Below are 72,089 nucleotides of genomic sequence, written 5' to 3' on the forward strand. Positions count from 1 at the left end.
ATAAGACGTGGAGTCGAGGTTGAGATTTGTATAATCAGGGGTGAAATGATGGGAGGCTCCAGTATCAGGAAACCAAGCTGTGTTTGGAGACATGGGTGGAGGAATGGATGTAAAATTAGCAGCAAATGATGGTGGTGGTGGGGTTTGATAAGAATGGTCATAGCGGTAGTAACAGGTGGCAGCTGTGTGACCAAATTTATGGCAAACTTGACAATGTGGTCGAGAATCTGAGTTTTGGAAAAAGTAGCTTTGTTGAGGAGAAGAACCTCAACCACCTCCTCGACGACCATAGCCACAGCCTCGACGACCTCCTCGGAAAGGAGAGTTATGCCCACGAGTAGCAGAACTAGAAGTGTTAGGAGGTCGAATTTGAGTGTTATTGGTAGTAATGGTCGTCCCAGAGAGCAGAGAGCTGGTCTGATGAGAAAGACGAGACTCATGATTTAGAAGGAAACTATATATTTGATGAGGGGTAAGAGGATCGGGTCTGGTAGTAAGGGAAGTAACGAGTGACTCATAATCGGACCCTAAACCCGCAAGTAAGTAAATGGTAAATTCCTGGTCAGTGAGAGTATGACCAGCGGCACCAAGAGTGGCAGCGAGAGATTTTGCTTTGTTGTAGTATTCAGAAATAGATTCAGAGCCCTTTTTTAGGGTAGCTAGTTGGAAATGAGTGTGCATTATATGGGCAGAGGATTGGGCAGTAAAGAGGTTCTGCAAGGTTTGCCATACCTGTTGGGCAGTTTTGCACTCAAGAACTTGGAGGAGACGTAGGTCTAGCAGGCTCTGATTACCATATTGAAGTATTGAAAAGGAAGACACACACAAGGTGTTTGTGAAAAGGCCATAGGCAGAACAAGAGAACAATAGCACGATGAAATGATTCCTTTTCTTATAGAATTGATTCAGACAACATTTACTTATAAAGGCATCATCGTATAACAAACTAAGGATAGTGGCCATTTACAATGAGACACGTATTGGGTATTCTGTTACAAGAGTATTCTGGAAGAATCATTCAGTGCACTCCTCTGGAATATTTTCTACTGAGGTGGATTTCTTGCTAAGCTCAGACTGTGATGTTGCTGAGTTGGATGATGAGTCAACTTTAGCCTTAATAGTATGTGATATAAATCAATTTTATGGGCTTAATGTTGCAAGAAAAAATGGCTAAGGTTATTTTATGTTATGAGTTAACATTTAAAAATTTACAAGTATTACGGCCATAAGGTTGATTATAAAAGAAAACGACGATCAAGGATTTGACATTGTGTCACCAGTTGGATACTTGACTAATTCCAAGGTCAAGTGGGAATTATTTAAGTACGTATTATGGGTCTAAGGTCAAGGATAGCCTCATTAAGTAGAGTTCTAAGCCTTTTTATTAATGGTGCACTTAACAATTAGGAAATTGGCGTGGCACTGACGTGAATGAGATTTGATTGAAGGGAGGTGATTTTGCACAAGCTCGAGGGTAAATGACTATGTTCATACCCTTCTTACTATTTTATTGTAAACAAAAGTGTTATTTTTGCAAGCTATAGACTGTTTTATAGACTGTTCATCGATAGCCTCTTTTTAAGTACCCTCTTATTTTTATATTTGATGTATGAAATGAAATAGATTGCATATTTCTGACTATTATAGTATCTCCATATATTAAATGAATAAATCAATGATAAAGAAATGTAAGACTAAATGAAAATGGACTGAACTGCATGTCTGTCTATTCGAAGAAAATTGTATATAAAGTGCCATGCTAGCAAAGATGGTACCATGGATGTTAAGGGGTGTATTGGAACGCCAAAAAAAAAAAAAAAAACAAAGACTGGCGATGCACCTAGTGATGCCTATTCTCGAGGCTAGGTTTTTATCCACTAGCTATGGAAGAACATGACCTCAAGGATCGCTAACCTAACACATGAGAGTTAATAGTATATACTGACCAAGAGGTTAAAAGTGGAAAGCCCATTATAGCCTAAATGAGATTGATGTTACTGAATGTGATTGCACAACTGAATTGTATGATTGAGGAGGCCTTCAAAAATCAAGGGGATGCTTCCATACGTTTAACGAACTCATCTACGTATCATCTTTATTATTATTATTTTCCTAATCCTTTTTTATATTTATTTCTCAAATTCACACTTTTATTAATAAAAACATGCAAATGTCAAAATATTATTAGAATATTTTATCTTAATAAAAAGAAAAATACTCATATTAACAATTGTGCAAGATATGATAAAAGGATAAAAACATCACAAAAAATAGAATGAACGAGTTTTTCTCATTTATTTTATTTTTAATTTTTTATTGAGCGATTGATATCATTTTGTCAACTGAGAGATATTACGTTCATATTAATATATGAAAAATATTTGAAAATATTACGAATTTAATGGTAGGTATAAAAATTATTTCAAATGAATAAAGAAAGAAAACATCAAAAAGATTTAAATGATTCATAGAAAGAATGGTTAAATTGACATGTATGCTGCACTGTAAAAATCGTTAATTAAAACAGAAAAAATGAGTTTTAGTTAGATATTTCATATGAAAATTTAGATAAGCCATTGGTAATTAATGCTCAAAGGAGGACATAGCGTTACATGCCATGCCGCCAAAAGATCGTCAATGGAGATCAATGGAAGTTGCTAGTTGTAAAAATTTGAAATTGCAGGTATAAATGTTACCAGTTGAGTAACCGAGGTGGCATTTTGGAAACTAGCAAAAACTAGGTTACTAAATTTGCAACTAAACCCCATATACAATGATATTTATCTTAAAATAAAAATGTTAAATACTCATAATATTTTTATTGATTAGATCAGAAACATCTTTGCATATTGGTTAAAACTTAAATCAAAGAGCTGACCACCATAATTTCATAAATATATAAACAAGGATAGGAACAAAGGATAAGCAAATAATACAAGTAGGAATGGCAATATTTGAATGCTCTAATACAGCATATGTACCTGTGACAAATGCCAAAATCATTGGTACCATGGAGGACAGAAGGAACCGAAAGGCCATTTGAAGAAAACTCGTGCGCTTTTTGAAGATGGATCCAGAAGGGATAAGCGGAATAAATAAGTGGATAAAGACAGCCGAACTAGATAGCATCAATGATAGGGTATCTGTAATGATGAATGCTTTGAACGCAACACTTTTCCTCAAAACTGCCATGCCTGAAAGTGCATGATCATCTCCTCCAACGAAGCCCCCGGGCATGGTAATGCCAGCAGCAAAAGTCACGGTTGTAATGAGTACAGCAACTACCAAATGGGCTTGAGCTGCTTTCTCCTCCTCTTTCATCTTTTTCTCCCTCTCCTTCAACTTCACATCCTCCAAGTTCGGCTCCTTCATATTAATGGCACCAAACCCGACTTCTAATACTCGTCCACTGTGAAAGAGATTATAATCTTCTATGTCTCCAAAAAGGTTCTTCATCTTCTGTAAAATATTTATTGGGCGGAATCGTGAGTATTCAGTATTTTTCTATTGATTGAAAGAAAGCGAGAAAAGAAAACAAATCCAAAGAACATTTGTTTGAGAAAGCAAGGCGGCTCGGTAAAAAAGAATGACAAAAATCAGAATATATGAAGATAGTTTACATCGTATTTAAATGCATCTTACAAAAAAACATTTAGCAGTTATAAAATGAATAGAAAAATATTATCATTCCCAAGATGCATCATTGTATAGAAGATATATCAAATCAAATATGTTTTGAAACGAAACAAGTTATGTTGTTAGCTAGGTTTATAATTATAATTTGAGTCATAACGATATAGTGTACCTAGTTAACATAATATTGATAAATGGATAAAGTTTACATCAAAGGAAAGGTTGTGGTTTCTTTGTCACATCATCATCAAATTAAAGTCATAACCTAAAAGGATTCAGCTTGGATGGAATTGGACGGGGTCCAGTTACTATTGAAATTGGACCCACGCCCTATAACCCGAAACAAGTACAACACAATACGAAAGCAAAATTGAATACAACAAACCCAAATATTGTCTACCTCGATTGCAATTAACGTGACATTTTCTTTCAGACTCTTCTTCACACTAATTTAGAGACTTTGTGGGCCAAACGAAAGGAAATAATGGTAAATATTGTTCGGAGTGATAAAATACAGTTGTGGAAACTAAAAGCTTGCTTTGAAGAATTCAATAGCTATTGAGATTCTTGAAGTATGGCTTAAAAATATTTGATAAAAGAGAAAAATAGTATATATTTCTATATGGGAGAAATTGAAAAAGAAAAAGTCGATCCATCGATAGTTTTAAAAAAATTATGAATAGTTGTTTCCAAGAAAATTTCATGAACAGATAAAAGATTACGTTACCTTAAATTGATCATGAACATTTTGACAGCTTTGACGTAAGACCTGACAAGCATACTGGTTCTTTTTGTTGAAGACCATTTTCTCAACTCTTGGAGAATTCAGGACACGCTCGTGGTACCGAAAAGAATTGCAGTAGTAATAGAGAGGTGTATTCCCGTCGTTGTCCTTCTGATTCAAAAGATTCCGGAGAGACGAATTATCTTGGATCATTAGCGCAACATGTGGTCGCCAGTTGGTCATCACGGCGAGATGGAGTGCATTACGGCCTTCATTGTCAACCACTTCGCAACAATCCGGACACTTTGATATAATCTCTTCTGTTACGGTGGAGTGGTTGCAATGAGCTGCAATGTGAAGAGCTGTCCTACCCTCTGCGTCTGTCACATATGCTACCTCTCTATCAGATTCCAGCAATAGTTTTGTTGGCTCAATATTGTTCATGTATGCAGCCATGTGAAGCGGAGTCCAACCATTTTGGTCTGCTTGTTTACATAGATCGCGTCCGTATCTTTCCGAAATGTTTTTGGTCATTCCTAAAAGAAGTTAAACGAGCTAAATTAATGTAATAATTTTCTGAAGGACAAAAAGGAAGACATTAGGAGATAGAAAAAAGGACTATTCAGGTGAAATTAATCTACAACATATCAAACATCTTTATATTAATTCATGAATTCGATGTCCTGTCAAATTTGATACCACCACATAAATATTGTTTTAAGCCGATTATGATTCCAAAATGCTGAAAAGATATATAGGCAATACCTTCATCACCCCAAAATGCTGCAGCATGCAAAGCCGTTCTACCCAAGGGGCCATCATAAGCTGGATACTTGAATTTGTTTAAAATTTCTGACACCAAATCTGGAAAATGTCTCTCGGCAGCCAAGTAAAGTGGGGTCTCACCAGCAACATTAGTACCAAACGAAAATTTTGGATCTACCTCCATTAGTAACTGTTTTACCACTTCAATGTGATTGTGACGCACAGCATCATGTAAGGCCGTGTCTCTCTCTTTGTTCAGTTTCCCAATCATCTCTGTAGTAGCTTCAACGACTCCACTTTCGAGATCTTGACATTGGGATTTTTTATGTTCAATCAGGACTTTAACAATGGAAGCATGCCCATACCTTGCCGCCATATGTAACGGAGTATCGTCTTCTGCGTTAGCTTTCAATAAAAGTGACGGGCACTTGTCCAGTACATCTTCCACAAATTCTGCCGCTGAGGTTGAGTCGGTTCCTCCAGTGGTGGGATACATTTCTTCAACGAGGATACTTGAAATGCAAATATGAAGGATCGTATTTTGATTAACTGTTAAAAACCCATCAAGTGGATCGGGGCTTTCATGTTCCAAGTCCTTCAGCTTGCCTTCCGCTGCCGCTTTATAGATTCTAGGATCCATTGCAGTGATGGCAACTGTATGCTGCACGGTCGGGATTAGTAGCTGCGGAGGCCTCAATGCAAAGCAACTGATCAGTACTCCAGAAAATCCTATGTTAGCCACAAGCATTCATGTAGTTGATGTCACATTCAACATTTTTCTATTTACGCCCAAATCCTATATATATATGGATTACAGAGTATATAGATTCGTCTTGAAACACGACTGAATGATCAACGTTCTAAACAAAACAGAAGTTTTCTTATTAATAAACAATTAAAATTGACAATAAAGTGATTGTTAATTCTTTGAAATACGAAACATGACCCTCTATCTTCATGTATCATTTCTTCTGTGAGAGATCATAGGAAATGATAGTTTATTTTCTTCTAAATTGAGTATTAATGTTTTTTTCACCTAATTGCTAATTAATGTGAGGAGCTACGCATAAAAGCCAAAATTATTAACCATTTCTATATGGTAAGCGTTTATACACTTTAATAATGCAAGAAATTAATAATTAATAAGAAAAATAAGAAATCACGAGACATTAGATATATACTTCGGATAACGGAGTTGGTTTCCTTTTCAGAATGAAAGAATGTCCAAAACTAAAAAATAAAAAATAAACACTAAACAAGTAAATTACTTATATAATTAAGACAAATTCATCAGTACCACAACTACGAACGAGACATTTCACCATTCATGAACTATTTTTAGAGAGCACAGATGAAAACAAACCTTATAACTAATTCCAAGTAAGCAAGTAATGACCGGAATCAGCTCCTTTAATTTTCCTGAAATAAGCTTACTTGTCGATCGATCTCATGACCTGAATCCCAATGAAGCACAATTTAATCAGCAAACTCTACAATAATGAGAAAGAAAAGAAAAGAAAAGGAGGGTCTTGGGTTTGTCGTCTTCGAAATAGTACTGGGGAAAAGAAAAGAGGCGGTGTTAAAGGGTCGGTGGTGGAGCTACAAGCTTGGAGATGGCATACCATGTGAAGAAAGAAGACCATATCCTTGAAACTGAAGAAGTGAGTGATGGAGGTGAGATAGTTATCTACAAGCGCTTGATCATTAGGCGTCATTGTAGACGTAAACATTACGCGTCATTGTAGACGTAATCATTTCGCGCCATGGAGGAAGGAACTGGAAGACCTTTGTCTCCGGTTTAGGTAACGAGCGCTTTCTCATGTTTTCAAGCTCATACACATATAAGATCTTTTAATCTCATTTAATTTTATCTTTATAATTTTTTTAAATTTTTATATAAAAATATAATAAAATATTTAATTTTTTTAAATTTTAAAATGAAAATAATAATAAAATATATATTCTAATAATATTTTATTAACTACTATTTAAAATATTTCATATAATTATCCAAATCCAATCTAAATTTTAAATATTGAAATCAATTGTCAGTTTTGCTAGAAAGGAGGGAAAGTTAAAAAAAAAAAAAAAAAAAAAAAAAAAAAAAAAAAAAAAAAAAAAAAACGACAGAATGACCATTTTCTGTAAAAAAAAAAAAAAAATAAACATTCAGATTTTATATTATTGTATGTTTTGTAATATTTTAATGTTTATATTTTTATTATTAAAATTTGGAGTAATGATATTGATATTTACATAATAAATTTTACAATATATATTTTAAAATATAAATATTTTTATAAAGTGACGTTATTTTATTAATTATTTTATTAAATTATTTTTTATTCTAAAATATAATCTTATAATATTTTATAAAAAAATGATGTGTTTATATTTTTTTTAATTTAAAAGAACAAAGAGAAAGAGACAAAAAATTTTTCGAAAAAGAGGAACAGAATATTGCAGTGATTTAAAGGTAGGGAAACTGGAAAGGATACAGCTCACGCAAGATGTGACCTAAAGCAAGTCCTTTGACTTCGACACGAAATTTAAAGAGCGTTGCTACCGAAAATGCATCCCGATTAAACATTTCGAATAGGTTATTTCATTTTTTATTTTTTATTTTATATATATATATTTAATCATTATAAATACTTTTAAGAAAAATAAATAATTCACAACATTATTAAAAAATATTTTTTTAATCAATAAGTAAAAAATAAAGTCATTCTAGACACAAATTCAAAATTCATTTTTGGGACAAAAAGTATTTCTCAAATTTAAAAGAGAGCAACGATGAAGGGATTTTTTTTTTTTGTTTTTTTAAAGAGTAATTTTACGCACCATCGTAAAGTATGTAAAAATTGCGTAATAGTTTTAAAAAAGAGTGAGGTCTACTATTAAAAAATTAATTTTTTTTATATGATCCTATATTTTATTCATATTTTTCAAAATAATTATGCGACGGTTGCATAATTCATAATTACAAATATATTTTCTCTTTTCCAAAAGTTTGGCAAAGTGGTACCGATGAGGGTGCGGTACTTATGAGTAGCACCCTAATCGGTACTAATTACTTTTGTAATTTTTTTATTCATATTTTTTAATATATTTAAAATTTTTAAAAAATAAAAAAATGGATCAATATATTTGAAATTACTTCATTAATCATTAACTAAAAATATTTTTTTTTCTTGAGCGATCACTACAATAAAAAAGACTTTTTGAGACGATTTTGTTTTGGAACGAAATGAAAATCGTCCCAAAATGTGAGATTTAGGGACGAATTTCAAATTTCATCTCAAAAAAATGGCGGAAGAACAAAACCGTTTGAACGGTATAATTAGGGACGAAATATTTTGTCCCTAATAATGAAACCATTCGAATGTAATGTTTTAACGTTCGGACGATTAAATTTAACCGTTCGAACATATATTTTGGCGCGTTAAGTTAAATTATTATAGCGGGAAATTGTTTTACCATTCGAACGTACAATTTTCATCGTTCGAATGATGAATCGTCATTGTTTAAACGTGTAATTTGGCGCGTTAAGTAACATTATTATAGTGAAAAATTGCTCTACCGTTTGATCGTACAATTTTCACCGTTTGAATGATGAATCAACACTGTTCGAACGTTAGTCGTATGGTTCGAACAGTGATCTTGTTTTTCTTTTAGAGAATTATATTTATATTAACTAGTAATTATAATAAATTTATCAATTAAATAATAAGAATAATATCAATCAATAATTAGTTTAGAAAATATAAAATAATACTAATTCATAATTAAATACTGAATTTACAAAATACTAAATATTGCCCATTCTAAAAACAAAAAAAATAAAAAAATAAATAGAAGATAGAAAGTACTAAGACCCCAAATTTTTGCACACTTCCTCGACTGCAGCTAAGCGTTCTTCTATCTGTGTCAGTCGAGTACTGATGGTGACCTGAGTCGCAGACATGACATCAAGCTTTGTACGTAACTTAGAGATGGTAGTAATAATTTCTATACGAAACTTAGACACAGCAGAACGGACCTCCATACTCACTGCATCGATCACCGCTGATGTCTGTCCGCTGATCGCTGCACGCACGATCTAGGCCATGTCCTCACGAGTAGCTTTGTGTATTGATGTCTCAGCCTGTCTGGATGTCTCAGCGGCCGATACTCCATGATCTCCCGGCTGTGCATCTCTCTGAGGATCAATCGGGTCTGGAACATGTCCATGAAGACGTAGTCTCGAGTGTCCCGTGCTGCATGAGAGGGTGGTGCTGTTGATCGGTCTCATCGGCTCCCTTTTACGCTCGGCAACATCAGGCACGATACCGGCAAATAGCAGAAATCGGATAATCAGGATCCCGAATGGCAATATATCCGTCGAAATGTACCGAGACTCTAATTGAATCCTATCGAATATATAACCTATCAGGTCGATAGGAATACCAACACATGAGATTTTGTAGGGCTCCACTACAAGAGAAGAGATGGAACAAAAATGGTTACAAGTTTGAAAAAATAAAGGAAAACAGTTCTGCTCAAAGCACAAGATTCAACTGCATATAGGGAAAACCCAAACAACTATAGATTCATGGGTTAACAATACACTTGTAGATCCTCGACACTCGCAACATGACCAATAAATGGTTGGGTACCCACATTCCATGTCGCATCAGATGTAGGCTCCCACAGATAAATACAATTGTTGCAGTCCCCTTCACGCATGAAGAACATTATCAAAGCGTTAGACCATGTTAAACAACTAGTAATTAAGGTTCCAGTCTAACAGTACCAGATACAAGCCTTCCCGGAACAATAGGATTCCAGTCTATAGCATAGCCTTCAACTTTGTGCTTCCTGATTGAAATCTGACGAGGCCCCCTGGGCACCTTGTGTTTCTGATTCTGCTAAAGCATTCAGATGAGAGCTGAAGTCCCATACCTACAGAGCATTATCATTTTTATTGTAATCTATATCTAGAAAATCAAATTTCAAGTTCTGTTGCAATGCCCCGAGGTCACTTATAAAGGTGTATTACTAGAACTGAATGCTCATTCATCTCCCAGACACTATTTTCTAAATAAAGTTGGAAGGGCCTAGTGCATAACTGCATATTATAGATAGAAGTTTATTAGCAAGTTTCTACTCTGCAAGTTTGTAATAGTAAATTACACATCTCTAATTAGCACGTTCCCTGGGAGAAGGGGAGAGAGGGAAGAGGGATTAGGTTTATGATTTCCAACCTCAACAACCAAGTAAATATGCAATGCAAACATGAAACAACAAACATGTTGGCTTCATGATATAATCCTGAGATTCAAGAAACTGAAGAGATATTATCACATTCCATAACGTCATATGCTTACATGGACAGCAAGACAGAAAGGCTACACCCAAAATAGGCATGAAAATCATGAAAAACCCCACAATAAAACGACATGAATTCTAACCTGCACGTAACCATTATCTGCCGAAGATGCGCATATATGGGGATTTTGTGCCATGGCACGTATACGGTTTATACATCCTTCATGAGCTACCTTGCGCAACTGGAAAAGCAAACAAGATAGATGAAAATTTTAAATAGATAAAATGGATTTTTGTGATTAATTTATTGTAATTAAAAGACTATTTGTAACTAATTTAATTTGACTTAACTTATCGCGAATAAGTATTTTTTTGTAGTGACAACTGGAAAAGCAAACAAAATAAATGAAAAGTCTAAATAGATAATGGGAGGAACAAGCAATGTGGATCTCTGTTTTTGTGAAATTGGCAAGAGAAATGATAGTCGTAGTCGTGAGTGCGTAAGCATCATGCAATCACTTTAAAAAAAATAAATAAATACGGGACCTGCATGAAAAAATAATAATTTTTTAATTGCGAACCTTATTTTTTTTGAAAATAACTGCATAATATTTATATATTTCATGACTGTATGTAGCATGATGTTGCCTGCAAACTCGGACTCCCAGATCCACCAAGCTCCACATCCTCATGATCCTTGTCACTATCACTACTGTCACTCTCCATATCATAGTCTCCAGCTGTAGGTTTGGAAGGCACTAGCTCACGTCTTTTTCCTGTGATGTTGGATATTTTTCGAAGAAGCTTTCTTTTCTTGATGAGTAGAGTTCCAAGACGCTTTCTCTACCTGCAGAAGAACCATGATTTAGACATACAATGTACAAAATGTGATGAGAAAAGGACAAAGGACAAAGGACTATAAAGTAAAAAAAAAAAGAGGTAAAAAAAACCTAAGTATTCCTCTTCCTAATATTTAGATAGATCTGTATTTTAATTTTTCTTCCTCTGTAAACAAAAAGTTGTGCCTAAGTTGTATACAGGAACCACCTTTGATACTATGGCAATCCTTGGGAAATCTGTATTGCACACTGGAGTAACATAATCCTTGCGTCTATTAGGGAAACTTATTTGAATCTGTATTGCACACATTTTATGCAACTGCACTATGTAGAGATCAATAACGACTTTACACATGAAAAAGATTATACTGAATATATGGTTCCACAGCCATACATAAAAAGCAATATGAAACAAACCTCACCTGAGTACCCGCGAAGAAATACGTCGTTTGTGGGAACTCCGTTCGGACCAACCCCAGTGTATCACATGCATACAATATCGAAGCTGTAAAAAAATCTTCAATTATAACAAAAACAAAAACTCCGTTCGGACTTCCATTATATCCTCATTGGAGAGGAAATTTCACTAATCCCAAAAACAAAAGTCAATGTTCAAGAATATATAGTTCAAATTCTTTTTTTGATTTCTGAAATATGAAGCAACCAAAGCATTGAGGTGCGAGAAAATGACACCATCAACCTCAGCAAATCACATCCAAAATCTAAACTATCAAATTCAAATATCATTATAAAAATTAAATATGATTCATTGCATTTGCTGCTTGTTCATTCCCAAACCCACGATTCAAAAACCAATTAACGCTTTATGGATTCTCCAACTTAACAAACAACCACTACTCAAAGTTGAAACTTATGCCCGTTTCCTTTTACTTTCCTCGTAGTCAAACGAGAAAAGAGCTGGATTTTTCTTTGGTAATTAACAATAAAATTTTATTGAATGAGTTAGTCCCAAATAGCTTAGTAACAAACTCATCCTGGACTTTATAAAGAGTTATTTCACTCCTTTTATTAGGCTTTATATGGGATGAGTTAGGTCTATAAATTTCTTCATAGTATCAGATCTTGCCATAGGATGAATGAGATCCCGCACTACTTACTTCGTGATAAGGACTAGGTAAAATACTGGCCTGCACGTAAGTGAGGTTGTTGATGAATAATCTCACATTGCCTGTGGATAAGGTCCTGGGCATGTTTATAAAGAATGAACAATCATTTCTTATAGAACTGGTTTTATGAGATGAGTTAGGCCCATGAATTTCTTTGAGAAATAATTCTACATTGCCTAAGACAAGGTCTTGAGAATATTTATAAGGAATGAACAATTCTCTCTTGTAAAACTAGTTTTATGATATGAGTTAGGCTCATGAATTTCTTCATCGTATAAGAACCTGTCACAGGATGAATGAGGCTCACACTACTAATCCCGTGACAAGGACCAGGAAAAATACTGACCTGCACGTGAGGGAGGATGTTAAGGAATAATCACACATTGTCTATGGACAAGGTTTTGGGAATGTTTATAAGAAATGAGTAATCCTCTCTTATAGAATCGGTTTTATAAGATGAGATATGCACATCAATATTTTCAGAAAGGATACAAAAGTGAACCACCGAGTTACAAATTACGAACTAAAAAGACATACAAGGAAATCATGGCATATGGCTAATACGAATTGGGTCACCAATGAATTGAACAAAAAGCACACAGAATTAGAGGTACCTAAGACATGGCCAACCAATATGGAAGGCGTGAAGGGAATTATAGGCCAAGGGGTCACACTGAAGCTCCTCGCCTTCCTCCAATTTGTCCACACCTGGTTGCCATACCTTTGCCGGCATCGAGGGTATCGAAGATGATGAAGACGAAGACCCATCTCCTTTGTTTGAGCCCTGCATGAGATAGGATGGTTGCGTGAAAAGGTGGCCCAAAAGGTAATTAAAACTAAACGATTGATTGAAGGCATCAAGAAAGAAAGATAGTTGAACCTTGCTCTTTCTCTTGATTTTCTTCGCGCTTTTGATGTCGCGAACCATTTTTGTATAGGTTGATGTAAAGCGGCACAATGGGAAGAGGCTTTCTGTTGAGTCGAGTTGAGTTTAGCTAGGATTTTACTTGCTTTTCCAAGACAGTTCTTTGCGCCAATTTAGCAAACAGAACAAGAAGGTCCGGCATATAGCACCTTCTGGGACTAATAGAGAGAGTGAGAGATATGCAGAGAGAGAATTACCTAGAGAGAGGGACTAACCGAGAGAGAACTAGCGTGGGGGAGAGAGAGAGAGAGAGCCAGACAGTGTGTTGCTTAGTGGTCAGTGGAGGGAGACGGTGCAAGGTGGCTGGGCACGTTGGGGCACGGCGGTGAGCGCAATAAAACCGACGGTATGGCTTGGTGATAGGCAGCGTTCAGTTGCTGGCCATCCTTCTTGGTTTCGGGTGTGGTTTCAGGCCACTCCTAGTGGTGTAATAGAGGCTCACGGTTGCGGTGGAGGAATCCAGTGGTGGGACAACCGTGCAGTGAAGTGTGGGAGGATCACGGTGGCAGTGTACTCTTATTGACTGCATTGGTTTCAACGTTGCAAAATAGTGGTTGTTGGGTTCACAGCTTCGTGGCTTACAATGGAGGTCACGGGGAGGCGTTGGGTGGTGGTAGGGTAGTTTCCAATCGGTGGAGGATGACCTTGTAGCGCCCTCTGTGGTGGCTTCGGGTCACAACAGAGAAAGTGGAGATGAGAGAGTTTCTAGCACGACAGAGAGGAAACCAAGGCGACAGTGATGTTCCTGCTGCTGTTGCAGAAAGAGGCAGTGATGGAGGGGCTACGGTTGAACGTGGGGGTAGCGGTTGTTGCCGCGGCTAGGAGGGAGATACCATGACGGCTGAGGCAATCGTGGGTTATACACGCTGGAACATGGTGTTTCGCGGGTGTGATCTTATTGGGTTGGCGGTATGGTTCAACTGGTACACGGCTGCGCTGAACGCAGGAGGCTCTCGGTGATTATTGAAAAAGTTGTAATAATGAGATGGAATTAAGATAATTTTTCAATTCAAACGGGACTTAGAGATCTTCTTGGACTTAATGGAAGGATTAACCACTAAAAGGGTCCAAATAAATTTTTCAGCTTGCCCATTCATTCACGGGCTACGTATTTAATAAATTCTAATAGGCAGGATCTTGAATAAAAAATAAGTCCAATTTGCCCAATAAATATTTTTTGAACTTATAATTATTTCTCGAGCCCATTATCTAATAAAATGGGTTTGCTTGTCCAATAAAATTAAGTGTATATTTGAGACTACAGTGAGAAATATAATTTATAACTTTAGGATTTAAACAATAAGTTCTACAATTTAAAATTCTTTACCATTTGATAACCATATGTTTAGAGCAAAACAAATTAAAAAAATACTTTCTAATGTAGGTAAGAGAATTATTTAATGTTTTAAAGATTATGACCATAATCTTGAAAGTTTTAAAGTTGTAAAATCCTATTGAATAACTTTTATGGATTCTGTTGTATAGGTATTTTCGCATATATATTGACAATCTTCTTAAAATTAAAATGGCATTCTACATTATTTGAAAAGCACGTTTTAGGAAAATATTTTTCTTCGAACATACTTTTTAGCTTATTTGAAATTAAAAAATATTTTAATATATAACACCCAAACAATCTAATTTTGTCATTAAAGAGCTTTTAATACTATTAACAACTTTTTAAAACTCCTAACATAACTCCAAACATATCCTAAATGGAATTTAACCATCTTATTGGACTCCATAAAATCCATAGTCACCTGCAAATGATTTTTCATGCCCACGGCTTTAGCCAATATTGTCCAAAAATCTCAGCTAGGCATCAAACAAAATTCATGGGTCCAAAGTACTATTCAGTTTAAAAATGTAAACTTTAAATAATGGGTCTTGATTAAAATACTAGTAATGGTTTCTCCCAAGTATTTAACTTAAAAATCCACCTAAAATAATAATAAGTAGAACTGTCCACATAAAATAAAAATCTCAAATAATTAGTAAAATATAACTTTCCAAAGTTCAAGGTGTTACGCTAGTGTACAAGATGAGAATCCTGAGGTACTCGGTGTTGCGGCGACATGTTTCTTTAATATAATGGCCAATGGTTAGATGGTGGGGGATAGAGCCCCATAAGTTGGATGCACATTAAAACAGCTCACTCATCAGCATCCACCCATGTTTGATGATAGATTTAGAGCAACGGATGCACTGATGAACAAAAGGTGGAGTATGGCACCTACAATCTGATGGACATGGGTGAACAATGGTTGTAGGGCAACCAGGGGACTACTCTAGCAATAATAGGGAGTAGGGGTTCCCATTCCTTTGGAGTGTTTTAAGAAGGCATTCTTGGAGCGTTTCTTGCCTCGAACCCTCATAGAGACAAGAGCAAGACAGTTTGTAGACCTTACTTAAGGCACTATGATTGTTGATGAGTACACCACGAAACTCTCATATTTACCCATTTTGCCGAATATTTGATCCCTAATGAGGGAAAGAAAGAAACAAAGTTTGAGCGATGACTCAACCATAATTTTTATGACCTAGTCACGAGAACATTTGTTGTAGAGGAAGACATTCAGAAAATTATGAAATAGAGTAAACAAATGAAACGTTCCTTGTAGTCTACTAAGCAAGGACAAGCTAATAGGTCCTTTTGGGATAATGAAGAGAGGCCACGACACGGTGAGACAGGATGACATTTTATATGTGAGAAGTATGGTAAGAGACATGCAAGGGAATGTTAGGGACTGACACATGCTTCAAGTGTTGAAAAGGATATGATATTCGAGACTACAATACCAATTATGATAAATGATAGGTTTTATGAGATAGGCTTACCAAGTACCAACTGTTGGAAAATAGTATTATTTTTCATTTTCTTACATTCCTCTAGCTAGGGGGGACGGGAAGGCAGGGGTTGGACATAGACGCCTGCACGCACTTGGGCACCAGGGGATGTGCTTTTGTTTTAAAATGTCCCTTCCCCCTTGCATCACACTCTCTCTTTCCTCTCTCAGTCTCTCTGTTTAAAATTCTCGTCACCGTCGTCCCAGTCGATCGCTGTCATAGTCTCTCTCTCTCCCCCTTGCCATCTCTCCTAGGCAGTATCTCTCTCTCTCTATGTTGGTTTTGGTTTTTTATTTTTCATAGTGGGTGGAAGGTGGGCAAAGGTGAGCGGACGGCTGTGGGGGCCAATCGGGATTGGCTCGAGGCCCAAACTGCCACCCCCTGCCCCCAATGCGGAGGTGGCAAACAAGACAAGTGCAACCCCTATTTGGGGGATGCGGGTAGCAGCCCTACATCTGAATTGTTAACATATTATCCGATAACTAATCTAGAGACAACATAGGGAGTTTGGATCAAATTTTCCAAAAACAAATATTTAATATTTATATTTCTCGTTTTCATTTCATATGTATATATTTCTTTGTCTCATATGTTGTAACAATCCGACCCCAATATTATTAGGGATAGAATGTGAATAATTTTATGTTTTATTAACTTTATAAACATTCTATTATTGTTATTATTACTATTATTTTTTTATCAAATTTTATATCATTAATAAGTTGTTAAGGATTGTTTTTATTATTATTATTATTACTAAAAATTAAGTTAAATTGTTTATACTTTTGTCATTCTTCCCCTTCTCTCGGATGATTCTTCGGTGAGTGAGCCGTTGCATCGGCCATAACTGAAATTGGAACGTGTTGAGTACTTTTAAAACTCTCCCTCTCCTTCAGAAATCTTCCCAAGAAATCGTAGTAGTTTATTGTTATCTTCCTAGCAAGTACTCCTCGGCACCAGAGGGCAGTTCACCATTAAAACCCACTACCAGTAGAGAACCCAACGCAACCACAACTCCTATACCTTCGCAAATCACCATACACAAATCAGAGCACCAAGAGATCATCACGCATGGCAATGTAGTCGCCTTTCAACCCATGGACGGCAGCCAACCAGCACTTGTTACTCTCTGTTTGGTGACACCAAGAACAGAGCATGTCACCATCGCTCAACCACCAAGAGAGGAAGCTAGCTCTGCCCTACATCGTCTTACACCATCATGACTCCTTCCCTTCCCACGGAAAGCCACTGCCAAAGCCTCCACATCTTGCTATTACTACAAGACGAAGTGCCATTAAATCACGACAGCCACCATGAGCCACCTCCATATTGTCGAAAACTACCCATTTAGCCTCAGATCTGCCGCACACAACTTTCCCTCGGTGAGTCTCCTTTGCAAACCATTATCTACTTTTTCCATCGCTTTTCTTCCCTAGCAGTTCTGCCACAGTCAACCCCAGCCGCACCGTCGTCGATCTTCACCCAGACCCACCACTGCACGTTGCTCTCTCGGTGCGTCCGTAGCATGACCCTTCTCTGCCCCAATGGTTTTGTTTTAAAAATGACGTATTTATCCTCATTTGCTTTCACAATTCTTCTCAACTTATCTCATCTAATTATTATAATTTTCTCAAATTTTTACACAAAATAAAATAAACAACTCTACCTTTTCAAATTTCAAAACAAAAATAATATTAAAAATATATATTTTAACAATATTTTGTTCAACTTTTAACTTTAATCTCAACTCAATTTATCTCATCTCATCTCATCTGTAAAAACAAATGAGGTCTCTCGTAAAGCATGTTAGGATGAGTTTTGAATAGATATTACATTTATGCCCTAATACTCCAGGTGAGCTTGGACTCAACAAGTCACATGGGTTTTGTTTAAGTACTAAGCTTGGTTTTAATTGGAGTTGTGTTATGTTAAATGATTATTAAGTAAGAATAATTCTTCTCACCACTCACTATTTGCTATACACTTCCCATACTCTATAAAAAAATAAAAAATAAAAGTTGTCAGGTGTGAAGTGTGGATGTGAATAGTGATTGATTCATAACATTTAGGATGGTTTGGATTCAAAATTCACTTCAACTCATCTTATCTCATCCTTACAATTTTTCCAAATTCCTATACAAAATATAATAAACAATTCAACTTTTTAAAATCTCAAAACAATAATAATATTAAAAAATAATATTCTAACAATATTTTATTCTATTATTTACAAATCATCTCAACTCATCTCTGAATCTAAACTACCATAAATAAACATGTATGTTATGGAGTTGGGTTATATTTATTTACACAAAACCACTTTATAATGTTTTATATAGGCTCAATTTTCATCGAATAAATATGTTAGTACAAAAACTTTACTTTTTACAAAAAATATTTAAGGATTTTTAAATTTAATTATTAAGCATTGAATTATGATTAAACTATAGTAATAGTTTACAAGAATTAATATTAAATATTATTAATTCTATTTTACAAACTAATGTTTACACCATTATTTTTATAAAGTTAAATTAAAAAAATATATTCTTTACTAAATTATATTTGAAAAGTTAGATATGATATTAGTATTTAAATAATTATATGATATCAATATTTATTAATAATAGTATATAACTGAATATTTTATTAGATTAGTCTTTCCGCACTACAAGAAATCAGACATTTTCCAGAGATTTTTAGATCACTGCAAAAAAAATCGCTGGGAATAGTCCTTATTTGCGGTGATTATTAATTCACCGCTGAATTCCAATGTAATTCATAAGACATTTTGAATTGGAATTCACGGTTTATTTATTGCAGCGATTTTTGAACTATTGCGATGACTTTTTTGTCGCAAAAATGTTTTTACTGTAGCGGCGAATTAAAAATCGTCGTAAAATTCGTAAGCCATGTACCAAATTTATGAGGCTATTTCCGGCGAAGTTTAGTTGCTGCAAATGAGAATATTGCATCCATTTTCTTAATTGCCGTGTGAGCTTCGCATCTTGAGTGGCGAAAGTTTATTTTTTGCGGCGATAATAACTCGCTGCAAAACTCTTCCAAAATTGAATTCACCCGCCTTTTGCCCTTGTTCATTTCCCTCCAGCTGCTCCTCCCTCTCTCCCCAATCCGTCTTCGTCTCTTGCACAGTGTGCAAAAAACCTACAGGTATTTCTCTCCATCTCTCTCTCTCTCTCTCTCTCTCTCTCTCTCTCATCTGCAGATTTTTCGTGGGTTTGCTGCTGTTCATTTGTGTTCATTGTTGGAGTTCTGAGTTGCCGATCGGTGGTAAGGCCCTTCTCCTTCACTACTTCTCACGAACACACCCACATTCACTTCAAGTTAATTTCCACTCCCATAAAATTTCTGTGAAATGAATTTTAACCCTTGCGTGTCCGTGGGTTTTAGGGATTTTTCCTACATTTTGTACGGGGTATCCTTTATCTTGATATTTTCCATGTTAAATGGCTAGGTACGTACGGAGGAGTAAACCAGAATTTGGTTTTGTTCTGTTTGAGTCCGAGTCTCTGAAATGGCCCGAGTTTGTAGAGTTTGATGATGTTAATGGAAATGTACTAACCTACTCTGCACAAGACAAGTACTTTGTCGGTGTTTATACAATTTATTTACGGTGCCAAATGCACAATTATTTTGTGGATGCTAACAAGCCCTTAAAATGAATATTGTTAGTATATACAAGGTGTTTGACTTGAGAATTTGGGTTTTGAGAACTTTTGGTTGAAATTGATTTGAACTTTATAATTCTTTTTGTTATTTATTTTGCTTGCTGTTTTTATGCTATGTCTACCCATAAATCATGCTTATTTTCAATTTTTAGTTTGAAATGTTTAAGTTTTTCATTTGTATTTATTTGTTTGTTTTTTTGGGTTGACGATTTTGTGCTTTTTTATTTTTATTTTTTGTAAGTTTGTCATTTATATTTATTTGTTTGTTGTTTCCTGTTTCAAGTTTGATGTGAGAAACAGAGTAAATTTGTGAGTCTGTGTTGAAGTTGGTGTGATGATTGTGAGCACCAAATGTTATGTTGTCATGTGTTGGTATAGCTAAAGTTGAAGTTGGTGTCATGAAATTCTGCTAATAAAATTCAGTTTGTTCTTGCAGGCATAGCTGAAGTTGGTGTGATGATTGGAAGCACCACTTTGGTGACACTTGTTATTGGTTTTGTGTCTCCCACTTATGCAAAACCTTACACATTTATTTGAATGATACTAATTATATATGCATGGTTTCTTTCTATAATTCATGTCAACAGTACACATTCATTCTCAGGTTCAAGCTATGCACACAAATAGCAACCATGTTTTGCTTTTTCTTGAATTTCTGCGGCTGTCTAGAATTTATGTAGTGAGTTTCACCTTCCATTTCTCACATCTTGTGTATTTGAGTGGAAAATCATAAGGAAAGAAGGATCTATAAATAGGTTTAAACCCACCTGTTAGAGTTCAAAGTACATCAAACAATTCCTGATGTTTGCTACTACATGAGAATCATGTATGTTAACAACGTTACTAACATTTCTGATTTTTGTTCACAGGAAGGATAAGGATCCATTGAAACCTAAGCATCCAATGTCAGCATTCTTCTTGTTCACAAACAGTAGCCAAGTTGCACTGCTTGCGGAGAAGAATAGTGTTTTAGAGGTATTTTATTATCACAATTCTCATTTTCAATATTATTCCATTTTTTAAGCCACTTGCTCTCCTCTAATTTGATGACTTTTGGCTTTGTAATAGGTTGCAAGGATCAGTGGTGAAGAGTGGAAAAACATGATAGAAGAACAGAAAGGACCTTATGAAGAGGTTAACATGTTAACTGTACAGTTAACTCATTTTCAAAGAAAAATTTTGTGCCCCAAGTAATCATGGCTTAAATTCCTGTTTAGCTCGAGTCTCATTATTCTCTCTATTTGAAACTTATAGATGGCAAAGAAGAATAAGGAAATGTATTTGCAAGAAATGGAAGCTTTCAAGTAGAAGAAAGATAAAGAAGCTGTTAACCTCATAAAGGAAGAGGAAGAGCAGATGAAACTTCATAAGCATGAGGCCTTTCAGCTTCTGAAAAGTGAAGAAGAAGGAGAAAACTGAGAATACAATCAAGGTACGTTAACAAAACAATCGTAAATTTCTTCTTTTTTTTTTTTTTTTTTTTTTTTTTTTTTTGTTGTCTTTAAGTGCAAAGACTTTTACTGCTGCTAATATAGTTCTCCAATGTGCATAAAACGAAAGAAAATCGACAGAAGAAGGAGCAACAACAGAAGTAAGACAAGAAGTCTAACTCTTGATTATATTTAATGAGATTTTCTCCAATGTTTTGCAGTTTTTAGATTTATGCACCTGCTTTGCTCTCACTTGAGTCTTTCAGGTTGCTCTTGATGTTAAAGAAATGCAATCTTTTATTTTTTTGTCTCAATCTTATATTTTATTGTCACAATATTTTTTTTATCTCTTTCATTTTAATTGTTTTGTCAGCCATATTCAAAGACTACTTGATAATTACCTGTCATCGACTAGGATCGGATCAGTGAGAAATGGTCGAGGTAGCATAGTTTTGATGATGGGTTTTCTTTTTGTGACATCAACTTGTTTAGAGTGTAGTTGAACCAAGACCATTAGAGTGTAGTTAAAATGGCATTTGACAGCTTTTTAGTAACTTGTTGGAACCAAATTAAATGAAGAGTTAAAGCTTATAAGATGGCTGGTTTTTGTCTCTTGTTTTCAATAGCTTTTCATACAAACAAATAACTTTGGTTGAGCAAAAGATGCCAATGAAAAATGGGGATGAAATGGACTGGTTGAAGAAGCAAAATAGAGTGCATAGCAGAATTTTCTGCACTACCATGGACAGCCAGTAGCTTTAGTACTTTCATGCTCATTTTCTGCAGACTGGTTGAAGAAAGATGGATGCTCATTATTCCTAAACCGGGAAATTATATTGATATTTAATTGTTCAAATCAATATCAAATTAATATTGATATGCGCATTATGCTAAAGCCACATGTCTGGTAATTCACTTAACTTATTGTGTGCAAAACATGAATTGCTAATCCATGGCCTTGTTAGTTTATTTTTTGAGCAACCAACCAACCAAATAAGAACATGATGAAAAAAGAACAAAAATTTACTCACATCAACACATGTTTGAGGATAGGTAAGGTTGTTGGGTCAGATGGGGTTCGCTCCCATCTTGTTGAGCCACATAAAAAATTTACCATATATCCAAACATTTGTCTTTACATTCATAATTAATTCAGTACCCGTAGAATGAGTGTTATATTGATCCTTGTGTGCATTCCGAAAGATTGGTTGTGTTGACAGATTTCAATGAAAAGTTTATGAATTGATTTGAATATTTTTTAGCTAAGGTGAATTACCTTAATCAAAAAGCTGCATGCCATGCATTAGTTATAAATTTGAAAGGTTTTTAAAAACATAAAAACCCATAAAAATCTTGAGATTAGGGATATGTATATATATAATATATGTATATATAGATATTGTAGCTTATGCCAATGTACGTTGCTCTTGCCACCAACTGGTCACTTGGTAGTTGTTGGTCATTTAATTTCCAATGAAACTGCTACAACCCAGGTAAGTTATCAGTACTTTTTCATTTCTTCTTCTTCTTACTTTTTGCTTTTTATATGTCTTTCGTCATTATTCTTTCTCATTCTTTAGATGTATGCTATATTGCTGGCCGCTTGCCCTTGGATTCAGTATTTTATAATACTACTTTAAAATGGGTTTTCCAGGATAATATGGGTAAAAGTAGTACAAAAAGCACCCAGCTAGCACTAAATCAGGGCATCTTATAATGTATTGGTGGTGGGGTAGAGAGACACTTGTATTCAGTTGGATACCTAAAATATTATATGAGCATTCTAGTTGTTTTCAATATAAAGTTTTAAGGTAACTGTTTGTTCTATCTTATTGCAAGTTGTGAAGTTTGTCCGATTGACATTTATTAATTTATTCCAAAGTTTTCATTTCAGCTTCTTTCTTGGGGCTTGGAGGGTCTTACTGGAAACAATGAGACAGTTAAATGATGTGTTTCACATTAGATGTGTTTCTTCCTTTGGTTTGTTGCTTAGGTTCTCTAACAAATAACAATCTATCCACTGTTTTCACATTAAATGTTTAAAAAAGTTACCACTAGTGTATATATGTGTTTTTATAACATTAAAAAAATAACAATTTTTCTTTTTTTTTTTTATATATATATATAATAATAATAAAAAGAAGATGCACAAGGGGGAACTTGAGGGCTGAGTAGCAGCACCTTTTATGATGTTGTGTATCGAATGAAATATCATTACAAATTTAGTAAAAGTTTACTTATAGAGAAATGGTTTTCAAGATTTAATAAAACTTTTAAGTTCGTTTTTTATCAGCTTGTCAATGTTACTTTGCCATTTCTACTGCTTTTTCTACTCTTCAGGTGTATATATGTAGACACACTCTTTATTCCTTATAAAAAATATATATGCATACATATGTGTATGTGTGTGTAAATCAGTGTTATAAATAACCTTATAAGCATTTAAAGTTGTTGATATTGGAAAGTAATGAAGAATTGTTTCAAGGTATATTTCTACTGATGCCATTGCATCTCTTTTGATATATTGAACTCGAAAATATCAAAGCCTGTCCTTACACCTTCTAAAGTTGTTGACTATTCACGTATCACATTCCCTGTTGCGGCGATAAAATGTACTATTTGCGGCGAATAAAAATCACTGGTAAAGAAAATATTTCCCACCGATTTTTGGCTTCCGTTAGAGTAGATCAAAAGTGGGGTTTTAATACCAGCGAACGTCTAGCGATTTATAAATCGCTTGGAAAGGTGATAGGCAGGGATTTTATCACCTTTCCCAGCGAAAATGAATCGCTAGGAAAGGTGATTCCCCTTGTAGTGCAGGTATGTATTTATTTAAGTAAAATATTATGACACGTTTTTCTAAAAAAGTAGTGACGATTCGTATTTCGTATAGGTGAAGAATTACGAAGTAAGAATCAGGAATCGGTGCAACTAGGTAAGTAACTTGATCATAAATTAGGATTAGCACTTGTTAGCTAATGTATATAGATTATTATTAAAGCCAGTTATTTGATAGACACATTTTATGTACACTCATGCCATAATATTTGCAAGCATGTCATTCATCATAGCACACAATTGTGTTAATTTTCCGTATCATGTTGAGATTCAACATTTTACAGTTATTTCTATTAGTATGTATGTCATGAATCTCACATCGTATAATACACACAAGCTTTCTTAAGTTCAAGTACAATATAAAATCAAATCAGTTTAATCAGATGATCATTTAGATAACAAAGAAAGCTCTCTCTCCCTTTTCTCTCTAGAGACTCGCCTCCAACAAAAACCCAACCCCCGGGGGTGGGGGGGGGGGGGGTGGAGCTTCGTCTCCTCCCTCCCTCCTCTCATCTGGTTAGACTAGAGATTGTGTAGCCTTTTTTTTTTTTTTTTAAATTTTTTTTCTAGTTTTTGTTTGTTTTTCTGTCTAAAGTATGGCGAAATGCCGATCTGCTATTTTTCGTAGCCTAGCGATCATCACGCATCCTACCATAGAATTCCCAGCCTACCGACCCTTCAAACGACCGAAGGCTTTCGTCGAACTGAGTGGCGCGTGAGTCACACACATGAATTAATGCAACGTGTGAGATTCACGCACAACCACACTAGGAAGTTTCAACTGCTGCCTCACTCAACGCTTTTGGGACAGGGAACCTTGGTTTCTTCAAACTCGACTGGCCATCACACTCCTAGCGTGGCGCATGTCCCTCACGAGCCACTAAAGTCTCTTTGTTTTTTGTATTTTGCTTTCTTTCAAGTTGAAAATTCAGATCTACAGTTGTAATTCATCATTGTCACATCTATTTTTATATTTATTGTTATTTTTTTTTGTTTAGGAAAAAATACAAAAGAAATAGTCTCTTAGACATTTTATCCATAGAGTGAAAGTCCTCTCATCTTTTGGAGGATGAGGTTTTAAATCTTTGATTTAGGCAGAGTATGGTCTCTCAGACGGTTTGTCTATAGAAAGTTATAGAAGTTAAGACCATATCAGTTACAAAGGAATTTGTGTACTGGTGGAATTCTAACTATGAGTAGTTGGCTTGTAATCTGGAATTTTTCCTGTATGTATCAGGTCATAGCTGTAACTTCACTTTCATGAATGAATGAAGTCTATTTTCTATTAAAAAAAAAGCAAGATGAGGAAGAAAACATAAAAAAAAGATGGTCATTAGATGTATGGTACCAATGCAGATTTAGAGTGGATGTACAAGTCACAGACCTAAGCGTGATCCATTTTAGTATGCTAGAATACTACTCAACGGCTCCCCTTACGGCCACGAGATGTGGGGCCAGGACACAACCTTGCATATAGGATTAAGTGTGTTGGCCAGTCAGATAAATCATATCAATCAAATAATTCAAATAAATCAAGACAAGTTATGCATAGCATGAGTATGGGTGTGAAATGTCATAAATTTAGTTCTTAGCATGAAAACTTTTATAAAAATCCTTACATTTATTATATTTATATTGTGATGGGTTTCTTATTGAATCTTAGATATAGTTTAGTTTTATATCATATTTTTAAACCACCCAAGTAAAGATGGTGAGATGGAAGGGTCGATTTAGTTCCGGGCATTATTTATTTATTTTGATTTATTAAATAATAAAATCTCTTCGTAACTTTATTTACTTTAAGAACGTAACATTCGTAGGAAAGGGAGTGTTACATATGTGCATTTCTTTTTCTTTTTATTATGTAACAACAATATCGCACCAATGGCCTTGGGGTTGAATGGGCCGGCACTCCCCCTGGACCATGTTCGAGCATGAATTGGACTTTACACTTCAAAGCATAGAAAAAAGAAAAAAAAAAATTGTTTGTACTTCAATCATAAAATTGTTATGTTTGAACGTGAATATTTAGGTCCTGTTTAAAATTTGGACTAATTTGAGATTAATTCAGTTTAGTTTAGTTTAATTTTGAACTGAGTTTAGCATCTAAATATCCAACTCTCAAATCACTAAACTCATCTTAACTCAAAACATATTTACATTTGAGATCTATAATATTTTTCAACTCAACGTCTCTTTACACACGAGATTCACAATCTTTTTAAACTTCTCATAAATACATTTAAATTCATCTTAACATCCAAATACATCTAAACACATCTAAAATCATTTTAGGTGGGTCCCACAAAACTCATTCCACCATCTCAACTTATTACTATTCATAAGAAAATTCAATTCATCTCAACTCAACTCAACATCCAAACATAGACTTATTAATCAACTCTTTTGTTAAGATTTAGCAAAACTATCACGGGAACTTCCCTTTAGTACTGGCGTTTTATTTCAATGTTCGTGAGCAATAATGCATTTCCGAATATTACAAGAAAGAAATCGACTATTTAAAAAACTCCATGAGCCAGAAACTATAAACAAAGCATTCATATCGGATGCCTTTGAATCCAGCTTTGGTTGCCAAGGCCATGAATTCTTCTTCGGTCCTTTCCTTTCCTCCTGGGTTTTGTGTCAGCATAAGCACATCAAGTTGTGAGGTGCACCTCACAGAAGTGCTAACCTCGGGCATCTTGGGAAGAACTGCCTCCACAACTATTACCTTCCCGTCATTTGGAATTGCAGCATGGCAGTTTTTCAGAAGCTTCACGCAGTGTTCGTCACTCCAATCGTGAAGTATCCACTACAATATTATCCAAAATTATATATGGCATCACATATCTTGTGAATAAGAAATGCTGCTCTTCGTCATATATTTTATAATTCTTGGTCAAATTCACTGATCATCATGTGATATATTTTAGGTATGTTTTATAATCAAATACTTGTATATAATATAGAAGTCATTTAAAATGTGACACTACAAACTGGTGTGACTATATATGAATGACAATAAATTGGAATGTTTTTGGATGACTAAGGGAATTAAGATAGCGTTTGGGTAGTGAGGTATTCTCGGTTATTCTGTGAATGGTAGTGAAAAGTAATGATAGAATATTGAATAGTAGTGAAAAGTATGTGAAAAGTAATAATAAAAAAATGAATAGTAATGAGATATTCTCACCTCCTCCGTATCCAAACTAGACAGAATCGTCACCTCATACTAGTTACATGTCATACATGACAAAATCCAAACAGAATATGAAACCCACCTTCATAAATATTGCGTCTGCTTTAGGAACGCTTTTGAACATATCCCCTCCTACATGTTCCACACCTGCAACAAGAGTTACACGCTTTTTATCTACACAGCTCTTGATTTTACAAAACATGGTGTTTAATTCTCACAATTACCTATATATAGTGATATCTAAGGCTAGAAGTATTTGATAGAAATAACCCATGTGAATCTTACATGATGAGCTAAACATTAGAGGTTACGGTTTCTTGTTATTAACTTCAGATCGAAATGGGTCAATTCGATAAGAGGGTTAATAAACGAGTCAATTATGCATGGTCAACCCTTAAACAAACGATTGACCAACATAACCTGTATAAATTAAAATTATATATTGTGAATTTAAACCTTGAAATTTAAAAATCCTTTTTACTCCTATGTGTTTATTTGTTTTAAGAAAATAGTCAAATATAATTTAGACATGCACTCAAATTTTAGGGTATATTCTTAATTGTTGTCATGAATATTTATTCATTCTGTGATGAATCTGTGTACATGATAATAGCTATATGTATAATATATGATCTAAGATCACATGAAAGTACTGTGTTAATCGAATCAAGTCAATCGTTTGAATTAATCAACCCATTTATATTAAACATGCCATTAAAACAGGTCGAAACATGTCACTTTCAAGTCAATTCAAAGTAATAGGTTTACTTTGAAGAGAGTTATGGGGATGTCAATTCAAAGTAAGACATGATTAATTAAATGGACATGGGATTAGAATTAAACAAAATTGGAAAGGGGGAGTATTATGATCAAAATTCATACCCGGATAAGATGGTGCATTCTGTACAACATGAGGCAAGTCGAAATTAATGCCCTTAATATGGGGATACTTGGAAGTAATTAAGTTGAGAGCGACTCCTAGACCACCGCCAACATCGACCAATTGCTTGAGTGTCTCGAAGCCCTTGTAGCATTCGATGATCTTCTTAATAACCATTGCAGTATGGTTGAGCATAGCTTTGTTAAAAACCTGATTAAACTTGGGGTCCAAACCAGGATATTCAAAAGCATTCGTGCCATGAACCCTATCGAATGGAATTCCTCCCTCAAGAATCGCACCTTTCAGTTGGAACCTATGAATATTAGGGTGAGATACCATATTTGATTTGAAGCATAATTATATCAGAGGCTAAAAAACAAAAACAAGGATGCATCAATTGTAATAGCACATGGTAGATGGTGAGAATATAATATAAATAATTAAATCTATATATTCCCATCAGTTTAAATTTTTGAGACAGATGATGATTTCACATGGTGTCAGAGCAGAGGTCTTGAGTTTGAACCCTAACTCTACATTCTACCCCATTTTAATATTTCACGTGTTGAGCCACCCATTAAAGTGGTGTCTAGCCCACAAGTGAGGAAAAGTGTTAAGAATATAATACAAATAATTAAATCTATATCTTTTCATTAATTTAAATTTTTGGGACAAATGATAATTTTACAGGTATATGGTGAGAATGATAGTTCTTGGAGATCGAAGTAGTGGACATACTATAGCATAAGAAAATAAGTAATTGGTAAACTTGTGGTGGTGTTTTATTAATCACGTATGATAATCTCAGAGGTTGAATGAAGGTAAAAATTCTCCTTCACTTAAATTACCATAATCAGAATTATATTATTTCCTATACATGAAAATCCGGAAATATTTTATTTTTGATGGACTGTCCCCCATATATATTCAACTATGATGGTAATTAGATCAATTTGATCTTCAACTTTTAAGCAAATAACAATTATTACCAAGCTGGTAATTAAAAGGAAACAAGAGAAACTAAAAGCAAAGCTAAATTGGGAAAAAAAAAAATGATTATAGTCGGCTGGAAATAGACAGAGAATTGGTCCCGATATATTATGTTGAATATAAATATTTGTTATATTAAAACTAGAAAAGGCTTTTGAAAGTAGCCTAAGGTCAAAGGGGAGTGCTATTCCCACCGACTTGGGTACTCACTAGTGTATTGTGTTTATTTATTTTTTATTTTTATAAAACATTTTTTTGTGTATTTAAAAAATATTAAAAAATAAATAAACATAAATACTAAAAGTAACAATTCCATAAAAATGATAGTTGTCAAGATATTCTTCACTATTATTCATTATTTTATTATTATTTTATATTTATTTTTTATTATTATTTACTACTATTTAATATTTTATCATTAATTTTTTATTACTATTTATAAAATATCTCAAATACCTCACTACAAAGTTAGACGTTGTCCGTAGACGTATCATTCTCCTATGCCAAAATTCCTAATCAAGAAGACCGGACGACCTCAAACAAACAGAGAGCAACCAAGAACAGAGTGTCAGGACAGCACTAATGCTATTCATCTTATCTTGTTTCATGCACATTCCAATCAGATTGTGGCAAGTCGATTTCACCCGAACAGTATTTCAACAAATCCTAATCATCTACTTGTTTGATATTCTTGTCGGATTTGCAATTCCTATAAAGAATTTTAACTCTTTGGATCACCACAGAGCTACGATAGAATATATACACATAAATTGTGTAGTGCTACTTTTTTTAAAAAGAGATAAATCAATAAATACAAAATTTATACAAAAAAATAAATTTTTAATAATAATAATAATAAACAATACGAGTAAAAGATAGGTACGGACCAGCTATCTACGAAGACCTTGTCTTGAAGCAAAGCCATCATAGGGCCGAACGAGATCCCATCTTCGTCAGGGACAAACTGTTTAGCCACAGGACAAAGAGAGTAGAGCCTCTGAAAAGCTCCAGCGTCATCAGCACCCGCAGAGCATCTTACCACGGAATGGCTGGCCAGCATCCTGAGGATGCGGTCCAGCATCTGGGGCGCCTCAGGATTGGTGGTGGGCATCTTTGCCACAATCTGCGAGGAGGAAAGCTTGGCTCCAGGACCTGCTTTGGCCAGAATCTCGAAAACGCCGAGCTCAATGGCCGTTTGCAGGGCCATGGGCAGCACAAGTGAATTTACGAGTTGCCCGGCATAGAGGAAGCTCTCATCTTCTTCTTTTTGGTCACCATCAAGATTGTTTAAGCTGTGGGATTCCGTCTGAGACTCCATTATAGGAACTTAAACTGAACTCCGTCTTGTGAAGGTTTAATTGATTGGTTTGATTTATAAGCTGCCCCAAGTTAGTAGGTAAAGTGTGGCGAGGACTCGAACGACAGTGGACCGAAAGCGACAGGCTGGACAAAGAGACGTGCAACAAAAAAAGCGAACCAATCGATTAATCTATTCCATCAATTGGCTTTATTGTTGATGAGGCATTGTCCTTTTTTCCATATGCTTTGCTTATTCACGTGGAAAAGCCAATCTGTCCAAGTTATATATTGCCAAATTAGGTGAAGGTAAGTCAATCCTGGTGGCTGGTGCCATAACCTTTATTTTAGAAAAAAAAAGGAAACTAAACATAGCCTTTCTTTTAATAGTCTTTATTAACTAAAAATTTTCAACGTGATTTGAGTTAATTTGACATCAAAATATATATTAAAGAAGGGTTATAAAAGAAAAGCTTATAAAAAAAATGACATCAAAGGAAACAAATCAAATTATATAAAGAGTTATCCTAGATATCGTTTAGAATATGCAAGCTTCGAGCATTTTTTTTTTTAAATGTGAGGTCTATCGTTAAAAAAAAAAATTTATTTTTCATGTAAATTTTAAATTTTTCTTACTTTTTAAAATAAGAATATGCAAAATATTACGCAATCTAATACGGTATAAATAATTTCTTAAATGAATACCGTTAATGGCCCTAATCATCAACATTTGTGTAAGATGAAAATATACCGATATATTATTAAACTTTCAAACCAACCAACACCAGCTTGGACTTTCATTGCTAAAATTCCCGTCCCAAAGACATTCTTTTTTGAAACTTTCAAAGTATTCATATTTGGTTAACCAATTTTAATTAACATTAACTGTTTCAACTATCAACCTTTTTAATCATCCTACCTCTATTCTTTTAATGCTCCCCACTCTACACGGTCCTGTTTTACTCATTCTCCAACATAATTTTGAAAAACAGTTCCTTCTTCATCGCCCTATTTTGAAAAAGTTGCCTCTTAACGAGTCCTAATTTTGAAGTGAGAATGGGCGCCCAGGGCTGATTTGGATAGCAAGGTACTTCTAATTCATCTCATTTTATCTTATCTTAATATTTAAATATCACAAATATAAACATTTTTTAATTTCAAAATATTTAATTTTTTCATCTAATCATTACCTAATCACTATACATTTCCCAAATTTTCAAATAAAATATAAAAAATTAATTCAATTTTTTCAAATCTTAAAACAAAAATTATATAGGACGTTATATTCTAATAATATTTTAATTTTATAATATTTTTATTCAACTTTTTATCTCCCATTTTCCAAAACACCATAAACATATTGACCGAAACCATTTTCTTATTATTCACAAACTATTTCACTACTATTTATAGATCATCTCATTTCATATCACTATTCAAACCAGACCTTAGAGTGTTCACAACATGATATGCAATTATGCTTGGACTAAGTGGCGAAGCCAACAAATTTTAGGAGGGAGGTCAACTTTTATAGCATGTGATATATATTATTTTATATGATATATATGTATATTATATGCTAATTAATATAACGCGAAACTTTAATCTTAAACACGAATATTAATATTAAGTTATTAATATAAATTTAATTTTGAAATATGTTGAGAGAAAAATTAGTTGGTTGGTATATTCTTGTAAAATCCTGTGTATTGGCATATTCTTGTAAAATCCTGTGTAAAATTATGTTGTAACAAGTGTTGAAGTGGTGTAACATGAAAATGATTGAAGTGTGCTCAACACGGCTAGAGCAGAACTCTTCCAGAGAGATTCCCTCTATGTGCGCTCGAGTATAACTCTTCCAGAGAGGTTTGCTCGATGGGCGCTCGACGTAGCGCTCGAGCAGAACTCATCCAGAGAGGTTCGCTCGATGTGCGCTTGACTCAGCGCTCGAGCATAACTCTTCCAGAGAGATTCCCTTGATGTGCACTCCACGTAACACTCGAACAGAATTCATCCAGAAAGGTCTGCTCGATGTGCGTTCGACGTGTCGCTCAAGCAGTTTCTGAAAGTCAACGTGCGCTCGACTTGCGCTCGACATTTCGCTTGAGCCAATGTTTAAGACAACTTAAAATTCAGGATTTTGAGCATCATGATCAACATGGACCATAAATAGAACAACTTGTTTCTGTTCTTTGGTGTGGAGAAACAGAACAAAAACCCTAGTTGCTTCCAAAAGCCATAGAGAGAAACTTTTCTCCACATTGTGAATCTCTCTTGGACAAACACATCTCCACCACACCACACTCAAAATCAAACCTTATTTAAGTCCATTGAAGTGGACGTGTTCATTGGTCGAAAAAGTCCGGAGCTGCTGTTGATGCAGAGATCGAGTGGTTCTCGTGAGAAGTTATAGAAAGGTCGGAGTTCCGGCACTACATGCTTGTAGAGATCGAGTGGGTTACTTGTGGTGTTGTAAGCCAAGTTTAGTTACTACAATGGTTTTGTGAGTGTCTCTAAATTGGTTGTAACAAACTTTTTCTATAGTAGATTTTAGGTGGTGTCTTACACCCGGAGTGGTTTTAGAATTTGAAGACGTTCTTCAAATGGGGTTTCATTTCGTGACCAAAATCACTGTATTGATTATTTGTGTTATTTGATTAACTGATTAATTGTTTGTTTGACTATACTTTTGAAAAGACCATCAAAATTGGATTATACGTATTCACCCCCTCTAGGTGTAGTGATTGGTAGAACCATTGCTTTTTCAGTTGGTATCAGAGCGGGTTCACTTCGCTAGGATTCAGTTCCTGAATGTGATCATGCGGTAATGATTTAAATGGATAAGTCTTAATCTCTCACTTCACCACCATATTTTGATGAAAACAACTATGCTTATTGAAAAGTTCGAATGAGAGCGTTCCTAAAGTCTGTGGATGAACGAGTGTGGGTTTCCATAACAAAAAGATGGAGAGAACCAGTTGCTATCATTGAGGGAGTTCAAACCCCCAAAAGTGTGGATAATTACTCAAGGGATGAAATAAATGAATGTGATTGGAATAACAAAGGCCTAAATGCGATTTTCCTGGCTTTGTCTCAGGAGGAGTTCAAGCAAATCTCCATGTGTGAAAATTGCAAAGAAGCTTGGGACATTCTTGAGGTTACCCATGAAGGTACCAAGGCTGTAGAGAATTCTATGTTTCAAATGCTGACCATGAGTTTCGAAGAGCTTGGAATGAAGGATGATGAAACATTTGATGCCTTCTATGTCAAACTAAATGATATTGTCAATTCTCGTTTTAATTTAGGAGACAGAATTCCTAAGAACAGAATTGTGAGAAAAGTTCTCAGATATCTTCTTGAGAGGTTTCGCCCTAAAGTTACTGCTATTGAAGAAAACAAAGATTTGGACACTATGATAATTGAAGAGTTGGCGGGCTTTCTACAAGCATATGAACATACTCTTCCTGTGGATAAGAAACACAAGTCCATAGTCCTCAATACCATTAGAGAGGAGTCAGATTAGTCATCCGATGAGTCGGCTATGAGTGATAGAGAAATAACATTTTATGCTAAAAAGTTCAAGAAAATGTTTGTGGCTAGAAATAACAAGAACCAGAGGCCAGAGAAGAAAAAGTTTGAAAGATATAACAGAGGCTCAAGTTCAGGGAACAAGGAGAGAAGCATTGAGAAGTATACTAGAGCAAATAAAGACAAGGTACAATCAAGGGTGCAGTGTCATGAATGTCATGGATTTGGACACATTTGCCTGAAATGCGCAAATTACAAAAAGGCAAAAGAAAGAGTTAAGATTGCATCCCTAAGTGAGAGTGAGTCAGAGTCAAGTGACTCATCAGAGAACTCTTCTCCAAAAAGAAATCTCAACTACATGGCGTTCACTGCTTTTGTTAGCAGCAAAAATCAATGCAGTGAACAAGTGTCTGATGATGGGAGCATATCCGGAAATGAATCTGGGTATGAAGATCAGTTGTAAGAAGTCTACGAGAAGTTGTACAAGGAATGTGTTAAATTGTGAAAACCCTACAAAGCACACATTGAGGAGAGAGACTTCAGCAAACGGGAAAATGAAGGGTTTCAAGGAAAATTAAATGAAGCCATTGGTTTAGCTGATCAGTTGAAAATGAGGAATGTTTATCTGGAAAAGGAATTGAAAAATAAGAAAGTGAGATGATTTTGCTGAAGGATAAACTGAAATATTTGTCCACCGGGAAAGAAAAGCTGGATGAAATCCTGAGGTCGGGAAAGCCTCCTGGTGACAAGAGTGGGCTAGGATATGATGCAGAGAAATCTGATACAACTACTACCTCAAAAGTCTCCTATAAAAATGGGAGGAAAACTGTGTTTGTTTGTGAATCAACCGCAAATGGGAATGCTAACTCATCTGACAAGGGTAAGAAATCCTCACATGTAAAAATGGGTGTTATGTTTCACGAGAAGTCAAGAGCTCGAAATACAGGCCCTGTTTGCCACAACGGTGGTAAGACTGGTCATGTTGTAGTAGACTGTTTCAAATTGAAGAGATACACCATGTATGATCATACACCCTCTCAAAGTAGAAGTGTGTACTCTCCAAAAATTGGTAAAAATCTCAAAATTACTCCTAAGTATGCCTCATCTTTCAGGGGACAAAGAGATCGCAAAGAGAACTACATGTGCCATAATTGTGGTAAGGCTGGTCACATTCGACCAAACTACTATGAGCTTAGGAGGAATCTCATGAGAAATAAAAATAGCGAATCAAGAAAATGGCATTTGAATCTTTGGAGTCAAGTCAGGGCCTTAACTAGACAAAATGAGATGCTTAATGTTAAGGTAGACCAACTGTCGACCAACAATGTAACGCCCCGTTCCTGGAGATCCGAAGAGTTTGCTTTTAATACCTAATATCAACTTAAATAACGTAAGTATAAAATCCATAAAACTCCATAAAATATTAATTTATTTACTCAACCAAAAATTTATGTTCCTTCATAGGGACAATAAAGAAGTTTTCAATAACATAAATTAAAAACTCTCCAAAGACTCGAAAATATCCTTAATTCATCAATCAAAATATCGAAAATAAATCAATTTACTAACTACGACTCTCGAATATGCACTTGTACATTCAGACACTTATTCCATTAAGATCATAACATCTTACTAAAACTTCTTACTCTTGTTCTCCGGCTGAACCATCAAAATTATTTAAAAAATATATGGAGATAAGGGGTGAGCTATCAACAACTTAGTAAGTAAAGAACATATACCAGCGTGTAAACATGAGCATTTACAGATATCAGAAAGCAGAATAAAACATTTTCCTTTTTAGAGTGTGGAAGTAGAACATGTTATCAAAATATCAGAGCGAAGATGTAGAAATAATTTCATTCAAAAATATCCTTTGGCATAGCATAAATGATCATCATCATCATCAGAACATCATATCAGAACAGAAGCCATGTATAACCCCCGTGATAAGGTTGTGCATCTACGGATAGCCAAGCAGAACATAAATCATTCTGTTACCAAAGTATGCACTCAAAATAGAGACCACTGCTATAAGCCGTGGCATGGCTGTATCCACTATTATTACCCGTGGTTGGGCCGTATCCACTATTCTAACCCGTGGTTAAGCCGTATCCACTATTATTACCAGTGGTTAGGCCGTATCCACTATTATAACCCGTGACAGGGCCGTAACTGAACAGAGCGGAAACAGAATCAAATTCAAAATCAGAGAGTCACGCCAAAGGCTTTCAGAAATCACATCTTATCCAAATAGAGTATTGAACAAAATCATATCATCTTCATAATCAAAGCAGATCCAAATCATATATGCACAAATTTTCATATTCGCTCTTTTTGTATAGATCAAAATAGAATGTCAAAAATAAGCTCATGTCTACACCAGTCATGACAAAAATATTTTCTCTTTTATCAGAGTTCAATGTGTAATGAAGAATAAATAACTGAGATTATTTTCACATTTCTTTTCAAAACATATGATGCACCTTTTCGTAAATCAGCCTCAGTTCATTTTTATTTTATGCAAAGTCTAGCATAGGAACTCTGCTTACCTGAACTTCTTAGCTTATCAAAATTTCTCCATTGCAGTACTGAACGAAAATCAATCGTCACCTGTAAGATTGTCACATAATTTTCATAAATTTCTAATTGAACACGTATTTCAATATTTAAGCCTAAGATGCTAAAATAACCTATTTTAATTTCTTAAAAACCTAAATTTACGTAATTCTAAAATATCGTCACATTTCTAAATTTCCTCAATATCAATTAATACTTCTAATTTATACATTAATATAATTATTAATTAGGTCCAACAAAATGTATATCATTTAACAAAAACCTTTATTTTAATGTAGTCCAATATAGAAATTAGTATCTCTAGAATATAATCGAATTAAACATAGTTTAATTTAAATAAAATACCATCTGCACAAAATTTTTGAGACTTAAAACAAAGTCCATAAAAAAATTATAACTCTGTCATGAATTAATACTAAGGATAAAAATGAAATTAAAAACTGTTGGTAGTTTTATAATTGGAAAGGCAAAAATTGAAAAAAGAAAACACTTGGTTTGAGGTGCTTTACGGAAAATCAATGTCCAAAGGCTTAATGGCATTTTCATAAATAATATGGATATTATGACTAGAGTCAGAAAGGCTTAAACATTATTTCTGGAGGAACAAGAAAAACAAAACAAACATGAAGAGAGGAGACCGAAAGAGGAAACGAAGCTCACTTCGAGATGCAGAGTTTACCTAGAGGTAGATGCGGTGGGCAGCGATGATCACGACGCCAGAAAAGTGAGAGAGAGATCTAGTGAGAGAGAGACCAACGAATGAAAAAAAAAATGTGAAAGAGATAGAGTAAGCCGAGAGAGAGTGACATAGAGGTGCTGTTGGTGGCTTACCGAGAGGGACGTGGCGGGATAGGAGTGGTGTGGAGTGACCATCTGAGTTCTCTGTGCCGATGGTAACGACGTGGAGGCGCTGGCTCGTGTGTGGTGGTTTTGAACGACAAGGGCACCGAGCTGTGTGTTGCTCTGTTTTTGGGACCCAAAACAGAGGAGTTTCGGTTCACTATGCAGGTGGTTGTTCTTGACACTTTGGTGGTGGTGCAGTGGTGTATGATGGAGGAGCTGGAGCTCTAGTTATGGTCAAGTGGAGGTGGCGCACAGCGAGGTGGAGCTACGATCCGTGGAGATGCAGTGCATGCACGGGTTGCGTCGATTCTGTATGGGGAGGCGGCTTGAGTTTTGGATGGTGTAGCGGCACTCTAGTCTAGGTTAGAGATCACTTCCGTCTTCCACGTATGAGCTCTATCTATATATGGGGACGGTAGCCGTGAAAATAGAAATGAAATGTGTTTGAACTGAAGTTAACGTGTGAATACATGGGTGATTGGAAACACAAAAAAAGAAAAAAAAAAAAATACAAAACCCTAAAGCTGAGGAGATGAGAAACGCACATGCATGGGAGTCCTAGAGTCATGCGTGTGAGGAACTGCTCATAAATTGATAGGTTTTTTCCAAGGCTTAAACAAACAGCCAAAACCTCAAAATAAAAAATCACTACTCGATCCATAGCATAAAACCAAAAAGAAAAAAAAAAAAAAAACCTAAATATCAAGCTCCAATAAATAAAAAAAATCCATAGTCCAACCATACAAATTCTGGGTCCAGGTGTTTCAAGCAAAAAGGGCAGCTCTCCAAAAGTTAGAAACATGTGGGTCAAAAATGGAGAAAGAAACACATGCCATGTGGCACACATTGCTCTAAAGACCATACACACCTATATGTGGTACTTGGATAGCGGATGTTCTCGCAACATGTTAGGGGATAGAAGCCTATTTAAAATGGTTGAAGAGTACAAGTGTGGAACAGTAACATTTGGAGCTGGTGGAAAAGCTGATATAATTGGGAGAGGTGAAATTGAAATACCTAGACTGCCTGTCTTGAGAGAAGTCCAGTTTGTTGATGGATTAAAATCAAATCTCCTCAATATAAGCCAAATGTGTGATAATGGTGCTGAAGTTCATTTTTCAAAAGAAAGGTGCATTGTTTCAGATAATAATGGAAATTGCATGATGTAGGGAACGAGGACATCTGATAATTGTTATGGCATCGCTCCTAGATCTTAGTACAGTTGCAATAGTGCTAAGAGTGAGGCTACTGACCTTTGGCATCAAAGACTTGGACATGTGAATCACAAAAATCTATCTAAGATTGCCAAGAAAGAGATGACGGTAGGATTGCTTGAGCTGGGTAAAGTAGAGACTCCTGTGTGTGGGTCATGTCAATTGGAAAAACAAGTTAGAACAGCTCACAAGAACACAATGGCTTTCCTGATCGAACGACCATTAGAGTTGTTGCACATTGATCTTATGGTAATGGTAATGGTACTAGTAATGGTAGATGATTTCACCAGATACTCCTAGATATAATTTCTAAGAGAAAAAGGTGAGCTCCTAACGTGATTAGAACTTTGTGCAAGAAACTCCAAAATGAACAAGGGAAAGAATAGTCAGAATTAGGAGTGATCATGGAAGAGAGTTTGAAAATTCAAATCTTGAGAGTTTCTGTGATGAAGAAGGTATCAGTCAAGAATTTTTTGCTCTTATCACTCCACAGAAAAATGGAGTGGTCGAAATGAAAAACAGAGTTATTCAAAAATGGCACGAGTCATGACACACAGTAAAAATATACCTACTCACTTTTGGGGAGAAGCTGTGAACACAGCATGTCATATTGTGAATAGAGTCTATCCACGATCAAGCACTTCCAAAATACCATATGAGCTGTGGAAAGGAAAGAAACCTAATGTGAAATACTTCAGGGTGTTCGGAAGTAAATGCTACATTTTAAGGGATAAGAAAAACTTAGCTAAGTTTGACCCTAAGAGTGATGAGGGAATCTTTCTTGGATATTCCAGAAACAATCGTGCTTATAGGAGTTACAATCTACGCATTCAAACCGTCATGGAGTCCATAAATTTGGTGGTGAATGATGCTCCTGGAGAGGAATTGAACAAGGAAGAGCCAACTCACTCACCAAGTGAAACTGGACAAGAAGATTTTGGTGCAAATGAGAACTTAGAGACCTCTTCTATGAAAAGGTGAGTAACCAAAAGAAGCCTTCTTTGAGAGTGAAGTTCAATCATCCTTAGGATAACATCATAAGAAACATAGATGAATGGATGAGGTTGAGGAGGAAAGTGCTAAATCAATTGGCTCACTCAAGCTACATCTCACAAATTGAACCAAAAAGAGTTGAAGAAGCCTTAAATGACGAGAATTGGTTGAATGCTATGCATGAAAAAATAAACCAATTTGTGAGGAACAGTGTGTGGTATTTGGTTCCAAGACTAGAGAATCACAATGTGGGGGGCACTAAGTGGATCTTTAAGAATAAGTAAGATGAGAATGGTACAATAGTGCGAAATAAAGCAAGATTAGTTGCTCAAGGGTATGCTCAGATGGAAGGAATAGACTTTGACGAGACCTTTGCACAGGTTGCCAGACTTGAATCAATCCGGATATTGTTAAGCATTGCTTGCCACATGTGTTTTAAGCTGTATCAAATGGATGTCAAGAGTGTCTTGCTGAATGGGATCCTCCAAGAAAAAGTGTACGTCGAAGAACCAAAGGGCTTCAATGATCCAAAATATCCTAATCATGTCTATAAGTTGAATAAAGCCTTATATGGTCTAAAACAAGCTCCTAAAGCTTGGTATTAAAGCTTAACTTCATATATAGAAGATCACAATTTTCTAAGAGAAAGTGTTGACAGGACACTGTTCATCAGAAAAGTTGGAGAAGACATAATAGTTGCTCAAATCTATGTGGATGATATTGTATTTGGATCATCTATTGACGGTCTGGCTCTTGAATTTGCTAAAGAAATGAAAAATGAATTTGAAATGAGCATGGTAGGAGAACTAACCCTTTTCTTAGGACTCCAGGTGAAACAGTTAGATGATGGGTTGTTTATATCCCAATCCAAATATGCAAAGGAGTTGATCAAAAAATTTGGATTAGATGGGAAAAGCCATGTCTGAACCCCCATGAGCACGAGTGTTAAGCTTAGCACCGATGGGTCCAGCAAAAATGTTGAGCAATCCTTGTGTAGGAGCATGATTGAGAGTCTACTGTATCTCACTGCAATTAGACCAGACATCGCTTTTAGTGTTGGGGTTTGTGCTAGATTTCAAGCCAATCCCAAATAATCACATTTGGTAGCTGTCAAATGCTCGCTATGTGAATGAGACAGTCAATTATGAGATCTGGTATTCTAGAGACTCTAATACTGAGCTTGCAGGCTATTCAAATGCTGATTGGGCAGGTAATGCAGATGATAGGAATAACACTTTTGGTGGGTGTTTCTATGTCGACACGAACCTTGTTGCCTGGATGAGCAAGAAGCAAAACTCCATATCCTTGCCCATGACTGAGGCTGAATACATTGCTGCAGGGAACTATTGCACGCAATTGTTGTGGATGAAGCAAATGCTATGTGACTATGGCGTTACTCAATGTGTGATGAGCATTTATTGTGAAAATACCAGTGCCATAAACGTTTCAAAAAATCATGTCCAACACTCTAGGATCAAGCACATTGACATTAGGCATCATCTTATTCGGGAACTTGTAGAAACACATGTTGTGACTCTTGAGTACATTCCCACCGAACACCAACTAGCCAACCTTTTTACCAAACCCTTGGATGGGCTTCGGTTTGAATTACTTAGAAAGGCTATTGGTGTTTGTGCATTGGCCTGAGGGCTGGAACATGCATCACATGCATTTTTTTTTGTTTATTTTTCCTTTCCACTTGCTATTCTCTTCTCTTAAAGTTTTTCTTGTCTATTGGATATAGATAGTGTGTACTTGTGTGTGGTAAAGAGCGTTAGTGATGTCAATTCTGAAAATTTTAGGTACATATATCTTTTGAAAATTGTATCATGTACCTTTATAAGTTACAAATGTTTAAAACATGTGTGCTATTTGTAATTTGTGACATGCATCACACATTACACTTCCAGTTCAATCAATTGTTGTTTTGCCACTTGTGAGTTTTTATGGAGGCAATCAAAGGTGTAAGGGAGCTCTACATGTATACAAAATTGACCACGGGCTAGATGACCTCATGATTATATATCAAAATTCCTCTTATGAAAATTCTCTATCTATAAATAAAATAAAAAATAAAAAATGGAAGAAGAAGAAGAAGAGAAAGGGGTCATATTACTCGATAGGCCAATATTGATACATGAATTCAAACAGAAGTATTTAGGTCCTAGTAGCATTAGGTTTTACTTTCTGTATCATGGAAAGGCTTCCCAAACACTTATGGCTTCATGTTTCAGCCCAACCCCACTCACATCTTTGGTTGAAACTTCTTGATTGAGTTAAAATTCACAAAACATGCATGTTCATCTTACCTATGATACTCTACTTTTACTACTTCCATAAATTGTGATAATATGATGCTTTTTTACATTTGATGTGATTTTAAGGTTTCAAAATTGACTTCATTAATACTTAAATCACTTAATGAAAATGTATGCATTTTTTTATTTTATGAAAATTCTGGGAATGTCGCTCAAGCGAAACTTAAATTCCGCTCGAGCGAAAACTACTTAAAAAAAAAAAGGCCCGCGTCATTTTCTTTTCCCTCAGTCCCGTTTTTGCTTTATGCGCCGTTTCCTCTCCTTTTCTTTGTGTGATTTCTTCTCTCATCTACTCTCGGAGTGCATTTCAGATTTCTTCTCCCATTTGCTCTCATTTTCATGAAATCCTCTCATCTTCTCTTATCTACCATTTTTTTCCTTTTCCATTTCCATCATGCATTTCCATAAGCATGTGTTTCGGTGTTGGGCATTTTGTTTTGGATTTTGAAATGGAGATTTTTTGTTTGGGTGTTTGTTGTTTTGTTGGAACCCATGGTTGTCTATTGTGTTTGTATTTAGGAGGTTCATAGAACTCCCATGGAGTTTTGAACTTGGTTTTTACATGGATGCACTCCAAGTGCTTGGTGAAATGCCTTAATGGTGTTTGGTTTCTCTTTTTCATCATGCATTGGCATAGCATTGTTCCCATGTTCGTTATATGTCTATCAAAGTGTTTGGATAGTGTTTAGCATGAAATTTAATTGTGTTTGTATATGGGGGGCTCATGGGACTTCCATTGGGTTTAAAACCCAACCTTGGCTTAATTGCACTTGAAGTGCTTAATGAAATGCCAAATGGGTTTGTGAAATGAAGTGTGGGGCTATGAATTCATTTCTTCATTAGCATTGCATAGTGGGTTTGGCATAAATGGGTTTCTAAAACCTAAGTTACATTGGCATTGAGTTGGGCATGTGCATTAGTATACATTGGGTTACATTGGGCATGTGCATTGGTATACATTGGTTTATGTTAGGCATGTGCATTGGATCATGCATTGGGCATTTTAGACATGTGATGAGAATGCAAAGTATCATATTTTTCTCCCTTAATGTCTAGTCTTTTATACTTATTTGGTGTCTAAATGTACTCCTTATTCTTATATTTTTATTTAGGAAGCAAAAGGAGTCGTTTAATGCAAAACGAAGTTCATTGGGCGGTTTTGGACAGTTTCGATACTGCTTCGTAATCTGTGTATAACTCTCTCATTCGAGCTCCGACTGAGATGATTCAAGATGATACGGAACTCCAAGACAAATATCTACAACTTTCATGTTTTGAGTTTTGAAAGATACTAGTTGAATAAATGTCTAAATAGGGCTTGAAGTTGATGCACCTGCACTACTAAAGTTTCAGAACGTTCGACCTTATCGTGCAATTCAAATATGCGATTTAATTGTAGATGTTTTGGAGATCTGGTGCACAAAAGTTACAGCGGGAAAACATATTTCCCTTAATTAAATCAGATTTGGATATGGTTATTTGAGGATAATGTTTAGGATATTTTAGGAGATTTGGGGAGGATTCTAAAAAGGGGGGCATGGACATGTAAAAGGAAAAAATCATCATACTAGGGCATCTCTCTCCCATCTTCTCTAACTTTTCCTTCCAGTTTTCATGATGGCTTTGTGTGGCTAAACTTTCATAATTGGTCGAAGGAAACGAAAACCTCGGAATCAATAAAACTGTAAGTTTTGATTTGTTTTTAGTATTCAATTTATGCTGAGTATCGAATGTTTTTCTATGCATGTTTTCATGATTGTCTCGTTTAACTATTGGGAGGCCTACTAGTTTATTATTCGTTGCAATCTACTACTAGATTAGATATCAAATCCGTAATTGTTTGATCCATCTAATTTTTGAAGCAACTAAGATTTGATGATTTGCTGCGTCAAAAATTATTAGATCTTATGAAGAACGCTCGACGAAATTAAATGCAACCGCTTGTGCTTGTGTTGTTTAGCTTTATTGATCTCTCTAATTTTTAAGGCAGCTACTAGATTAAACCTTTAGCGCTTATCTTGAGTTGTTTAGTAGTTAGGGTTAATTAAATCGCTTGTTTTCTAATTAACAGCGACTATGGAGAGATAGAAAAATAATTCCAATGGTGAATATTCAAAGTATGAATTAATATATATTTGCATCGATGATCAGTTGTAAAATTCTGATGGTGGATGTTGACTTAGACCAAGGTTTGTTCTTTTGATTGATTTCGATACTTTAATTTGAATTGTTTCTTAGTTGTTCTTCTTAAAATTGTTTTCATTATACTCAAACCCCCTCCAAATCCTTGTTCACGTAGCATAAAACTAGGCTAAATACTTTCCGTGGAAACGATCCTTACTTGCACTAGTACATGTATTTTTAGGAGTATAGGTTTTATTTTTTGTTGCCTGCGATAGCACACCAACATGCATACACCGGATCTTCACAATACCTTTAGCCTTGTCTAACCATCATTGATTCTGTCTACAACAAAAGTCATGTCTCGACGTGTTCGTCCACGTCAAAATCCTCCTGCCCCGCTCAAGCACATTTCCACAATGCTCGAGCACAAGAGCTTTATACTAAGAACTTCTCTCACCGTTCTCCTGTTGTCGAGTGTGAAGTCTCCATCTGTGAGCTTACTGAGACCTTTATTCCTCGTATTTTTTAGTCTCGTCAGTGGCTGGCCTTGACCACTGGTCTTCCCACTCCTTCTGTGGAGTTGGTTTGAGATTTTTACTCTAATATTCATGTCATCTCTGAAGATGGCTCTTTCGAGGTTAGTCTCTAGAATATCCTCTTTCAGGTGATTTCGGGCATGTTAACGGACCTGTTAAACGCCCTGCGTGTGTCCAATCCAGTGTATCCATATACACGGGCATCTCTTCCTAGTCCGCCAGTCATTGCTAAATGTCTGTATTGTACGTCTAGTAGTTGGGATGGTAAGTCACCACTTCTAACAGTAAGATTTCCACCTGAATATCTCATTCTAAGTAGGATTGTCGTTACAAATCTGTATCCTACTGGTCATCAGAGTGATGTGGGTCTTGACCGCGCCACTCTTCTATTTGCAATGATCAATGATGTCTCCATTGATCTGGGAAGTCATCTTTGCCAGGTCTTGATTAAGGCCTTTCATTCCACCAAAGTATGGATTGGATTGCCATTTGCTTGCCCCATCACTCGGTTAGCCCTCTCTCAGTTAGTAGCGTTTCTTCCCCATGAGCCTAGAATCCCTCTTAAGGCTCCTATTGCTCGGAGGACCATACAACATAGTCATGCTCACATTACCCCTCACCCTCTATTAGTTGAGCATCCTCCTGCACCCTCCTCTTAGCCATCGAGCTCTCGGCCATCGAGCTCACAGCCTCCTAGCTCGGCACCATCCACATCGACATCAGGTTTGACTAAGCCCAGCCTTTAGCAGGTCCTTGAGTACCTAGCTTGCCTTGATGCCCGGTTTGATAGCCTTGATGCTAAAGTTGAATGCCTACAGTAGCTTATAACTCAACGTTTCAACGATATGGAGGAGCGCCTCAATGATGATGATGATGGTGGTAGTCATTGTGATAGTGATAATTGAGACCCTTGACTTGTTGTAACAAAAAGGGGGAGTAGTATAAATTCAGGGGGAGTGGTATAGATGTAAAGGGAGTAGCAAGAAAGGAAGAAGGGGGATAGGTGTTAGTAACACTTTGTTTTGTGGGGGAGCAGCTTTGTTTTTGTATCACATGCTGCTTGTGCTACTGTTGTTTGTCTAATTGAACTAAATGTCTGATTAATTGCTTAATGAAATGTTTTTTTTTTTATGAAAACTATGCTTGACATGTCTATACGTGTATTCTGGATTGTGATTTACGAACATACATTGATTATACTTATGAGAATATTTCTTGCATATGTTTGTTGGTATGTTTAACCATTTGCTAAGTGTTTGCAGAAATATCTCAATGTGTTCAAGACTATGCTTGAATCTGGGAATCCTGTTTGGGGTGTCTCAAGATTAGGTCCTATGTATCGGTTAGAGGTTTTGTAACAAAAATGCCAAAGGGGGAGATTGTTGAGGGAAAAATTAGTTGGTTGGCATATTCTTGTGAAAACCTGTGTAAAGCAATGTTGTACCAAGTGTTGAAGCGGTGTAACATGAAAATGATTGAAGTGTGCTCAAAACGGCTCGAGTAGAACTCTTCTAGAGAGGTTCACTCGATGTGCGCTCGACTTAGCGCTCGAGCAGAACTCATCCAGAGAGGTTCACTCGATGTGCGCTCCACATGTCACTCGAGTAGTTTCTGAAAGATAACGTGCGCTCAACTTGCGCTCGACATTTCACTCAAGAAATGTTTAAGACAACTTAAAAATTTAGGGTTTTAAGCGTTGTGATCAACAGGGACTATATAAATAGAACACCTTGTTTCTGTTCTTTGGTGTGGAGAAACAGAGCAAAGACCCTAGTTGGTTCCAAGAGCCATAGAGATAAACTTTTCCCCACATTGTGAATCTCTCTTGGACAAACACATCTCCATCACACCACACTCAAGATCAAACCTTATTTAAGTCCATTGAAGTGAACGTGTTCATTGGTAGGAAGAGTTCGGAGTTGCTGTTGATGCAGAGATTGAGAGGTTCTCGTGGAAGCTATAGAAAGGTCGGAGGTCCAGTACTACATGCTTGTAGAGATCGAGCGGGTCACTTGTGGTGTTGCAAGCCAAGTTTAGCTACTACAAAGATTTTGTGAGTGTCTCTAAATTAGTTATAGCAAACTTTTTCTATAGTGGATTTTAGGTGGTGTCTTACACCCAGAATGGTTTTAGAATTTGAAGACGTTTTTCAAATGAGTTTCTACTTCGTGACCAAAATCACTTTATTGATTATTTGTGTTATTTGATTCACTGATTAATTGTTTGTTTGACTATAATTATGAAAAGACTATCAAAATTGGATTACACCTATTCATCCCCTCTCGGTGTAGTGATTGGTAGAACCAATACTTTTTCAGTTATTAGACACTAGTATAGGTCTAGTATAGAGATAAATTAGACACTACTAGTAAGGGTGAAAAAAAAACCGAAACACCGGTTAAACCAAACCGAATCAGACTGAAACTAGAAAAATTGAAAGTTTCAGTTTCGATGATGAATCAGTCCGTATTAGATCGGTTCCAAAATATGTCTAAAATTGGACTGAATCAGACCGGTTAAACCCATAATTCTAGTATATACGTTAGTTTATTAAGTTTCATATAAAATCTAAATTTTTTCGTGTCACATTAAGCATATAATGCTATAATTGAGACCTTAAATAAAATTTTCCTTGCTCCATGAAGTCTAGATTCTAAAACCTCTCAACTATTTTTCAGATAAATCTTCAACCTTAAATAAGTTTTATTACATTTTCACTTTGGATTCCATATAAAAAAAAACCTAATATTGTATAACAAAAAACTTTGGAATCCATATTAATAATTTTATTATTTCTCCTAAACTTAATTTTAATTTAATTTTGGCGAGGCCATATCCTTGAAAATAGATAATATATAGAAATTATAAAAAATTTTAGGACTATAGGAAGAAATTGGAGAGATGCATTTCTAGTTATATTGAAATTCTAAAAAATTTGGAAAGCATATGAGGATTATAAACTTTTTGAGTTGGTCATTTTCTGTATTTATAGAATTATAAATAAAATCTAGGGATACTTTGAATGCTCAAAACCGATGAGCTCAAAGGCAATGTGAAAGCACGCACAAGTCTCCAAAACATGATCATTGAAAACGAGGAGATGAAATTGGTGGTTGGTTATGGTATTGTTCATGTACATTGCATATTTGCACGCATGATCATGTTTGTAAAGGAAACTAGGTTTTCTTGTAATTGCATTTATGTTCATTTGTTTATTGAAAACTGGGTTTTCATGTGCTAAAAGATTTTTGGGTGCGTGTGTATCACGACCCCAAGCCGAGATGAGGCATTATCTCATTGGAGCTCCTCTGGTCACTCGGGAGTGAAATATACTGAGTGACGTCCCTAGGTTGTCGCCGGACGACAACGGGATCGGACGAGATGGTCTCGTGCCAACTCCGTAGCCCCTCTGCTGGCGGGGACTAGAGGATGCTTGGCCAGGAACGCGCTGGGCGCGGAACTAGGCATCGCTTGTTGCGTAGTGGATGCTTGGCCACTAACGCGCTGGGAGCGAAACTGGGCATCGCTACGAAGCCAGAACGTGTGGATGATCCCTAGGGGAGATCATGGTGCATATGGTTAATTGATTAATGGGCTGTTTTCTGGGAAAATAGCGTGTGTTGAATAAAATGATTTTTATGTGATTCTTTTTCTGGAAAAATGATGTTTTATTGATTTGGGTCATTTTCTGAAAAAATGACGGATTATTATTTTTGGGCCAAATGGGATTTTGGCGTGTGTTGAAAAATATCTATTTTCAGGAAAAATGATATTTTTGGATCTGACGCATATTTCATTATATGCATGCATGTTAGTTGCACTAATATGTTTTTATCTTGTGGTTATTTGGTTTATACTTACCTGCAGTACCGTTCTATGGTAAAGCAGATTTTGATGCACAGGAGGATGAAGGTGAGCCTCAGGATTCGGCTCCGCCCGAGGAGTGATTGAGATCACTCGTTTATGGTTTGAGAATTTTATTATTTTATTTGGGATGACTGTATAACTCTTTTAATCATTTTACTTATGTTAGTTTGTATTAAAAATTCTGGTACTTAGTTGACTTATTTATATTTATCCGTTGTGTTGTTTATTGTACACTGTTGCATGTACACACACTTGGCACTATCGTAGGGATGTGTGACCGTGTTGTCACTATCTTGACGTCTCGATTCCCGTATTTCCTTACATGGGGGTCGGGGGCGCCATAGGTGGTATCAAAGCAGTTCGGCTTTAGGTAAAACCACATGTCCTTAGGTGAGGTACCAGAAATTTGAAAAGTGTAAATTGAAGTTATTTAATTTAAAGTATGTTGTTTCTATTGGTTTTATTTATTTGTTGTGTACTACTTTGTTTATTTATTTTATTGTATGTTATTTTAGTTTATTGTTTTATTTTATTGTAGGTTATTTTATTTGTTTTAATTATTTTATTGTGAACTACTTCAATTGTTTTATTTATTTTGTCATATGTTATTTATTTATGGAATTTTATTTTATTTTATTTTGTTTTGTTTTGTTTTGTTTTATTTTGTTTGTTTTGTTTGGACTTGAAAAGTGGGTTAAGAGTTACGCAATGGCAGGAAAATGATACGATCGAGAATGTTATTGTTAGGTATAAATATTTAGTGTAGTAGGCTTGAACTTTTATTGACTTGGTTTGCTTTTGTAATTTTGAGGCATGAAGGGAACGGTTTGGTTGGGTGATCTCTTTGGGGAGTAGGATAATTGAGGTTTTAGATTTCGTGGAGATATGGTGAGAGGCTTTAGAATGAGAGGTTGTAAGTTCAACAAACTTCAAGGTTAGATTTAGGAGAAGTTCATCTAAGGTTTGTGGCTCTATAGTTTTTAGGAAATAAGTTTATTGGATTTAAGGTGATAGGTTCAACAAGCATTTGAAGGATTACTTAGATTAGAAGTTTTTGATCTTGCCGACTTTGATAAGCAGTTTGTTAACATTTGAGACTTGAGGATTTTCAAGCTTTATAAGGTGAAATGTTTTAGATTTAAGGTCATCCATCTTGAGGATTTCAAGAAATGATTCTTATATGGTTTATGGTTTTAGAATTGTAGAGTTGAAGGGCTAAATTATAATAGGATTTGAGTTCTTAGTTTTGTAGACTTGGTACGCTAGCTTGGTCTATTCTAGCAATTGATTAGTTGGTAACCATTAAATGAGATTGATCAGAGTTGAGTTACTAATATGAGAATTTTTCAGGAGAGAACTTCTTTAGAGATGGAAGGTAATGATCTAGTTTGTGTATTTTCTGAGGATTAAAGATGTTGATCTAATTTAGAAAATGATTGTTTTTACCTCAAGGTTAGTGACAGGTTGAGGATTTAATCTATATCAACTTTAATGATAATAGATGGTGCGAATTTAAGAAATGATTCTTGTTGATTTCGAGGATATAGGTCCAGATAATGGAAATAGTAACGATGGATCACTTGCATGTTTGGAGGCTTTTTGGTTTTGACTATGGGTGCATGAGATCGATGCGTAGTAGTGGTGAGTGTGTATGCATTTCGGAAAAGTACAGGTCCTAATCTCATTTTGGTTTGGAGGAAGTGGCTTTAGTAGGTGTTGAAGAGGAGCAAATACAATAGTATTAAATTAAAGGGATTTTGGCTTGGATTTTTTTGGTGAGTCGATCGGAGTGTGTAGTCGAAGCGGGTTACTCAATGGAATGATGGTTGGCAATAATTATTGTGATTATCTGCAGGAATTAATTGTGACGTGAGGTTACTTAAGAATTTAAATTTTGAGGTTATACTTTCTTGGGAGATTGAACATCCAGTTGGCTGAATTAAGGACATTGTTATTAACTTGAAGAGAGATTGATGGGTCGTCATGTTTGGTGTATGATAAGATCTTGGAAGTTGAAGATTCGGCATCAGCGGTGGATAATATGATCAAGTATGTGAGTGAATAAAGCATTAGGATCCTTGGGTGATTTGCATTGGCTTTTGATGGATTGATGATTTGAGCAGTATGGCTTGCCTTGAGGTTTAATAGTTATGTGCTATTGAAGGAACTAGTCGTACCAATACTAGCTTATAGGAGTAGAAGTAGGTGGGCAAGTTACCAAGAAGGTTTTGATAATCTTTTGATGAAGTCAATGATGGTTTGTAATGAGTTTAGTCACCGCTAGATTAGATGTTATTCAGAATGTAGGTGATGAGCTTTTGGGTTTAGGTTGTCTGATAGAAGTTTATAGGCGCTCTTATTGGTTGGTCGGGTTGGAATCGAGCCTTTTAAGGTATATTCCTTATCGTAGATTAGACGAATGTATTTTGTGGTGATGTTACTTGTTTGCAATTTGAGATGTTGAGGTTAATTGATATTGGTTTTCTATCTGTGATAGTGGATGTATTTTGTGGAATAGTGATTTTGATTAAGGCAATGGGAGTTAATTGAGGAATATGAGTGATAACTCATGGTTTTGGGAAAGAGAGTATTTTCTACCAAAATGTAGTAAGAGTTTTCTAGTTAGTAGGTATGGAGCCACCTTGTGTTAGATGGTTTTTTTTTTTTTTTTTTTTTGTTTTTATGAGGACAATTTAATGCATGTGGCGAATTATCAGAGTGTGCAGCAGAAGCGTGATATTTGTGGTTATGGTTAGGAGTTCGGATTTTGTGCTGATCTTGAGGAATTAGTGGTGAGTTGAATTTTTGAGACGATACTTGTAGTTGGTGATTAATCATTTGGTTGTGCAAAATTTGTTATTGATGGTTAACTTTGGAAGTGACCATTAGGTTACCAAAGGTAGAATTCAATGGAGGTTTAGAAGTTGTAGCATAGGAGTTGATTGAGGTTAGCATGGATTATTGTATGGAGCTATTAATCATTGGAATTTATTGGATGTTATATTAAGGTTCTTGAGGAAATGAGATTTTGGATAACATAGCCACCATAGGAATATTGGGCTTGATTGTGCCACTGGGGGACTAATGCGAGTATGATGGATATCGTCATGTTTATTGAGAAATGTGTCACATGCCGTAAAGTTAAGATGGAGCACCAAAGACCCGTTGGTAAACTTCAACCTCTCCCTATTTGTGAGTGGAAGTGAGATGACATTTCTCTGGATTTTGTATTGGGTTTGTCGAGGACCACTAGTGGAAAGAACTCAGTTTGGGTGACTGTTGATCGGTTGACCAAGAGTGCCCATTTCTTGCCTTTTAATAATACCGACTCTTTGGGTAAGTTGACTCGGTTGTACGTCAAAGAGATAGTGCGTTTGCATTGAGTACCCAAGAGTATTGTATCGGATAAGGATCTACGGTTTACGTCCCATTTTTGGAAGAGTTTGCAGGCAGCTTTAGGCATTAAATTGAAGTTTAGTATTGCATATCACCCTCAAACTGACGGTCAATCAGAGCGCACTATTCAGACTCATGAGGTCATGTTGCGAGCTTGTGTCATGGAATCTCAGGGAGTTGGGAGAATCACTTGCCGCTAATTGAGTTCACTTATAATAACAGTTTTCATTCCTACATTCAGATGGCCCCGTATGAAGTTTTGTATGGAAATAAGTGTGAGTCACCTTTGTGTTAGGATGAAGTTGGCGAGAATTGATTGGGCCTGAGATAATTCAAGAAATTAAAGATCAAGTTCGGTTTGTAAGGACTAAATGGCTGAAGCTCAAAGTCGTCTAAAGAGTTATGCAGATACGAGGAGAAGAGACTTATCTTTTGAGATAGGTAATTGGGTTTACCTCAAAGTCTCTCCTATAAAAGCATTAAGCGCTTTGGTAAGAAGGGAAAACTTAGTCCGAGGTATGTTGACCATTTTCAGATTGTAGAGAAGGTTGGGCTTGTTACTTATGAAGTTGCCTCGACGCAGATTGTGGATTGGAAAGAGCAAAGGTTAAGGTCCAAGACAATAAATACATTTGGTGAAAGTGTCATGGGGCGATCTGTTGGCTCAAGACTTCTCTTGGGAAGGAGAAGCCGACATGAGGAAGCAATATCCGTATTTATTTGATTGACTCTGGTAGTATGTTCTTAAGTCTGCTCTTAGTCGAATATTATTCCTATCTCAGCTTTAATGTTTGACCTTACTAATTTCGAGGACGAAATTTTATTTAAAGGGGGAGGATGTAACACCCCATATTTTAGTGTATTTCTAATGAAGGATTATTTTTATTAATTCAAAATTTATTCTCTTGTTTTAAAATTATCGGATATTTTTAAATGGTTATTTTATGATCATTAAATTGTAAAAATTAATTTCTTATGTTTTCTTAATATTTATTATTGTGATGCATTTAAATTGTTCTTTATTTTAAATTAGTTGATTGTTGGATTTAATTATTTTATCTTCATTTTATCAATACGTTTTATTTATTATTTTATTTAACTTATTGTTTTGAAATTATTTTTGTTATATCATTTTTGTGACCCAAGATGTGAGGATTGGACCTCATTTTTTTCCCTCCATTTTCCCTTTTTCTTTTTCCCTTCCATTTTCTTTCCTCTCCTTTTTCTTTTTCTTTTTCTTTTTCTTTCCTCTCTCTCTCTCCTCTCCCCGCGCGCGGCTTCTCCCATTTCTTCCGTGCGTTCTCTCCTTCTCCCCAGCCCGCCACCGTCGCGCTGCCGTGGCCAGCACCGCCCAGCCCTTCAGCTCCCCCTCCCTCTGGCGACCACCCCCTTCAGTTTCAGGCTCCCTTGTGCCGCCGTTAAACACCACGATCTCCTCAAAGTCGTGGCCTTCTCTTCGCTCCAGCGCCGCCGTCACGCCACCTCCGGCCACCATCTTTTCACCACTTCATCCTCGACCTCCTAGCAACCTAACTCACCCATCCCCAGCTCCGATTCGTCACCTGTGAAGTACATCCAACTCCATTTCCATTTTGGACATTTTTGGCCTAAAACTGCCTCCTACGCAGCCACCCACGGCAAACCACCACCACCACTAGTTTCACCGACATCTCTAAGTCCTACCCTATCAATTTTGGGTCTTGGTTTGTCTCCGTTCAAAAGTGAGTTTTTGAGACCCAAGGCCACAATGTATTTTACATTGTTTCGTTGCTGAGTCGCCACTTCTTGCACCTCCGTGATCTTTCGAAAATCATTATATAGCACTGTAAGTATTTTTCCAAAGAACTATCGTGATTTAAATATATTTTTTGTACTAACTCATTTATTGTGATCTGGTTGGTTATGCCGAATTGAGTCCGAGGATTTTGGGAGTCGGATGGTTTGTGGACGGAGTTGTTTGTGTGTGTTTGGTTGCGTTGTGAGTTGTTGGTGGTTGGTTATGGTATTGTTCGTGTACATGGCATATTTGCATGCATGATCATGTTTGTAAAGGAAACTGAGTTTTCATGTAATTATATTCATGTTCATGTGTTTATTGAAAACTGGGTTTTCATGTGTTAAAGGATTTTTGGGTGCGTGTGTATCACGACCCCAAGCTGAGATGGGACATTATCTCGGTGGAGCTCCTCTGGTCACTCGGAAGTGAAATATACTGAGTGACGTCCCCTGGGTTGTCGCCGGGTGACAACGGGATTGGACGAGATGGTCTCGTGCCGATTCCATGGCCCCTTTGCTGGCGGGGGTTAGAGGATGCTTGGCCACGAACGCGCTGGGTGCGGAACTGGGCATCGCTTATTGCGTAGTGGATGCTTGGCAACAAACACGCTGGGCGTAGAACTGGGGATCGCTACGAAGCCAGGATGTGCGGATGATCCCTAGGGGATCATGGTGCATATGGTTAATAGATTAATGGGCTGTTTTCTGAGAAAATAACGTGTGTTGAATAAAAAGATTTTTATGTGATTCATTTTCTGGGAAAATGATGTTTTATTGATTTGGGTCATTTTCAAGTGAGGAGTTCTACTATGGCATGACCCATTTGAGTGCACGCTTCATGACACTCAAATGGTAGGTTACCTTTCGATGCATGATTCTGCCGTTGATAATGTTTGTTCGATGCGGGTATCTCGCTCTAACTTATCTTTGTAGATTTTGATCTTAATGGGATACGATCAATTCAATGTCCATGTCAAGTGCAATGTATTTCTAGGTTTTATCTTTTGGCTCATACAGTGCGTTTTATGTAGCCTTATCCTTTATTTACACTTAATCATGTGATTCCCACATGATTCTACCCAAGCTCACTCTTTACTTGCCAATTTCTTTTTCCTTGCCTGTAGGATATATATGTATCCAATAGTTACCCTGTAAATTCTTGCCACATGTGTCAAAGGGAATTCTCTTCCACCCATTTTCACTAATTTTGAATTAGCCACACTTTTCCCAGATGTCCTTTCTACGTTGTGCACGGTCTATCTCTTATGACGTTCCTTCACCCTGACGATTCGTTTGACACCATCACGAGATTCGTCTGACACCATCACGATCTTATTGTACAACACAAAATAAGATGACTTGTTTGACACCCTCGTGTTGTGCAATGCGAAAAATGACTTTTCTAGGCGAAGAGACGTTTTAGACTCTTGTGATTGGTGTACACCTCGCAGTCTTACCATGAACAAGTCAAAAAATGGTTGAAACACTCTATTCATGATCTCCATAAAAGCTAATGGGCATTAGCTAATCCGAAGGGCATCACTGTAAACTCATAATGACCATACCTAGTCCGAAAGGCTGTCTTTGGTATGTTGCCTTCCTTAATTCTCAATTGGTGATATCCTGACTTAAGATCAATCTTAGAAAATTCTGCAGCTCCTTGTATTTGGTCAAATAAGCCATCTATCCTCAACAACGGGTATCTATTTTTTATGGTCACCTTATTCAATTCTCAATTGTCGATGGACATCCTAGGGGTTCTAAATTTCTTTTTCACTAATAGTATCGGTACACCCAAGGTGAGATACCAGGCCTAATAAATCCTTTCGTAAATAATTCCTGTAGTTGACTTTTCAATTTCTTTAACTCCATCGGGGCCATCCTGTAATGTGCCTTGTGTATCGAAATTGCTCTTAGTTTCGTCTCATCCGAAAAAATCAATTTCTCTAAAAGGGGGTAACCCTGGCAGTTCTCTAAAGATCTCCAAGAATTCTGTTACCACTGGTATGTTCTCGACTTCTTTAGGTTCCATCTCTTTAAGCACTAAGCACTTTAAGTAGGCCTCAACCTCATTCGCCAAATTCTTCTTGGCCTGTAACGAGGTACTTACTTCCAGTATCGATCTCAACTTGCTTTTACGAAAGATCTTATCTTCCATTCTAAATACGTGGAATGTTACTATCCTCATCTGACAATCTATGCTCGCAAAGTGCCTAAACAACCAGTCCATTCCTAAAATGACATTGAACCCCAATATATCGAACACTATCATATCTGCTTCCAAAGGGATCCCATCTATCTCCAAAGGGCACTCTTTAACTATCTTGGTGTAAAACACTATTCCTCCATTGGATAGCGTTACTGAGACTGCTTGACACATTGGTTTTGCCTAAGACCAATCATCCCGATGAATGTAGTAGACACAAATGACTAGAAAGCTCCTGAGTCAAATAGTTTACCCGCATAAAAACAATATCCTGACTTTGACTTAACAACCAACTTTGACTTAGTGGCGCCTAAGGGAAATCCTTGGCATAATGTCCTGTCTATCTATAAAGATAACATGAGATTGGGACCTGTTAGCAGTCCCCCTTGTGAGCTCTTTGGAAACTACTGCAAATTGGCATCCTTCCTCCCATGCGTACTTTGGGAGTAGTTGGCAGTCATCCACTTGTCAGTGACACAAACTTCTGAGGGACACCTGAGCTACTTCCCTCACCTGAAAACGCCCTATTCCTTAGACTTGTGGGCATGACCCACAAATTGCACTACTCATGCTCATTAATGGAGGCTACATGTACTAACTTTTGGAAGTCCTTAATCTCCAAACATGCTATTTGGGATCTAACTCGGGTTTGCAATTCGTCCTCATGCTCTCTATTGGGATAAGGTGAAGGGCAGATCTCCCTAGCTCCATGAACTTAGTGGCATACTGTTCTATCGTCATACTACCATGAACCAAGTTAGCGAAATCCTTTGACTTTTGCTGCTTCACTATAGTAGGAAAGTATTGATCGTCAATTTCTATCTTAAATTTCTCCCACAAGATCCTTACCATAGCTCCAGCTCCGTGGTAAGTAACTGCCTCTTAGCACTCTACCACAATGATACATCTCCTTGTAGCAAATAGCTTGCATACAATACCTTCTTACTCTTGGTGCACCCCCACACCTCGAAGTCCTTTCGATGTTCGTTATCCACCTGTTTGCCTTCATCGGACCATCATTATTGAAAAATCTTGGATAGCGTTAAGTCAAGAATTGTTCATACATACATCCATTTTGCTTCTCTCTGGGGATCCTAATGACTGAACTTGCAAGTAACGTGAATATAGTTCATGTTGTTGTTCTAGTACATCTGAAATAGAGTTTAGTGCTCTCGCAAGCTCTTCATCTCTCCTCTCACTAGATGGTCCTCCCTCGTGACCACTCGATCACACTTCTCGCGGGGCTCTCGATCGTACCATACTCAAATCCTACCACATTATCTAAACTTATCACTTTCTATCCCATCACTTATTTCTAAATGCATATCAAACCTAGGATACTTAAAATCTCAAGCTTATAATACTAAATCAGCTCCTACATTTCTGGTACCATCCTTCGTAACATATAGGTTTACCCAGAGTCCAGTATAAGCACGCTCTGATACCAAGTTGTGGTGTCCTATTTCTCAATAAGGGACCTAGCAAGGATCCGTAATGCGAAAGGATTGAGATTTTCTAGAGTTTGCACCAAAATCCAAATTTAAACTTGTTGACAGATACATATATGAATTGGGTAATACAATATTTATTATTGTTTATATAAACTTATTACGCAACATTAAATATTCAATAAAAATTTCCGATCGACTTAATAGTTATGTTTTGGGTATTTGGGAAATAGTCATATTTATTTTAGAACCAAAAAGTAGAAAGATTATAACCAGCTCCTCGTATAAATTTAAAAAATTAGGAAAAAAATTATTTTATTAGTTTGACCAATTAGTGGTACAAGTGACGTGTTAACTAAATTACCTCTTATGAAAATGGTAATGATATGGCACTTTGTTGTTTGGGGATTTAACGTGAGAGTTAACACGTAGCGATGTCGTACCAACATAATAAACTAAAATTATATTCACAAGACTATTAACGAGTCTGATTTTATTATCTTTTTATATGACTTCAAACAATTAGCAATCAAGCACGTAAAAATAACAAATAATTTTCTGAGCATTTAATTTTAATCGCGTAATAGATTCTCAATTAATTATATCATTTTTATTTAAAGTTATTTTTATTTTATTTTTTCTTTTTTATTTCCTTAAGTGCTTAATTAATCTTTTCCATGACATTTACATGATTGACAAAGAGTGGTTATGGGACCTATGCTAGCTCTTTCTTTGAATTTTTATGTTCCATGGACGTCGTTTCTTCTTCATTGAAAATTCAAGCTTAGATTCTTTTATAATTGTTGTTGTTAGTCAAGATAGAACAGTTTACCAACCTCAAATTGGTCGGATACGTTTGAATTTAGTCAACCGTTTGATTATTATTTTTTTTTTATAATTTTTATTTTCACAGAAAACAAATATCATCATTAAAGTCTTATAACTTATACTATATCAAGATATATAATAATATTTATGAATTTATAGAAAATAAATGCCAAAAACAAATATCCGTAATTGATCTATTTTATCAATGCGATGTCCTTTTCAAAAAAAAATACATATCTTATGGCACCATGTTTTTTTTTTCAAAATAAACTAATTTCATTAAAACCAAACTTATAACATCTCAGTAGCTACAATTGATTGAATGCAAAGCGGGCATTCTTCAATATCATATAGGTCTACAAAGAAATTGAGAGCTGATTTAGCTAGGTAGTGTGCAGCCATATTAGCCTCTCTACACGCATGTGATCCTATCCATTGACTGAAAGTGTTCAATATTTGTCTTGCATCCTCAATCATCATTCCCCCTTTGCTCCAGTTGGATCCCTCCTTTTGTAGGAGATCAATGACTTGTTTCGAATCCCCTTCCAGTATTAACTGCTTCAAGTCAATTTCCTTGCAAAAGACTGTTGCCAAAAGGAGACCCCGAGTGCACCTATAACCCGACCATTGTGATCTCGAATGATTACTCCCATCTCTATTCTACCTGTATTAAAACTCAAAGCTGCATCTCAATTTGCTTTAAAAAGGCCTGCTGCTGGTTTTTGCCACTTGAATTCTTTCTGATTACTCTATATTAAATTGGGTTGGTGGGACTGGTTTGCCTCGTGGAAAGAAACCACCTCAATTCTTGTTGTTTGGGATATGCTGGTGGGATGCCTGAAACTTTTACCATGCATAAACTCGTTGCTTCTGGTCCATATTCCCTTTAATGTTACAGCCACCTCTTCCAATTCATTTCGATCCAGTTGCTGCACTAGAGACATCCATATATTGAAGAACAAATCATTTTGGTATGACATCTTCTGGACCTTGATACACCCTTTACTCCACACATCCCTTGCAGCTAAACATCTCCATAGAGCATGGCCTAATGTTTCAGGTTCTATTTTACATATTGGACAAAGGGGATCTTCAATGACTTTCCTCTTCAAGTTGGCACAAGTGGGGAGGGCTTCACTGCAGGCTCTCCAAACAAAGGATTTTACCGCAGGAGCAACCTTCATCTTCCATAACCTCTTCCACACATCTTTGTCACTATGCTTTCTCAATGCTTCCCCCTCCATTCTTGACTCCACACTCCTCTGGTAGTGGTAACCATGCACTTTTAACTGTATACTGTCCATTGTTGGAGAATTGTATGGCACCATGTATATCAACGTCCCAATGTCTTACATCAATGACATACATGAAAGCATTTAAGCTATATTTCTTTATTTTGGAAAATAAATTGTTCTTGAATTGTTCTTTTAATTTTTAGGGTATTTCGATACATCAAACACCAAAGATAATTTTGGAGAATAAACCTGTGGTGTTTGCTTTGGCCATGCATGAAGCTGGGTAAAGGATCTGGGCGTGGTATGAGCTTGTTTGGAAATAGATCTCTTCCCAAAATTCTTATATCATTCTATCTTTTTACCAGACATAATTCAAATACAAAATTTTCAAACTAATCATTACAACTTTTTTAAACTTTCAAACAAAAAATAATATTATATTAAAGAGGGGTTATAAAAGAAAAGCTTATAAAAAAAAAGACATCAAAGGAAACGAATCAAATTATATAAAGAGTTATCCTAGATATCGTTTAGAATACGAAAGTTTCGAACATTTTTATTTTTAAATGTGAGGTCCATCATAAAAAAAAAAAAGTTTATTTTTCATGTAAATTTTAAATTTTTCTTACTATTTTTTAAAAAGAATATACAAAATATTACACAATCTAATACGGTATAAATCATTTCTTAAATGAATACAGATAATGGCCCTAGTCATCAACATTTGTGCAAGATGAAAAGATACCGATATATTATTAAACTTTCATCCCATCCCATCTCACTATCCAAACCAATCTTCATTGCTAAAATTTCCGTCCCAAAGAACATTCTTTTTTGAGACTTTCAAAGTATTCACATTTGGTTAACCAATTTTAATTAACATTTTACTGTTTCAACTATCAACCTTTTTAATCATCCTACCTCTATTCTTTTAATGCTCCCCACTTTAGACGGTCCTGTTTTACTCATTCTCTAACATAAGTTTGAAAAACAGTTTCCTTCTTCATCGCCCAATTTTGAAAAATTGCCTCTTAACAAGTCATAATTTTGAAGTGAAAATTTGCACCCAGGGCTGATTTGGATAGCAAAATGCTTCCAATTCATCCTATTGCATTTCATCTTAATATTCAAATATCACAAACATAAACACTTTTTTATTTCAAAATATTCATTTTTTCATCTAATCATTACCTAATCACTACAACTTTCCCAAACTTTCAAATAAAATATAAAAAACAATTCAATTTTTTTAAATCTTAATACAAAAATAATATTAAAACATTATATTCTAATAATATTTTAACTTTATAATATTTTTATTGAACTTTTTCTTTTTACTTTCTCAAAACATCATAAAACATATTAATTATTCACTACTATTCATAGATCATCTCATTTCATATCAGTATCCAAACCAGGCCTAGAGTGTTCCCAACATGATATGCAATTATGCTCGGACTAAGTGGCGAACCCAACAAATTTTAGGTGGGAGGTCAACTTTTCTGCTGTGTGACATATTATGTATATTAAAAAGAGATTAAAAAAATCATAAAAACATAACTATATATAAAATTAGATCTGAATAATTTGATATATACCCGTAGAAGTAAAATTCTAAAAACAGAACTTAAATATGTTTCAGATTTCTAATGATAATGTTTCATATAATAATATTCATCCATTTTTATTTTTGTAAAATTGGAAATTTCTTTTCTCATAGAGATTATCAAGTGATATTTTAAAATGTCATCTTTCATTTTATTTAGGGGTGAAAAAAAACCAGAAAACCAGTTGAACTAGTTCGATCTTGCTTTTCATATTTCGAAAATCGGCTTATATCGAACCGGACCGGAATATATATCAATATTTTTATTTTATATAAAATATTTTTATTTGATATATATATATATATTATATACTAATTAATATAACATGAAACTTTAATCTTAAACATGAATATTAATATTAAGTTATTAATATAAATTTAATGTTGATATATATATATATACCAATGATAAATACATTTTTGGTATAATAACTATATATATATATTCTTTTTTATAAATACATTCTTACACATTTGATCATATATACTCATATAATAAAGTTTAAGATTTACATAGACTATAGTTAAACTCAATATTATACCAGTATGTATTAATTATTATAAGTTTATACTAAAATATAAATAGACTAATAGTTTAGTATATATAAACCTCATAGTATTATTACCATATATAATCAAGTATAAAAATAAGTTGACCAAAAAGTATATAAATAAGTTAGACACTAGTATAATAACATGTAATTAGACACTAGCGTAATTCTAGTCACTACAAGAAATTTGACTTTTAGGGACGAAATGTGTTAGAGACGAATTAAATTTCGTCCCTTAAAGTCATTTTTGGAGACGTCTCAAAAAAATGTCTGAGCTACTAAATTCGTTCGAACGGAGAAATATCCATTCGAACAAGATATTTTGTGATGAACAAAATCGTCTCAAAAAAGCAAAACAGTTCGAACGGAAGAAAATAGATTTGAACATAGAATTAATGTATGTTCGAATAGTATATAATCTGTTCGAATAATAATATTAGCAAGAAATTAATTTACTTTTCCCGGGAAAAGTTAATAACTGTTCGAACATTAATTTCTTTGTTCGAACGGACATTTTTTCTATTAATTTCTTTATTAGTATGGATTTGTGCATATATTTTTTCCATTAAAGTAATAAATATTTTTTTCATTAATTTGTTATCATTTTCAAAATATGAAAATGTATATATATTATATATTATGATTTGTGGTGAGTTAAAATATTTATAAATTCAGAAATTAATTTTGTGTAATTAACTTCAAAACTTTATAGTGATTTATTTTATCTTAAATTTATATAAATATAACTTTAAGGATAGTATCATTTTTTATATTATCATGAACAGTAAGTAAAATGAAAAAAATAAACAAAGTAGTAAACAAGAAAAATAAAAAAAAGACATTAATTACATCTCAAATATATAATATTCAATACAACATAAAAAAGTAAAATAATAACTAAAACGATCACTATTGCCTTAGTAGATCAACATCCTCTTGAAACATTTTAATACTTCCTTCCAGATCCATAAGCTTCTCCATGATGGGCTCAACGAATTCCACAAACAGAGCTCGTACCTGATCCAAAGTAGCTTAGGGTCTGTCTCTCAACAGCGGCAGTACTACTAGAAGCTGGATCTGTGGGAGGATCACTAGGCTATTATGGTGCAGTCTTCCGCAAGTGCCCCTTGCTCTTGCCGAATGTGATCTTGTTAAGAGGCCCCATCTGTGGTGATCTCTGCTCAGTGGCCGACACTGTAACTCCAGATCGGAGTAGGAGGTTAAATATCAGCAGTGCAAATGGTAGACCTCCATTGGAAAAGCGTGACTCCAAACGAATGCGGAGGCATAAATACAATGCCAGATCAATGGGATCCCTCTGTGCTATTCGCAGCAAAAAATTGGCTCGATCGATCCCGAAACTAGTCTTTTATTTTTTCAGATCGATGTTATAGCGAACAATCAAATTAAGCATTCTGAAAAATGCTATACAATCGGCCTGTCGGATCACCTTACTCCCATCTTATGGAGGAGCCGATGGGTCTCGCACTAGTTGACGCACCTGATCATCTGTGAAACCATCATGAGATAGATCCTCATCCTCACTACTATCTGAACTAGCATCTGAATCTACATTCGGGACTAGCGTGGAGGATGCAGCCGGTGTGTTGGAATCAGATGGTGCAGCCGCTGGTCCCCGTGTAGTCGCTGCAGGATATGCATCGGCCACGCGCGGGATGTCAAGGAACTCAGCAATAATGCAGGAAAATAAATTAATACTCACTCTCCGGACCGATAAGATGTAGAATAGAGCATCAGCGCTAAGTTCTCCCATAGCACGGTAGAACTCACTAACTATCTCTGGATATGCACTCCCTCGCTGCTCACAGATCGGTATCCATCTCTGCTCGGTGAAGATGGTCTGTATGCTTCATCCCTCCCATGAAAGATTGGAGAAGTCAGACAAAATGATTGGACGCTCGACAAGTATAGGCCTCGTCTCCTGAGCATGAGCTGCTCCACTACTTGGCTCGGCTAATCTCTTGCACGTTTTCTTCTGCTGGATGCCATTGATATACTGTTTAACCATAAGGAAAGTAAGAATATAATTAAGCATAATATTTAAATTATATTATTGAATAATTATACTATATTGAACTGAATTGAAATAACTTGTTCGAACGGAACATATTCTATTTGAACTAGTAAAATCTATTTGAATGGACTGTTCTATTCATTCGAACCGGCAATCTTTGTTCATTCGAACAAATTTATTTTATTCGAACAAAAATAATGTTGTTTGGCAACTGAGAGTTTGAATAGAATAGAGTTAGTTCTAAAGAAAATAAGCCAAACAGCCATGGCTGAGTCGACTCAGCCCCAAATTGAAAAACTTCATATGTAGATGTTATTCTTTATTTTAATCGGTAGAAATGATTAAGGAGTGAAGCCCAATCATTTCTACCGATTATTTTGATGTTATTTCTACGGAATACACTAAAATGGGGGAATTTCGGATTCGAAATCCATACCCCCCAAACACAACCCATTCGTGAAAAAAACTAAACAATAGAGGTGGAGAGTTGACCCATACCTCTTAGAAGTTCAAATGTGGGGTTGCTACGGTAGTTGAGTGGCAGTTTTCGCAGTGGATATAAGGGACGAACTCGGAGGCTCTCGGCGGTTTCTGGTTCGAATGAGAGAGTTTTATTTCATTGTAATCGAACTTGGTATACAATGACCGTGGCGTCTCGTTCGAACTAGATAAATATCCATTCGAACGGTTATTATACTAATATATTTATAATTATATTACTAATAATAATATATAATAATACTATTACAAAGTACAAAAGTATAAAAATAAAACTAATAATAATATTATAATAATTTTAATTAATATATTTAGTAAATTATTTGTAAATATATTTATTCTATTATACTAAGTACATACTAAGCACTTAGTATAATTACAATGGCTTAATTATATAGCTACTATATATAAGTTATGATAAATATACTCGTATAGTTTAAATAATATGATAACACTAACTATAGTTACTAGTTATATAACTGCAGTGTAAGTATTATATATAGTTAGTATATAGCTATAACTATTATAAGTTATGATAACTATACAAGTTAATATAATTAATATAAATATAGCTATAGTAGTTATTAGTTATATAGCTACTACAGCGTAAGTATTATATATAGTTACTATATAGCTATAGCTATTATAATTTATGTAACTATACGAATTAATATAATTAATATAAATATAGCTATAGTAGTTATTAGTTATAGCTACTATAGTGTAAGTATTATATATAGTTACTATATAGCTATAACCATTATAAGTTATGATAACTATACAAGTTAATATAATTAATATAAATATAGATATAGTAGCTATTAGTTATATAACTACTACAATGTAAGTATTATATATAGTTACTATATAGCTATAGTATTTATTAACTATAGTAGTTATTAGTTATATAGCTACTACAGCGTAAGTATTATATATAGTTACTATATAGCTATAACTATTATAAGTTATGATGACTATACAAGTTAATATAGTTAAAATATATAGTAGTTATTAGTTATATACCTATTATAGTGTAAGTATTATAAGTTAGGATAACTATATCAGTCATCATAACTATTATAACTATTATGGTTATAATAGCTACTAGTTACTATTATAAGTTATGATAACTATACTTATTATATTTTATATTACAAGGTAGTAAGTTATATAATATATAGTGCAAAATTAGATGACCAAAAGGATATATATATATATATATATTAATAAGTACTATATATTAATAGTTAGTATATAGTATAAGTATTATATTAACTATTAGAACAAAAGTATATTATATATTATCAATTACAATATAAAATATAAGCTATAGCATATATATATATATATATATATTATATACTATATAATATTAAAATATTGTATACATTAGTTCGAACCCAATAATGGAACTGTTCGAACGGTTTTATCTTGTGGAATGTGATTAGAGGGAAACTTCACACTAAATACTTTAAATGTTTGTTTATTTGAACTTGAAAATTCGTCATTCGAACGCACTAGTCGAATAGTGTTACAAAAATACCCTTTGAGCTTGTCTACATTTGAAGAATATTCCAAGGAATATTCTGATTTGTTAGTTCGAACAACACTATTATACGTTCGAATGTGAGATAAATCGCAGCAGATTTGGCGCGCATTCGAAATTTTCGTGTTCAAATGCATAAATGTTGAACTGGGACTTCACAAATTCAAATACCTCAACCTCCAGTTCATTTTCACAATTGATGAAAATTTCTTTGGAGGCAAAGCACGGTAAGGGATTTTGTGTGTGAGAGAGTGTTGTGGATAGAGAGAGAGGAACAAACTTGAATAAGAGAAGAGATTCTTGAGAGTTTGAAAGGGTTTATAAAAGGTATTACTTTCTTTTTCCTATGTTTTTTTGTATTTCGAGTTTCATTAATATTAGTTTATTGCACATGATTTAGGTTTTCTCATAATGTGTTTTATGCTTATATAGACATTGTAGATTCATATTTTGTTTGGATTGCTTAAATTCGAGGTAATATTTATAATTTTTAGATTTTTGATAATTTATAGTTTTTAATTAATTATGTTAAGATTTTTGGTATATTTGTGTTTGTGCAATCCCATTTAAAATGGGCACTTTGCTAATATACATTTTATGAGATTGTAATTGTGAAAATTGTGTTTTGTGGCAACCATTTTGTCTAGGTTTCGTGTCTAGAATCTGGGTTTATCTCATTCGAACACTATAATATTAGTTCGAATGGGATCCTGTCCAATAAGAATCTTGTTCAAACAGAATCCTAATATAACATAACAATTATAAAATTATAAGATATAAAAATATAAAATCATGTAGTATAATTACAAAATATTTTGCACTAAAATTAAAATGGAAACTTAAAATATAATATAACATAGTAAAATAATTATACTTAAATTAATGTATTATACTTATAAAATATTTAATTACAAAATAATATAATATAATTACAAAATGTTTTGCACTAAAATTAAAATGGATATATAAAATTTAATATTACACAGTAATTGTTAAAACTTAAATTAATGTATAATACTTATAAAATATTTAGTTAAAAAATAATGTAATATAATTATAAAATGTTTTCCACTAAAATTAAAATGGATATATAAAATTTAATATAACATAGTAATTGTTAATACTTAAATTAATGTATAATACTCATAAAATATTTAGTTAAAAAATAATATAATATAATTACAAAATGTTTTGCACTAAAACTGAAATGGATATATAAAATTTAATATAACTGTATTAGAAGTTGGATAGTTTTGAATTTTAGGATTATTTTTATATGTATTTGAACCTTAAACCCGTTTGAGAGTTATGGCCAAATATTCCCTTAAAGAATGTTTGGGTACAATTCTTGAATTGTCTAAAGTGGACAGTTTGGGATTCTATCATCTATACGGCAGATATATTCAGTTTAAACTTTTGTATTAGTCAATTAAAATTTTGGTTCAGCGATTCCTTACATTATTCGGATATGTGATCTATAAGTTTCTCGGCCCATTAATTGGGTTGACAATTTATCGTGACTAGCATACTTGGAGAATTGTAAGGAAATGCTGCTAAATTTTTTACTAACATTAGAGTTTAGGACTGAGTATATATACGATATAGATAATAGTATCTCGAATGAGATAGGATCAATTACCTTATAAAAGTTAGATTTTTTTTTTATAGTGTTTATCCCATGAATTAGGTATTTTTTAATAGACATTCGACAAGTAACGGAAATACAATGGATAAAAGTTGGATGCTACTGGGAGATAGACTTGGGTGAGACTATAAGGAGTATGCACATGGGATGAAATTTTTTATGGAGTTTGCTTTCGTAAGTGTTGACAGTTGAGGATTTATAAGATGTCCGTGCAAAAATCTTAGTTCCTATAATTTAGTGGTAGTGGAGGATCATTTATTTGTAAATGGAATTGATCCTAAATACTCACCTTGGATCTTACATGTCGAACCATTTCCCAGAGGAGTTAGATTTAGCAGTCAGACAACTCAAATGGAGGAGGGTATCGACATCGACATAGACGACATTAATGTGAATGATTCTGATAACAGTGATGATAATGAAGAGGATGTGACTGAGATGTTGGGCGATTTAGGGGCCGAAATATTTGAGATGAGGGATGGAGAAGGTACATCTGCACAATCATTTGAGGGAAATGATAATTTTGCAAGGCTGTGGGAGGATGCACAAAGAGAGTTGTACGAGGGGTGCACTCGTCATAGCAAGTTGTCTTTCACGGTGAGATTACTTTATATTAAGTCTATTTATCGTATTTCTGCCAAGACAATCGACATGTTGCTAGAATTATTTAAAGAGCCTCTTCCTAGTAGAATTATTTATGAAGTGAAGCAATTGTAGTGGGGGCTAGGATTTGATTATAATATCATCTACGCAAAAATGATTTTGTTCTCTACTGGCAGCAATATACAGAATTTGACTCATGCCCAGTGTGTCATGAGTCAAGATAGACATCCGATAAACGTAATGTACCCCAAAAAGTATTAAGATATTTTCTGTTGATTCCTCGCCTTCAAAGATTATTTACGTCCCGGTTGACTGCCAAAAATATGTCTTAACGTCACACAGAAAGAGTTCAAAATGAAAACTTCCTCTTGCATCCTGCAGATTCCTTACAATAGAAGAAATTTGACGTCGAGTATCCATGGTTTGCTGAAGAACCTCGCAATGTACGTCTTGGTTTAGCAACGGATGGTTTTAATTTATTTGGCAACATGAGCACTTCTCATAGTACTTGGTTTGTCATATTAATGCCTTATAACTTGCCACTTGGAAGTGTATGAAAGATCCGTATTTTATGATGCCTCTACTGATACCAAGGCCAAGGTCACCAGGGAATGAATTAAATGTATATCTGCAACCACTGATTGCAGAGTTGAAAGAGTTGTGGGATCAATGTGTCAGTACATATGATGTGGCCTCGTCGGGGGAGTTCAAGATATATGTTGCAGTGATATGGACAATAAATGATTTTCTAGCATATGAAAAGTTTTTTGGGTGGAGCACTCAGTGGTTGAGTCATGGTAGGAAATTATGTTTTATGGGACATCGTCGTTATCTACCACATGATCATAGATGTCGTTCAAATAGAGAGCGATATTTGATGGAAGGGTTGAGCGCAGGACACCACCGCCAGAGTTGTCTGGGAATGATATTATCAGACAGTTGAGGGATGTTTCAGAAAATAGATTTGGGGAATATACAAGGGTTCGAAAGAGAAAACGACAAGATGTGGAGTTGAATTGGACAAAAAAAAGTATTTTCTTTGAATTGCCATACTGGTCTACCTTGACACTGTGCCACAATTTAGATGTTATGCACATCGAGAAAAATATATGTGAGAATATATTGGACACTCTGATGTCAATAGAAGGGAAGACAAAAGATACAGATAATTCTTGTAAAGACTTAAAGGAGCTGGGGATAAGACCGAAGTTGCATTTGCAAGATAATGGGTCGTCAGCTTATATGCCCATTGGATGGTATACACTTTCAAATGATGAAAGAAAGAAATTTTGTGATTGGTTTATGAAAATCAAATTACTCGATGACTATGCTTCAAACATGACAAGATGTGTTCGAATACATGATTGGAAGATAACTGATCTTAAAAGTCACAACTGTCATATATTTCTGCAGCGTCTATTGCCAGTTGGTGTGCGTGGAAAGCTTTCCAAAGATGTTCGTACAACTCTCACAGATTTAGGGAGATTCTTTAGAGACATTTGTAGTAGAACGTTGAAAGTTGATGCATTATTAAAAATGGAAGCTGACACTGCAGTAATATTGTGCAAATTGGAGAGTTTGTACCCACCTTTATTCTTTGATATAATGGTTCATTTGGCTGTGCACCTACCTCGTTAGGCTTTAGTCGCTGGCTCGGTTCAGTATAGATGGATGTATCCTATTGAACGGGTTTTGGCAAAACTTAAGCGATTCATGAGGAATAAAACTAGTTTAGAAGGTTCGATTGTAGAGTCATATATTGATCATGAGTGGCATACCTTTTGTTCAATATATTTTCGTGAGACTGGTACTAGATTTACAAGACCAGACCGAAATTATGAAGGTGGGCGAGAGATGGGAGTCTCATCGACATTTACTGTATTTTTCCAGTTCGTGCGTCCCATAGGCGCACAAGAGAGCTACGATCTATGTGGGCGAGAGTTTGAAAGAGCTCGATGGTATGTCTTGAATAACTGCGCAGAGATTGATCAGTACTTGAGGTTAGTGATGATCCTTTAAATCAATATTATCTTTAAGTTTATGTATAATAATATAGTATAACTTCATACAAATTAAACATGAACATGCATAGCGAACATATATAACTACTTCGCTCAAATGGTGTAATTGATGTAGAAAAGATGCACGAAGAGGAATTTGCCTCGTGGTTTGAACATACGGTATTACTGTTAAGCCACATTTTATAATACGAATTTCATACCTCTAAACTCTACTTTTTTTTTTCTATATAATAATATTTATTGATATAGGTTGCATTGAAATATGGTGAAAATTTAAAAGAAATCTCACAAGAACTGTATGTTCTAGCATGTGGTCCGTCCATCCAGTACTCAGGATGTTTGGTGCATGGATATAGATTTCACACAATCGATAGAGAACGATATTGGAAAACTCAAAATTGTGGGGTCGTAGTCGAAGGAAACCATGGGGATGATAACATTGACTTCTACGAAATTGTGGAAGATATCATAGCGTTAAAATAAGTGAAGAGATATATGGTCTAGTTATTTAAATGTAATTGGTGGGATGTCTCAAATTCTAGGTTGGAAGTGCGTAACGATGATTATTTTGTGAGTATCAATACATCTCGCACATGGTATAAGGACAATCCTTTCGTTCTCGCTTGCCAAGCGAATTAAGTTTTTTATTTAGATGATCCGGAGTACGGAAACCCATGGCGTGTAGTGGTGAAGTTTGCACCAAGAAATATATATGATTACATTCCAGAGGCAAACGAACCACATGAAGAAGTTGACAGTCCAGCAAATGAAGAAGCATATTAAGAAAATGAAGTAGACATCAATCTATTTATTGATCTAAGCCAATATGATATGGTCTCATTGCGTAGTTAATATGTTCAACCCGAAGTAATTGAGGGTGAAATATTAAAAGAAGATGAATCAACTGAAGTGTCTAGTGAAGATGGGGGCGACTGGTCTAGTAAAACGAATAGTGAATGAATTTCAAATATGAATTTTTGTAAGTAATATTAACATATAAATATCTGTAACGTTTGTTTGAATAATAATTTGTTACAATTTCAAATAGATATGCCTCCCAAACGCAAAGTAACACGTGTGCCATCTTCATCCATTACTGACTCCCTGTGTGGTCTACCTGTCATGAATAGTGAGCCAACATCACCAGACCCAAAACAAAGTATTTTATCAAATTAAATATAACATTTTATGCTCAATTTAATTAAAATATTTATAAAATAAATTAATTTAATTAAAAAGTTATGCTTTAATTATTGTATATATAGCTACTGTAAACAAGTGCCGAGGTAGAGGCATTACGAGGGGTGTCTGCATAAAGAAAGTAAGGAAATTGGGTAAAATTAAGGTTGATATTTTTTATGATCACACCAGTAGCTCTGCAGATTTGGTAGCGTGATTTGCTTCTTATGTTGGTACACTTACTTGCATGTATGCACCGATTGTTACATCCTCTTGATCTAAAGTTTCTCAAGATGTGAAAGACCACATCAAAAACCGTTATTTGGTAATAAACTACATCTTAAGCAACTAAGTATATAACATGTTACTTTCAAATTACTTTATATTTATATTAATTGTTTATAATTTTCGAAAGGATGAGTTTGAGCTTAATTTTGGCCGAAGAGATGATCGATTAACGGTTGATGAACTTATGTCGAATGCATTTTGGAGGTACAAAGGTTGATGCCATGCACATTATAAGAAGTTCAGTATTACAATAGAGGTGTGCCAAAATCCATTCCAAGCAATTCCACCAAACGAATGAGAGAAGGGTTTGTGATATGTTTGAAGATCCTGCTTATCACAGATGTACTAAACATATAAACTAATATTTTTTTTAGCAACAGAGTACTGTGAACAAAGTAAATAGATCAAATTTAAAAATAAACCATCATGTAGGTCCTCAATATTTTCATTGTTTGTCTAATAAAATGGTAAGTTATTTTAGTGCCCGTTAAATATTAATATATAATACACATTTTCTGATTTAAGTTCTAATATTGATTTTCCTTTTGCAGAAAGAAAAAAATCACCCTGACTATGATTTGACCCAATTTTATGCTAAAATACATAAAGATCGTGATGGTGTTTCGACCAGTCTCGAAGCATAGAAAAATTATGTAAGTTTAATTTTTTTAATTCCATTGTCACATTATATTTTTGTTACTTATACTAACTTTAATGTTTTTGTTTTTGTAGGACA

At 35.1% G+C, this 72,089-nt stretch overlaps 2 protein-coding genes and 1 pseudogene across 3 annotated transcripts; all 3 read right to left on the bottom strand.

Moving 5' to 3' along the window:
- Nucleotides 1-2,273: 2,273 nt before the first annotated feature.
- On the bottom strand, nucleotides 2,274-6,242 carry LOC121250454 (ankyrin repeat-containing protein At5g02620-like). 2 transcript variants are annotated; one of them, XM_041149593.1, is made up of 4 exons: nucleotides 5,123-6,241; nucleotides 4,361-4,893; nucleotides 2,982-3,459; nucleotides 2,274-2,342 (listed from the first exon to the last, which is right to left on the bottom strand). In XM_041149593.1, the coding sequence occupies exons 1-4, from the start codon at nucleotides 5,868-5,870 to the stop codon at nucleotides 2,314-2,316; spliced, it is 1,788 nt and encodes a 595-aa protein (XP_041005527.1). In that variant the 5' UTR covers nucleotides 5,871-6,241; the 3' UTR covers nucleotides 2,274-2,313. The 2 variants fall into 2 exon arrangements, with proteins under 2 accessions (XP_041005527.1, XP_041005521.1); XM_041149587.1 differs by lacking the exon at nucleotides 2,274-2,342 and having other exon boundaries at nucleotides 2,805-3,459; nucleotides 5,123-6,242.
- A 2,982-nt stretch (nucleotides 6,243-9,224) lies between these two features.
- On the bottom strand, nucleotides 9,225-13,326 carry LOC121266345 (annotated as a pseudogene).
- A 13,227-nt stretch (nucleotides 13,327-26,553) lies between these two features.
- On the bottom strand, nucleotides 26,554-30,609 carry LOC121250539 (caffeic acid 3-O-methyltransferase-like). Its single transcript, XM_041149670.1, has 4 exons — nucleotides 30,084-30,609; nucleotides 28,209-28,519; nucleotides 27,409-27,473; nucleotides 26,554-26,939 (listed from the first exon to the last, which is right to left on the bottom strand). Exons 1-4 carry the CDS (start codon nucleotides 30,512-30,514, stop codon nucleotides 26,643-26,645), a joined length of 1,104 nt encoding a protein of 367 aa, XP_041005604.1. The 5' UTR covers nucleotides 30,515-30,609; the 3' UTR covers nucleotides 26,554-26,642.
- Nucleotides 30,610-72,089: the final 41,480 nt, after the last annotated feature.

The sequence above is a fragment of the Juglans microcarpa x Juglans regia genome, chromosome 1D (assembly GCF_004785595.1).
Source record: "Juglans microcarpa x Juglans regia isolate MS1-56 chromosome 1D, Jm3101_v1.0, whole genome shotgun sequence".
Taxonomy (NCBI): Eukaryota; Viridiplantae; Streptophyta; class Magnoliopsida; order Fagales; family Juglandaceae; genus Juglans; species Juglans microcarpa x Juglans regia.

Excerpts from the sequence above, each read along its gene's own strand:
- LOC121250454 (XM_041149587.1), bottom strand. The coding sequence starts at position 5,870 with ATGCTTGTGGCTAACATAGGATTTTCTGGAGTACTGATCAGTTGCTTT. Across the intron at positions 4,894-5,122 it reads AGCATTTTGGGGTGATGAAG|GAATGACCAAAAACATTTCG; the intron begins GTATTGCCTATA and ends AACTTCTTTTAG. Across the intron at positions 3,460-4,360 it reads ATGTTCATGATCAATTTAAG|AAGATGAAGAACCTTTTTGG; the intron begins GTAACGTAATCT and ends AATATTTTACAG.
- LOC121250539 (XM_041149670.1), bottom strand. The coding sequence starts at position 30,514 with ATGGAGTCTCAGACGGAATCCCACAGCTTAAACAATCTTGATGGTGAC. Across the intron at positions 28,520-30,083 it reads AAGGTCTTCGTAGATAGCTG|GTTCCAACTGAAAGGTGCGA; the intron begins GTCCGTACCTAT and ends TAATATTCATAG. Across the intron at positions 26,940-27,408 it reads CAGACGCAATATTTATGAAG|TGGATACTTCACGATTGGAG; the intron begins GTGGGTTTCATA and ends ATAATATTGTAG.